At 44.9% G+C, this 71,795-nt stretch overlaps 3 protein-coding genes across 6 annotated transcripts in view; all 3 read left to right on the top strand.

Annotated features, from left to right (window-relative positions):
• Window positions 1-7,626: 7,626 nt before the first annotated feature.
• Window positions 7,627-18,236, top strand: RPL7L1 (ribosomal protein L7 like 1). Its single transcript, XM_068097843.2, has 6 exons — window positions 7,627-7,701; window positions 7,946-8,048; window positions 9,230-9,396; window positions 9,491-9,628; window positions 14,482-14,591; window positions 17,634-18,236. Exons 1-6 carry the CDS (start codon window positions 7,676-7,678, stop codon window positions 17,840-17,842), a joined length of 753 nt encoding a protein of 250 aa, XP_067953944.2. The 5' UTR covers window positions 7,627-7,675; the 3' UTR covers window positions 17,843-18,236.
• A 5,829-nt stretch (window positions 18,237-24,065) lies between these two features.
• Window positions 24,066-51,387, top strand: SBSPON (somatomedin B and thrombospondin type 1 domain containing). 2 transcript variants are annotated; one of them, XM_068117523.2, is made up of 5 exons: window positions 24,066-24,707; window positions 34,673-34,867; window positions 38,138-38,210; window positions 38,363-38,557; window positions 50,807-51,387. In XM_068117523.2, the coding sequence occupies exons 1-5, from the start codon at window positions 24,461-24,463 to the stop codon at window positions 50,919-50,921; spliced, it is 825 nt and encodes a 274-aa protein (XP_067973624.1). In that variant the 5' UTR covers window positions 24,066-24,460; the 3' UTR covers window positions 50,922-51,387. The 2 variants fall into 2 exon arrangements, with proteins under 2 accessions (XP_067973624.1, XP_067973623.1); XM_068117522.2 differs by having other exon boundaries at window positions 24,328-24,707; window positions 38,363-38,532; window positions 50,807-51,243.
• Window positions 51,388-56,053: 4,666 nt separating this feature from the next.
• Window positions 56,054-71,795, top strand: part of RMC1 (regulator of MON1-CCZ1) — a 41,931-nt gene continuing 26,189 nt past the window's right edge. The window contains exons 1-6 of one of the 3 annotated variants that reach the window (XM_078777754.1): window positions 56,054-56,230; window positions 57,405-57,532; window positions 60,229-60,305; window positions 63,055-63,139; window positions 66,922-66,972; window positions 67,486-67,572. In XM_078777754.1, the coding sequence (XP_078633880.1) occupies window positions 57,413-57,532; window positions 60,229-60,305; window positions 63,055-63,139; window positions 66,922-66,972; window positions 67,486-67,572 (420 nt within the window). In that variant the 5' untranslated portion in view covers window positions 56,054-56,230; window positions 57,405-57,412. Of the gene's footprint in view, window positions 56,299-57,403; window positions 57,533-60,228; window positions 60,306-63,054; window positions 63,140-66,921; window positions 66,973-67,485; window positions 67,573-71,795 lie in introns of all 3 variants that reach the window. The other 2 variants (XM_078777753.1, XM_068097847.2) reach the window with 2 other exon arrangements.

Below are 71,795 nucleotides of genomic sequence, written 5' to 3' on the forward strand. Positions count from 1 at the left end.
GGTGAGCGTCGGTGAACATCAATTTTCAAGTCTTTCCACAGATTCATAATGGAATTCAAGTCGGGCTTTGGCTGGGCCACTCAACGACTTTCACATTCTTGTTCTGAAGCCATTCCAGTGTTGCTTTTGCTGTATGCTTGGGGTCATTGTCTTGTTTGAACATAAATCTTCACCCCAGGCTGAGGTCTTTTTCACTCGGAAGCAGGTTTTCTTCTAGGATTTGCCTGTATTTGGCTCCATTCATTGTTCCCTCTATGCTTACAAGTCTCCCAGTCCCTGCTGCTGAAAAGCATCACCATAGCATTATGCTGCCACCACAAAGCTTCACTGTAGGGATGATGTTAGATGGGTGATCAGCTGTGCACAGTTTCCATCAGGCGTAGTGCTTTGCATTCAGGCTAAAGAGTTCAATTTTCATTTCATCAAACCACAGAATCGTTTGCCTCATGCTCTCAGAGCCTTTCACGTGCCTTTTTGCAAACTCCAGGCATGCTGTCATGTGCTATTTTCTCAGGAGTGGCTTCCGTCTGGCCACTCTCCCCATAAAGCCTCGATTTGTGATGTGCTGCGGACACTGTTGTTATGCCGCAGGTTCTCCCATCTCAACCAAGGAACTCTGTAGTTCAGTCAGATTGGTCATTGGGTTCTTGGTCACTTTCCTGACCAGTGTCCTTCTTGCCCAGTTGCTCAGTTTGTTCAGATGGCCAGCTCTAGGGAAAGTCTGGGTAGTTCCATATTCTTTCCATTTCCTAATGATGGAGCTCACTGTGCTCTTGGGAACTTTCAACACTCTAGAAATTGTTTTGTACCCTTCACCAGATCTATGCCTCATCACAATTATATCTCAGAGTTCTACGGACAGTTCCTTGGACTTCATGGTAGAGTTTCTGCTCTGACATGCACTGTCAACTGTGGGACCTTGTATAGAAAGGTATGTTTCTTTCTAATTCATATCCAATCAACTGAATTGGCCACAGGTGGACTCCATTCAAGTTGTAGAGACATCTCAAGGATGATCAAAGAAATTTGGATACACCTGCGCTCAATTTGGAGTGTAATAGCAAAGGGGTTTAATACTTATTGACTCAAGACATTTAAACTTTTGACTTTTAATTATTTTGTAAAAAAATTCTAAAAGAAAAATTCCACTTGGTTATTATGGGGTAAATCTCAATTTAATCCATTTTAAATTCAGACTGTAACATAACACACAATGTAAAAACGTTAAGGTTGTGTGAATACTTTCTGAAGGCGTTGTACACTAAGTTATTTGGACTGAATTAATTCCAGTTTTTTGCGGTTGCTTTTGGACGTTTCCCAAAAGGCCTGGCCGCCACAGTTTAATTGAAAGTGAAAAAGAGATTTATATAGGAGTAGGAGGCTTTCCTGATGAGCTCCCAAAGTTGTACCAGATAGGCTTTGAGATTAAGGCCTTTTGCACATTTGGTTGCGAGGGTTTTTTCATATGGCTGCTCCAAGATATGCCCTTATCAAAGGTAATAGCTAAAAATACACATCAGAGCAAGCTTTGAGGGAAGCACCATAGGTTTCTGATCTGGATCTACATAGCAATGTCATCCGCAAACGGAGATATCTTACTGCGAGACCCTGAGTGGGAAGCTACATCATATTATTAAATAGTGTGGCACTTGAGGGATGCCTTCATGCATGTGGAATATGGGGGTTGTTGTTTCCTATGCAACCTCGGCTGCTGGTTGCATAATATTCTGGGGGTGCGGCTGGGCCGCTGATGCAGTGCCCCCTATTACCAGTCAGCTGGTACTCATTTTGCGGACCTCGGAAGGATGACAGGTTAAGTTCAACCCAACTTGTGTTATGTCAACAGCACAACAAGGGCTTGAACTCAAGACCCTAAGATCTTAAGCCAGCCACATTAACCGTTAAGCCAACACCAAGCTTGAATATGGGGATGGGCCTCTTCCTTTGTTGAGGTTACCTGTGAGGGAACTCTTATTAATTAATTATTATTAACAATCCCTAAACCAAATCCAATCACCGATCTCTCCCTCCATCCCCACATGCCTCAAAATGTATTGGCATAGTTATCTGCTTCATGTAAATTGGATCAGTGTTAATGTAACCGATGGCGCAGATATACATAGATAAAGGGTGAATGTATATTAAATTATTATATTGTATTATTTCTATAATTTCACCAAAATCGAGGAGAAACACAACCAAGACGATGAAGCAGGTGCAAGAAGACTTTGAGGTGCATTTTAGAAAGACAGCAACAACAACAACAACAACAACATGCATTTTAAGGCCATTTACCCTGCTAAAGCGGGGGTTAGCACTGTCAAAATCAAATCTTCAACTTTGGGGGGAAAAGGCATTTCAGACTGGACGTGTACTTGACAGAAAGTGCAATAGACGACCAAAAATTCGTCATTTGGGAATTCAAAACATTAAACATCCATTCTCAGATCTCCGAAAAATCATTACGGTGTGGCGGACACGAAAGCACTGACGTGGTGACATCACCCCGCACACCAAGTGGGGGTGGGCCACGCCGGGGAGAGAGGCGTGGCCTCAGGATATACACGGGGCGCGCAGCCCCGAGCAGCTCAGTGCTGCAGTTTGAGTGCTTTGAATAAAGACTCTTTTGTATGAACCACGTTGTCCGCTTGCTCCTTTCGTAAGCCTTAGCGCGCGCAGCACCGCGCTTCATTTGGTGACCCCGACGTGATCTGGAGACCGGGGTGAAGCACTTCACCCTGGACATCCGCGGTACTCCTGACCGCGTTTCTGTGGACCGCCTCAAGCCGGCCCACCTCGACGTGGACCATCCACCGCCAGTGGCCCGACCCCCGCGTCGGGGCCGCCCCCCTGCTGGCGGACCTCCGGCACCGCCCAGCCCCGCCGCCATGCCGTCCCCCGGTCCTGCACCCATCCCAGGGGCAGCCGGAGGCATCCCAGATGGCATCCCTGCATCCCGGACGCCGCCAGTCGCCAGGGGGCGCTTCGGCCGGGTCATCCGTTTGCCCCGCAAACTGACCCTTCAGGTGCGCGGGGATTCTGGGGGGGCGCGTGTGGCGGACACGAAAGCACTGACGTGGTGACATCACCCCGCACACCAAGTGGGGGTGGGCCACGCCGGGGAGAGAGGCGTGGCCTCAGGATATACACGGGGCGCGCAGCCCCGAGCAGCTCAGTGCTGCAGTTTGAGTGCTTTGAATAAAGACTCTTTTGTATGAACCACGTTGTCCGCTTGCTCCTTTCGTAAGCCTTAGCGCGCAGCACCGTGCTTCAACGGAAACGTTCTGCAGAGTTGGGTGTTTCGTATTAATCGTTAAGTCTCACATTGAAAGAAGACCTTCACATGAAACCATAAAACTAATTGTCATTTGGGAATTGTCCGATGCACATCATGAAAACATGTTTTTTTTGTTGTTGTTTTTTGTATGCATACTAAGTCAAGGCTCATTCAGAGCTAACACATAGAACATGTAACAAAGGAAGCAGGAGACAAAAGGGGGAGAGAGCGGGAAGCACAACAACAGAAGAGAACAGGAACATTAAGAGATCTGTGGAAGAGAGAGGGCTGGGGTGGAGTACACAAGATAAACAAGATGGACAATACAAGGACTTTCAGGAAAGAAAACGGAATTTGAAAAAGGTGGATTTAAGGTGAATTAACGGGGCTAGAAAAGATGATGGTATTGGATGGGGGAAGATAAGAGATGGTGGTGAACAGCTGTTTTAAAGACCTGGAGGGAGGAGTGGGATTTAAGAGAGTGAGGACGTTTGTTCCAGAGGTGGGGAAAAAGAGGAACGAAAGAGTGAAGGTGAGCAGAGAGTCTTGATTTTGGTAGTTTCACCAGAAGAAAGTTGCTGGCAAAACTTGTGCGTCCTGCAGGAATATTTGGGGGACATAGGACAGACAGAGCAGGGTAGCAAGGCTGGAGAGGAGTCGGTCATAGACAGAAAGACCACCAAACTGCATGTGGTGAGAGAGTGAAAGGCCCTCAGAATCAGCTTCATCGCGGGAGATTCCAATGATTCTGAAAGCTTTGGTTTCAACAGCGTGAAGCCGAGCTAGGTGTGAGGCAGGTGCACCAGCCCAGAGGGGAGAGCAGTATTCCATCAAGCTGCAGATGACAGCTTTGTATGTGGTGAGGAGCTCAGAGGTGCCAAGGAAGGACTTCGCATGATGAAGGATGCCCAGTCGGTGACTGGCTTTGGAGGCCAATGTTGAAATGTGGTTTTCCCAGGAAATATCCTGGCAGATAGTGAGACACAAAAGCTTGAGTGACAGAACATCTTTGAGAGGATTGTTGAGGTGGGAGGGTTTTCCAGACGATCTTTCCGGAGAGACATAGTAAGAGTGTGAGATTTGTCAGAATTTAAAGACATGTTCGACTTGTTTGACCAGTTTGTGATTTTGTCCCGGTCTGCAGAGAGTGAAGAGGCTGCTGCCTACCGATCTGAGGGTTGAGATATAGAGCGGCAGAGAGTGGAGTCATCAGCAAAGAGATAGAGAGGATTTTCCAGAGAGTTGGAGAGATCATTCATGAAGACCAGAAAAAGCACAGGGCCCAGAACACTGCCTTGGGGAACTCCAGCCTGAACAGGAAGGGGAGATGAGAGAATTCCATTCAGGGCCACCCGTTGACTGCGACCAGAAAGGAAGTCCGCAAGCCATGTGTGGAGATTTTTATGGATACCATAGGAGGAGAGTTTGGTGAGCAGGGTGGGGTGCCAGAGCGTATCGAAGGCACGAGATGTCAAGGGAGACAGCTCTAATTTCCTGTTTGGCATTGAGGACCTACATCCATTGTTGAGACAGCAGAAGCAGCATGTCCAGAGTCGAATGACCTGGTCTGAACCCAAATTGATGATCAGAGATCAAGCCATTGGAGAAGATGAAGGATTTCATGTCAGAAGCGATGAAGGATTCCATGACCTCGCTGATTAATTGGAAGCAGGCTAATTGGTCTATAGTTGCAAGGATCTGTTTTTGCACCTTTTTGTGTAAATGTTGACAGCTTGTGACAATGGCGGATGTCATACGAACGCACTCGATGTCTCAGGAGGTATTGTAATTGTTGTATTACTCTAATGTTATTATTACTCCTGTTATTATGTATTACTGTTTTTACTGTAATATGTTAATACTCCTGGGTCTTATGGCTCACCCTGGTAGATGGTATAAACACATCTTGTATAAGCAGCTAAAACCGTGTCCTGGGACTTGTGACTCGCCCTGTAAAAGAAACAATAGGTAACTTAACACACCCCAACTGCTCACCTTTTGGTCATCAACCAACACGACCCTCGTGGTGCGATCTTGGTTTTTCACTACTGGTACTATCGACCCCCAAATATGGTTTTATCATACAGCTAACTTCATTTATTTCCCAACATTAATTAATACTAGGGCATGCCCGTACTATATATATATCTAAAATTATATCCCCCCCCCCCCTCTATTTACATGAAATGGTTTGGACCATTCGCAAAGCCAAAGCGAACGGCTTGCGAGTACGGTGACAATCCCCCCCCTCTATTTACATGAAATGGTTCGGTCCAAAGCGAACGGCTTGCGAGTACGGTGACAATCCCCCCCCCCCCCTCTATTTACATGAAATGGTTTGGTCCAAAGCGAACGGCTTGCGAGTACGGTGACAATCCCCCCCCCCCCTCTATTTACATGAAATGGTTTGGTCCAAAGCGAACGGCTTGCGGAGTTTGGTAAAGAAATCGCCATAGCTCGGTAACTACTTCTCCGATTAATATGAAACCTTGAAAAGGCACATCCTCGGGTCCCCAGCAATATACCTGGCAAGTTTCAAGTATATCGGACCCGTGGTTGTCGAGAAACAGCGGTCACAGACAAACACACAGACAAACACACAGACAAACACACACACAGATATTACTGGAATTATAGATAGACTAGGGCATGCCCGTACTATATCTATATCTAAAATTATATCCCCCCCCCCCCCCTCTATTTACATGAAATGGTTTGGTCCAAAGCGAACGGCTTGCGAGTACGGTGACAATCCCCCCCCTCTATTTACATGAAATGGTTTGGTCCAAAGCGAACGGCTTGCGGAGTTTGGTAAAGAAATCGCCATAGCGTGCACAAACGCGCAGGAAAGCGAAAGAATCGCAAATTAGTTTTAATTAGTTTTAAAACATAGTTTAACGCCAACATAGCGGCAACATAGTTTGCCAACGTGAAATAAATGAATACGCTCTCAAATGTGCCGTCCGAGGCAGAGTCTGTTCGCCACGTTCGGCACACGTGATAACTCGCTGCTCTCTGATTGGTTGAATCGTTTTTTGGACATAGCTCGGTAACTACTTGTCCGATTAATATGAAACCTTGAAAAGGCACATCCTCGGGTCCCCAGCAATATACCTGGCAAGTTTCAAGTATATCGGACCCGTGGTTGTCGAGAAACAGCGGTCACAGACATACACACATACACACACACACACACACACACACACACACACACACACACACACACACACACACACACACATTACTGGAATTATAGATAGATACTGTGGCGGACACAAAAGCCCACTGGCGTGGTGACATCATTCCACGCACCAAGTGGGCGGTGGCCACGCCCGAGGGGTAGGCGTGGCCTCATGATATACACCGGGCGACCAGCCCGGAGGAGTTCAGTCTCAGTGTTACAGTGTAGTCTTACAATAAAGACGTTTATATGTTACCGCTTGTCCGCTTCCTCCTTGCTCACAAGCAGCGCGCGTAACGCCGCGCTTTAATACCAATATTCCCACAACGTTTTCAACAATACTTGGCCAAATCCCCCAGTGGATCACTCTTGAAGTCAGTCGGAGAGAGAGTGTTTCGTAACGGATATGGCACAGGCAGGATGGTCCAAATGACCATTAGTTGTGCCTTCATTATCTTGTCATATGTTATGATACCTTCTGAAAGACCTGCAATGCGGTAATCTTCATCCTGATTCAGCAGCATTTACGCGGAAGGAAGGAAACGAAACCGAACTTGCTATTGGAATTTATATAAATATTTGTTCTTTAATATATCTTCAATCATCACGTCGTCCGTAGCCATAATTACAATTGCCTATCAGAAAATATCCACCAAAAACTCAAAACAACCCAACATTCATTACTTATTGTACTCTTTTTTATCCTATCAAAATGTTTGGTAATTATGGAGGCGACGAAACACCTGCCGCATCCTCAAAGTGGTGGAGTATATACTAGCTCGACGTGTATTTTATCCCTTTCGGTTTTTTTTATCCCTTTCGTTTTTTTTTTATCCCATCAATGTATTATGCATAAGAAAGCAGAATAAAAGCATAAATCAGACAGCTGATTGAACAATATGTATAAGTCCGTATTTTGTGTGGATAATCTCAGCAAGAAAAAACATCGTTCTGATAAAGAACACAGATAGGAATTGGAGGCTGTTGACAGAATAAGTCAACAAACAATAATGACAAAGAATGCAATTTATTTCTGATTTTTCTTGTATCGACATCACGATGTTGTTGGTCAGTAAAGCACAACAACCAACAATTGGACAAAATGCACACAGCCGTCATGATATGACGTCATATCCGCCGGAAGCTAGTTTATTTATTACTTTTTTTTTCTTTTTTTTTTTTCTTTTTTTTTTTTCCCCACCTCTCACATTTCCATCATGGCGGACGTGCATCTGGACATGCCGTAAGTAGAGGGTGAAGTGAAATGGATCTTGCAGCATCCTTCATCATCAGCGGTTTGTTTCGCGCTGGAAGCGATATTACTTAACAATGGATGTTGGGATAGTTTTATCGGCAAGATATTGTCCCATAAAATGGAAAGTTTGACGGGATCGATCAGCAACCGGTTCTGATGCCGCCAAATAATCAGTCCACCATGCCGGAATAATAATAAGAATTTTTTTTTTTAACTTTGTGTTCATTCGCAGGGTAAAGCGTCTTCCAAAGGTTCCTGAAAATTTGTTGAAGAAGAGGAAGAAGTACCAGGGATTGAAGGAAAGCTACAAGCGATCGGACCAACACCTGAAGCGGGTAACTGGCAATGGGATAAATCTTTTCCTGAGTTGCGTTCACGACGTCTTCATAAAACTCAGGACTGTAACGTCACGTGATCTCGGCGGATAAGTTGTCGTTGAGGCCATAACCGGCTCCGTAGCGTTTTCAGAGTTTTCCCATAATTCCGTGCGCGCCACCATTCCTGCCAACGTCAGCATCAGTGGTTCTACAGTACAATCTAGCACGTTTATCTTGTTCTCACTTACTGCAATAGTAGGTTACGCTAATTTTTTTGGCCTTGTTAGGTCTTGTTTAGCTTGCCAACCAATATGGCGCTCGCGAAATGCATCATGGGTACTGAACCCCCTCTATACGATGTGTCAACATTGCATTTCGTTATAAAACACCGAATTAATTTCTATAAGATCGAGTTGATTCGATCAGGGCAGTGTTTTCTCTGATTTGCAGCACTTTAGTGCCCCACTGCCTTAAGGGTGTAGTACTGGTGAAAAATTGAGAAGACTACATAGGTACCTTTGAGAGGCCTTTACACAAAAACAAAGTCAAGTTAATATCTAATTTTCAGTTTTTCTTGAAAGATATAATCTTGGCTTTAACTGAGACCAGTTTCAACGCTTCTTTGTCATATTACATGCATATAATTTGCATAAATTAGACCGTCAATAAAAAATAAGGAAAAACAAAGAACACATTTCTACTTCTATCTTCTATGTCACCTATCATTCTTTTCACACAAAACTTGGTACATGTATTATACATGTGTTACTCTACTACCTGATGAGAGGATTTTGTGAAATTATGTCAAATGTTCACTAATTAGCTAATTATGCCAATTACCAGATAAAACTTGGTTGTCCTTCAATAAATCCACAATGGCTACTCCTATAAACAAAAGCCTTCATGATTTTAAAGGAAGTGATATTCTGAATATCCTGTCCAAATTTCAGCCCAAAAGAATGATGCAAATTAAAGTTATAACAAATTTCATGCAAAATATTATATTGAATTGAATTGAAATTTGAATTTTTCAATATTTAGGGGTACTTCTATGACCTCTAATAGCATGATTCTTGTTTATAAGACTATAAGGAAACTGTTCAGCTAAAAAAACAAAAATCACCTGTTCACCCTTAAGGTGATGGTTTTCCTTTTGACTTGTCTTGCTCCATCTTTCCCGTCCCACTCCTCCCTCTCAGAGACGCAATGCACAAAAGTTGCATTTCAAGCGCCCAGAGAGTTTTGTGAGAGACAGCAGACAGCGCCACAGAGACTCGGTGCGGCTGGCGCGACTCGCCCGTAAGCCCGCTTCGCTCCTTCCCATGCCGACATGTCCTCGGCTCGTTTTCGCTCTTCGGATCCGAAGGTGTGGTGGCCTCGTCGATCCGAAGCTCTTGTTGTGCTGACGTCATTCTGCCTTTGTGTTTGTCCATTCATTTCTCGCTCGTTCCGACCTTCAGTGCGAACAGTTGCTGTCTCGCCGTAAGACAAGCCCTCCAGTTCCTGCGGCTCACCCGAATCTTCTCTGGTGTCTTCCTCAAGCTATCTCGTGGGTCCCTCACTCTGTTGCGACGTGTTGAACCTTACATCGCTTGGGGGTACGTTTTGATGCCAACAATTCTGAGTGTTCGTTTTCATTTTGTTCTTGCTAAAGTTACCTGGCAGTTGGCACTGTCTTGTCCTCAAAGCATCTTTCTCACATTGTCTGCCGGTTGAAATCCTCATAAACATCTATTGCGCCTCCACAGCCGAATGTCAGCGGCGTGATGTTTTCAGGTTATCTGTCTGTCTGAGCGCCATCGGTTCTAATTTATTTTAACCACAATAACTTGACCCAAGTATGGGCTGTAATAAAAAGATGAACTGGTTAAATTTTGGGCTCAAAAGGTCAAAGGTCACGTCTTTTGAGAAGAATTTGCGGATCATAGCTTGATTTAGATACATCTGATGTTGTCTTCTGCTTATTATCCCCATGCTTTAAAGAAAAGAAAAGAAAAAACGAAGTAGGTGAGGAGGTTATAATCAGCTCCACCCGTCCGTCATGCTATCTCCTAAACAGTTGTGCAGAAATTCACCAAACTTATTCGAGACCAGTATCATTTTTGGCTCCACCCCCTGGACCCAGAGGTGGAGTCAAAAGGTCAAATGTCAAAAATTGCAATTACGGGCACATATTTTTTTAGTGAACCTTTGATGCAATCGACATTGGGGGACATGAAATATGTAACAAATATACATTATTATTTTTTATTACTAGCCTGGCTGTGTACTCCGCGCGCCTCACCACATGTAGTTTAAGAGGGATAGACATCCTTGACCATGTCTGCTTTCTCAGGGAGTGAGAGATGGTAGTTAGTGGGGGTGGATTGGGGATTGGTGGAGGGGGGATGGGGTTGAGGGTCTTTGGGGTGTTTTGCGTCTTTGGGGTGTTTTGCGTCTTTGGGGTGTTTTGCGTCTTTGGGGTGTTTTGCGTCTTTGGGGTGTTTTGCGTCTTTGGGGTGTTTTGGGTCTTTGGGGTGTTTTGGGTCTTTGGGGTGTTTTGGGTCTTTGGGGTGTTTTGGGTCTTTGGGGTGTTATGGGTCTTTGGGGTGTTTTGGGTCTTTGGGTGTTTTGGGTCTTTGTGGTGTTTTGGGTCTTTGGGATGTTTTGGGTCTTTGGGGTGTTTTGGGGTATTTTGGGTCTTCTGAGGTGTTTTGGGTCTTCTGGGGTGTTTTGGGTCTTCTGGGGTGTTTTGGGTCTTCTGGGGTGTTTTGGGTCTTCTGGGATGTTTTGGGTCCTCTGGGGTGTTTTGGGTCCTCTTTTTTTTTTTTTTTTTTTTTTGTATACAAGATCGAGGCTCGTGAAAGAGCGAACATTAATCACACAGAAAGACAAACAGACACATAAAACAAATAACATCGGGAGCGGTAGACAAGATGGGGAGAGAGGGGGAAGGACACAAACACAACATTTGAGAGCAGGGACCAGCTGGTTGAGCTGGGGTACTCAGCAGACAGGATGCATCTGTTTCCAAAGGTGGTGGGCTGTGCACCAACTGATGAGGTTAGCGTACACCGCCATCGATGACACCGCCACAAATGGCGGAACAGATTGGGGTGTTTTGGGTCCTCTGGGGTGTTTTGGGTCCTCTGGGGTGTTTTGGGTCCTCTGGGGTGTTTTGGGTCCTCTGGGGTGTTTTGGGTCTTCATGGTCTTTTGGATCCTCCGGGCCTTTAAGGGTTTTTTTGGGGGTTTTTTTTTTGTGTGTACAAGATCGAGGCTCTGTAAAAGCTAACATCAATCACAAAAAAAAACAAAAAACGACACGCAAAACATACAATAAGGGAGACAAGATGGGGAGAGAGAGAGGTAAGCACACAGGTACAACAGCAGAGAACAGGGACAACGGAAGATCTGTGTGGGGGAGATGGCTTGGGAGGGAGGGTGAGGGGGCTTGGGAGGGAGGGTGAGGGGGCTTGGGAGGGAGGGTGAGGGGGCTTGGGAGGGAGGGTGAGGGGGCTTGGGAGGGAGGGTGATGGGGCTTGGGAGGGAGGGTGATGGGGCTTGGGAGGGAGGGTGAGGGGGCTTGGGAGGGGGGGGGGGGGGAGGTGGCATGGTAAGGCGAGTGGGGGGGAGCGGTGGGGGATGGGAGAGGTATAAAACACATGGACACTGCTGGAACTTCCAGGAAAGAAAGAATTCGGTAGTTCAAAAAAAGTGGATCTGGGGTGAATTAACGGGGGTAGAAAAGATCAAGGTTTTGGATGGGGGAAGATGAGAGATGGTGGTGAACAGCTGTTTTAAAGACCTGGAGGGAGGAGTGGGAATGATGAGGGTGAGGGAGTTTGTTCCAGAGGCGGGAGTAAAGAGGAAGGGGCTTTTGGGTTTTAAGGGTCTTCTTTTGGGTCTTGAGGGTATTTTGGTTCCTCTGAGTCTTGAAGGATCTTTGGGGTATTTTGGATCTCCGGGGTCTTTTTGGTCTTTGGGGTATTTTGGGTCTTCGTGGTATTTTTGATCTTTGCAGTCTTTAAGGGTATTTTCGGTCTTCGGTGATCTTGGGGGACTTAAAGGGTCGTCAGAGGACTGAGGCGTTTCAGCAGTGAAAGGATCAAAAGGTATATTCCAACTGTATGTAATTTAGAGTTCACAGGCTGTGTTTTGGGTCTTAATTTTATTTGAAGAAGACGTTTTGGTCACAAATAAACATACAAACAACCATCACCATATACGTTTGCTCTATTATAATAAGATTATTATTTAACCCTGGTTCATGGCCCCAGTGGATTTATGGTCACATGGGTCAAAAGAGAAGATATTTTCAACTCACAATTTGGTATTGGGTCATTCCTGGTGGAACTTTTGGCCATCTTTCGACCTCTGAGAAGAGAACTGAGAAGTGTTGGGATTTGCGATGGTGCTACATTGATTTCACCCTTATCTCTCTTTACTCTTGTGCTCTCTCGTATTACCTTTAATTTTTCATGTGTCTTTTACGAAAGATCAAACGTAGCAGTGGTTTCACCTGCCAGGCAAGTGGAAGCATATCCATTCACACATTTGTGTCTAATTATTAGGTCATCTCATTGCGATCCTTGAAGAGATGAACTTGTAAAATGGTACTTGATGTCTGGATGTCTGGCGTGTCGTCCGTTAACTTTTTTGTTATTTTTGCTACTCCCCCCTTATCACTCAGCTGATTGTTCTGAAATTTCGGATCATGGGGGTTCCCCAACCCCCCAAAAACCTGGTACAGCGCTTCTACTCTGTTCCACAGGATCGCTTGGGGGAAAAAAACAAAAAAAAACATAAGCGACTCTGGCTCTGTTTATCTATCCGTCTGTCCTCCATCACACCATCTCCTTTCTAAACTGTTGTGTAGAAATTCACCAAACGTGGTAGCTACAATTACCACATGACAAGGTGCGAGTGGCATCATTGTTAGCCCCGACCATGGAGTCCCTGGGGTGGGGTCAAAAGGTCAAAAAGAAAAACTGTGCACATTTTTAATGCAACTTTGTTCAGGGACTCGTTGATTTACGCTTGAGATGCGTTTCTAAAAAACTGAATGTAAAACGCAACTATTTTCCCAGAGGTATAATGCCATGAATTGAAGATACGTTCCTCGGCAGAAATTTCCGTTCCTGGGCAGAAAAAGTAAATGTGTAAATACAGTACCTGTAAATAAATACTAAAGATGTAATAAGTAAATAAATCGCAGAAGAATGTAAATAAATGTTTAAATGAATTAAATTATGGAAAGTTCAAGTACTGTAAAGGTATACAGTGCACAGCGAATGTTCCGGCCTGGGAGGTGAGAGCAGGGGTGGAGCAGTTGCTGAGACGATAAGGCACTCGACTTTATTTTGGTGGCGTTACCACGTCCATATTGATGTGCAAACTAATATATTTTGAGACTTCTTGGTGGGAGTCTCAGTTAGAGAACTTGAGGGTCGTTTACCACTAATGATGAAGAGGTTTTGGAGAATTTGGCATAAAAATACTATCCATGAAGGTCAGGTGATGCTTCCCAGAGTACAGTACAGACTGCGTGACTAAGGGCGAGAGAAGTAGTGCACTGTATGGAATAGCCCCAGTTCTGTTGCCACTTTTTTGTGTCATACTAACTAGCGAATATGCCTGTGAAGGGATGATAGGATTGGAGGCTCCATAAAAACCACCGTTTAGAGGCCATTTTTCCCCGCAAGGCGGGGGTTGGCCTTTTCGGGGACCGTGGTTGTTGTTGTTTTTTGGTCCCCTTTTTGAAGCAATGTTTTACGGCTGGATGCCCTTCCTGCCGCCAACCCTGTTTGTCTCCTTTTTACGATAAACAGGGAATTACCAGTGTACTGGTACTCAATTTGCCGACCTCGGAAGGATGACAGGCTGAGTCAACCCCCCTGGCGTTAATTCAGCGATCGACCGGGATTCGAACCCAGGATCCTTGGATCCTAAGCTGGCACCCTAGCCGCTAGCCCAACACCAGGGTTGGAGGCTCCATAGAGCAACAGCAACAATCCTGCAACTGAACGACACCTGAATTACCACCCATCGGAATGCCATGCCGTCACCCAACATAAACGCCTTAAGGCTGAAGAGAAGTTTATTTTCAATTGTGCCGACCGGAGTAAATGGATTGTAGATCTGGATGCTGTAAGCAGAATTGCATGACATTGTTAATTATACCTACTAAGTTTGGCAACTGTAAATTGGAGAGAGGGGAGGTGACAAACGAAGGTGGGGTCGGAGTGATCCATCGAATGGAACTTGGTGAACCCAAATTTGTGACCACGTCCATTGCACCTTTGCCATCTTGTAATGATAATGGCCTCATCATCTTCCTCCTCTTATTGTGATCCTAATCCTCTTGTTGTCCCTACAGCAAGCAATCTTAATCAGACGTTATTCTATTTGAAGGAAAATTGTAGCTGCACCTTGAGGTACTCTATTAATTTACTCTGTGCTGTGTTCTGCAGTTATCCTAACCTGAAGTCTGTGAGGGAACTGATCTTGAAGCGTGGGCGCACAATGGTACATGGTCGGAGTACACCTCTTACTGACAACTGTCTGGTGGAAGCGAAGCTCGGTAAGTATTTTCACTACCCCCTGAACCCTGTGCCTTTCGCTTGAACAATTGCAGTCATTCCCCTTGAACTAACGGCGTAATCATCTCAATAGATTTTGGGTATATAGTTATCCCATTTTTTTTTGCCTCCGCCGACGTAGTCGCCACAGGCATTATGTTTTCGGGTTGGCCGTGCGTCTGTGATAGGTTTTCGTTGCTGTGATAACTTGAGAATGGCTGAAGTGATCCAAGTTAAACTCAGTACAGGTATGTATAATGATGTAAAGATGTACGGATTCGATTTTGGGGTCACTAGGTCAAACGCCACACAGGTCATGGTCGGTAAAAGTCCTGTTGCCGCGATAACTTGTGAACCAGTGATGGGATTTTGACCAAACTTGGTACAAGCATGTATAATGATGTAATAATGTGGGTGAAGGCATACCGGTTGATGTGATGTCGAAGAATGCCATTCTAGTTGTTATCTGTACTATCTTTTAATTACCAGACTTTGTGGCTTAATGCTTAGGAGCATCCACTGAGTCTGGGAGGTCAGTGATTTGAACTGACCCCGTCCGAGTCGTGCGGAAGACTTTATAAATGGTACGTGCTGCTTTCTTGCTTGACATTCAGCATTTGGAGGATAGAGCATGGACAAGAGGGTGAGGGGGTGATGGATATTTTTCCTTCATCCTCTCACTGTGTAACCTGGTGTTGGGCTAGCGGCTAGGGTGTCAGCTTAGGATCCTAGGATCCTGGGTTCGAATCCCGGTCAATCGCTGAATTAACGCCAGGGGGGTTGACTCAGCTTGTCATCCTTCCGAGGTCGGCTAATTGAGGACCAGTTCACTGGTAATTCCCTGTTTGTCGTTAAAGGCGGCAAAAAGGGTTGGCGTCAGGAAGGGCATCCGGCCGTAAAACATTGCTTCAAAAAGGGGACCGAAAAACAACAACAACCACGGTTCCCGAAAAAGGCCAACCCCCGCTTGCGGGGAAAAATGGCCTCTAAAGGTGGTTTTTTTTTTATCCTCTCACTGTGTAGAGAACAGCGACGTCTAATGTTGGCATCGCCTGGTCCCCTGAGTGCACTGGAATGTTGTGACTCGCCCCCCCCCCCCCCAAGTGACCCAAGGTCACCGGTTGTTTTGCATTTACAAATTAACTGAATAAAAGTAAAGTCCATTTAATGTGTCGTGCCTATCTGCACGTGTGCGTGATTTATGTGACAGCTCGCCCATGATCTTTAGACCAAGGTGTTTGGGTAGTTAGTTGGACCGATTTACAGCACGATATCTTGAAGTTGTGGACCGATTTCGGACAAAACTTGGCGGACAGGTTGGGTGTGTGACGACAAATCGATTCAATTTTGGTGAAGATCCGAATACGGATGTAGATACGAGAATTTTTTAAATGTCTTTAGTGATTCTTCACCATTGAGTGACAAGGCCAAAAATGACATGCAGCAACAACAACAGCATGCATTTTAAGGCCATTTTCCCTACCAGAGCGGGGGTTAGCCTTGCGGTCCCCATGACAATCTTCTCCATTCCCTATTTTCTGCATCTCTCCTTGTTTAACCCCCTTGCCCGCATTTCTTATTCGACCATCTTTAGCCAAGTCTTTCTCGGTCTTCCCCGTCCTCTACTTCCTTCTACATTCATTTCAATAATCTTCTCAACCAGTCATTTTCATCCTTCCTCAACACATGACCAAACCATCTCAACCTGTTCCTCTTCACAGCATCAATCACAGGCTCTATTCCCATCATCTTTCGCAATTCATCGTTAGTCTTCCTCTCTCTCAACGATACTCCGCACATCCACCGAACCATTCGCATTTCCACCCTTTCCAGCCTTCGTTGCTGCTCTACGTTCATTACCCATGTCTCGCTCCCATAAATCGTAACACTTCTCACACATGCAGCATACACCTTTCCCTTCAGCTTCAACGACACTCCCCTCCTCATCAGCACGCCACTTAAAAACGATATAAAAAAAAAAAAACCTTTAGAGGCCATTTTTCCCCGCAAAGCGGGGGTTGGCCTTTTTCGGGCACCGTGGTTGTTGTTGTTTTTGTTGGTCCCCTTTTTGAAGCAATGTTTTACGGCCGGATGCCCTTCCTGCCGCCAACCCTTTTTGTGGCCTTTTACGACAAGCAGGGAATTACCAGTGAACTGGTCCTCAATTTGCCGACCTCGGAAGGATGACAGGCTGAGTCAACCTCCCTGGCGTTAATTCAGCGATCGACCGGGATTCGAACCCAGGATCCTGGGATCCTAAGCTGGCACCCTAGCCGCTAGCCCAACACAACACTTAGACGATATGCAGCATGATATTTTAAAAAGTTGTGGATGACCTATGACAAAACTTTGTGGATATGAGTTGGGCAAGTGACAAGAACAAGATTTTGGTTTACTTCGGAAAATATCTGACCTATCGGTGGGATATGAAACGTAAACTGTTCAGCCTGGCGGAGGTATGCTCTCTCCTGAGTGTTGTTCGAGTTGCACTTGAAATCTGTACTCGTTGAAGTCCAACGACAGATTTCCCCCAGATTAAAAGCCCTTTTGCTCTGATGAAGGGTTGACCCTTGACAACGTCGGATTCTTTGCTTCCCACTACGGTTAATATACCTCGATGAACACTTTGTTGATTGTGTCCATTGTAATGGAAACCTCCACTGTTGAGTTCTACTGTGCCAGTAGTACTATCATCAACGCAGTCAGGTGGTCGTCATCTATCATTATGTAGGTCAGCCTATCATCAACGCAGTCAGGTGGTCGTCATGTATCATCATGTAGGTCAGCCTATCATCAACGCAGTCAGGTGGCGTTGTCGTCATCTTGCACGTGTTGTGTGAAAGCCAGCATGCGTTTGGATGAAGTCAGAGATTATTTTTCTGCAGTTATTAAAATATATATATTTCCGGTGAGGTTTATCTCAAATGCTCCATTTTATGAGACACTGCAGCCCATCAATTCAGTGCTGTTTATGCTTTTCACTTCAAACTTAAAATTTGAAAAATGGTCTCTCCACTAACTTGTTCCTCCATATTTGTCCGAAGGTAAACATGACGTCATCTGCCTGGAGGATGTCATCCATGAGGTATTCTCTTTGGGTCCACATTTCAAGGTCTCTTCGCTCTTCCTGCACCCTTTCATGCTCCCCGTGGCGAGGCATTCCCGCCGTAATCGTACCCGCCAAGCTCTGGAGACGGGACCTTGTGGTGACCGAGGCTCCGCCATCAATGAGCTCATCAGGAAGCTGAATTGAGGAGAGTTTTGAATGTAACACCCGTGTTAGCAGCAACCGTTACCATTGCAACGAACTCTCCGGCATCCTCCCGTCATCTCCGTTCGTTTTCAGATCTTTGAATCGTCTCATGCCTTTTTCACCAATAACTTCGCGTTTCCAGCTGCAAAGTCTCATATTAGCTCGAACCGAACCAGTTCACCCTCGTACCCTCGTACGAAATTGAGATGATGGTGAAGCTTTTGATTGAGGCTGATGTTTAGGTGGACACAGCACATTATTTTATGAAAGATTTGTCATCAGATTGTCCTGCTATTTGAAGTCTAATGTAATAAGTTTGCTGCTCCACCATCTTCCCTTGGGTGGTAATTTCTATGCTCTTTGTACATCAGACATAAAGGTGACATGAAACTGAGTACCTGGACTTTGTTTTTATTTCATCTTTTTACATTAATTATTGTGCTCGGCTTGTACAGAATAGCCTCGCTATAATGAACACATTACACAGACACGTCATTGTATGGACAATCTGATGTACCAAGCCAATGACCCACCCACCCCTCCACCCCAACCAACACCACCTTCATTGCTAACATGCATTGATTATGTTAATTGCTAACATGGATTGATTATGTTAATTGCTAACATGGATTGATTATGGTAATAGCTAACATGGATTGGTTATGTTAATTGCTAACATGCATTGATTATGTTAATTGCTAACATGGATTGATTATGTTAATTGCTAACATGCATTGATTATGTTAATTGCTAACATGCATTGATTATGTTAATAGCTAACATGGATTGATTATGTTAATTGCTAACATGGATTGATTATCTTAATTGCTAACATGCATTGATTATGTTAATTGCTAACATGCATTGATTATGTTAATTGCTGACATGGATTGATTATGTTAATTGCTAACATGCATTGATTATGTCAATTGCTAACATGCATTGATTATGTTAATTGCTAACATGGATTGATTATGTCAATTGCTAACATGCATTGATTATGTTAGTTGCTAACATGCATTGATTATGTTAATTGCTAACATGTATTGATTATGTGTTAATTGCTAACATGGATTGATTATGTTAATTGCTAACATGGATTTATTATGTTAATTGCTAACATGGATTGATTATGTTAATTGCTTACATGGATTGATTATGTTAATTGCTAACATGGATTGATTATGTGAATTGCTAACATGGATTGATTATGTTAATTGCTAACATGGATTGATTATGTTAATTGCTAACATGCATTGATTATGTTAATTGCTAACATGGATTGATTATGTTAATTGCTAACATGGATTGATTATGTTAATTGCTAACATGGATTGATTATGTTAATTGCTAACATGGATTGATTATGTTAATTGCTAACATGGATTGATTATGTTAATTGCTAACATGGATTGATTATGTTAATTGCTAACATGCATTGATTATGTTAATTGCTAACATGCATTGATTATGTTAATTGCTAACATGGATTGATTATGTTAATTGCTAACATGGATTGATTATGGTAATAGCTAACATGGATTGACGGATTCATTTCTCATAATGATAATACGGATTGTGTTCATTTTATTTTACGGATTAATTATGTTCATTGTTCATGGTGATTAATCGTGTTCATTTTCTAATACTGATTAAGTGTACAACAACAAACAACAGGCCTTTTAAGGCCATTTTCCCTGCTAGAGCGGGGGTTAGCCTTGCGGTCCCCATGACAATCTTCTCCATTTTGCCCTATTTTCTGCATCTCCCCTTGTTAACCCCCTTGCCCACATTTATTCTTCCACCACCTTTAGCCAAGTATTTTTCTGTCTTCCCCGTCCTCGACTTCCTTCTACATTCATTTATATCACTTCTCAACCAGTCACGTTCATCCTTCCTCAACCTGTTTCTCTTCACAGCATCCATCACAGGCTCCATTCCCATCATATTTTGCAATTCATCATTTGTCTTCCTCTCTCTTAACGATAATCCACACATCCACCGAACCATTCGCATTTCCACCCTTTCCAGCCTTCGTTGCTGCTCTACATTCATTACCCATGTCTCGCTCCAATAAATCATAACCCTTCTCTCTCATGCAGCATACACCTTTCCCTTCAGCTTCAACGACACTCCCCTCCTCATCAGCACGCCACTCAGTTCCCGAAACTTCTTCCATGCACATCTCGCTCTACCAACCGTCGCTGAGTCTGATCCACCTTCTGCATTGAACATGTCTCCTCGGTAGCAAAATGTTTTCACGCTGTCTCCAAGATCCAACTCAACATTTCCTCCATCTGCAGGTCCCTCTGTGCACACCTTACTGGTTAATGATCCTCTCAGACCACTACATTTTTGATGAACCCACTCAGCACACATTGTACATTGAATGGAATTCATTCCAACACCCTTCCTGCACACAGCACACGGCCACTTCCCAGTTCTTTCCACCTCACCACATGCTTTATAGTCCGTGGGCTGAGTAGGGTTTACATGCACCCCCCCCCCCCCCCACAACTTAACTTCCCGGGTATGTCCATGTACCCCCCACCCTAGGGGTTAGGAAAAACCATGTTAACAGAAAAAAACTCATTCCCAAGGTACCTCCCACGCATATTTTGATGTTACCCCCCCCCCCCCCCCCCCCCCCGTGTCAGTGATTTCCGAAAATTAGGGGTAGGCGAAATTGAAATGGCCATAACTTTTTACCTCGTCATCCTATGGTTGCATATGACCCCTCAAAATGTTTGTCCTGGGACACTTTACAATGATATGTGTTATATGCAAATGAGGTCACCAGAGGTCAAACTATGAGGGAATGAGTTTTTTTTCTGTTAACATGGTTTTTCCTAACCCCTAGGGTGGGGGGTACATGGACATACCCGGGAAGTTAAGTTGTGGGGGGGGGGTGGGGGAGGTGCATGTAAACCCTACTCAGCCCACGGACTATTACCACTTGCCATCACCTTCGTTTTTCCGATATTCACCTTCAGACCTTTTGTCTCCATACATTCCTTCCACTTGTTCATCTTCTCCTTCAGTCCATCCATACTCACCCCAATCAACACGAGATCATCTGCATACAACAACTCCCACGATAAACCGTCCTTTACGTTCCGAGCCAGTACCTCCATCACAGCTACAAATAGTAGTGGGCTTAGTACCGACCCCTGATGCACTCCCACCACCTCAAACTCACCACTGTTCCCGTCCTTCGTCCTTACAGCTGTGCGTGCTCTATCGTACATTGCCATCACTACTCTGATCAACCATTCCACCACTCCTAACTTCCTCAGTGCCCATGTCACTACTTCGCGTGGAACCCTATCGAATGCTTTCTCCAGATCAACAAACCCAAGAAACAACTTCTTCCTCTTCTCCATGTTCTCCTGCAACTGCCTCACAATAAAAAGCGTGTCTGTCGTTCCTCTTTCTGGCATAAATCCAAACTGCATTTTGTCGATCTTCACTTTCTTCCTTATCCTCCTCTCCAACACCCCTTCCAATACCTTCATTCCATGCTCCAATGACTTTATCGCTCGATACGAGCCACACTCCAGAGGGTCACCTTTCCTCTTGTATCGAGGGGTGAGGGTACTCAGTTCCCAATCCACTGGAATGCGGCCTTCTTTCACCACCAGATTACAGATCTCTGTCATTCTCTTCACACCCCAACTTCCTGCTGCCTTCAACACATCTCCCACAACTCCCGTCAGCCCTCCCGCTTTTCTACTCTTCATTGCTTTTATCGCTTCCTCAACTTCTTTCTCAGTTATCTTCTCTGCCGGTCCTAAAACTGGGTTACTCTCTATGTTGCCATCCCATTCATTCTCTGCATTCAACAGCATTTCTATATATCTCTTCCATCTTCCTTTAATTCCATATTGGTCCACAACGATTTGTCCCACTTCATCCTTCAAGCAACTCACCCCCATCACATCACACCTCTCTTTCGCTGTCTGTTTTGCAATCCTGAATACCGCTCTCTGACCCTCTTCCAAATCCAAGCGTTCTCCGAACATTTTCCTACATGTCTCCTGCGCCTTTGCTACCTCTTTCTTTGCAGCCTTCTTGGCTGCCTTATAACTTTCATGCTCTGCTGTTTCTGCTCCCGTACCCTTCGCCTTCTGCCACTCCTTGAACTTCTTCCTCTTCTCGTCAAGCCTCTTTCCAACTTCATCATCCCACGACTTTGTTTCCGAGTGCCTCGGTGGTCCTTTTGTCCATCTACATACCTCACCAACGGCTCCCAACAGACTATCTTTCATTGACATCCAACCACTTTCAAGCTCGACCACATCATCCTCTGCCATACTCAGCCTCTCTTTTAATGCCTCCCTCACTGTCACCTCTTTCAACCTCCACACCTTCATTCTCGGTTGGTACTTCACCTGCCGAGCTCTCCTCGCATCTTTCACCTTTATGTCGCAGACTACCAAGTGGTGCTGTGAAACAGCCTTCTCCCTCGGGATCACCTTTGTGTCCCGGAGGTGCCCCCTATCTCCGCTACGCACCATCAGGTAGTCAACGGTTGTCGTCGACCCACCTGACGTGTATGCAACAAGCTTATTATCGGCTTTCTGGAACTGAGTATTACAAATCAACAAACCAGCTCCATCAGCAAAGTCCAAAATCCTTTCACCTTCTCCATTCTCACACCACTTCCCTTCCATCTCGTCTCCTGCCCACAACATATGTCCACTCTTCTTCTGACCAATACTTCCACCACTTCTCCTGATCTCCCTATCATTGTCCCTACATTCCATGTCCCAAACCTCAGAAACCGATCTCCTCGTGGGGCATCAGACGTTTCTTCGTCATAAATGGAGTGATTTCCACCCTTGCTTCGATCGGGTTCCCCACCTTGAGTTTTGACGAGAGGGAGTGAGGTCCCCCACGGGGTACTTCGGGCTGTACCCTGCCCATATGTAGTTGTCATGGTTCCCTTTGTGAGGCAGTGCTTTATGGCCGGATGCCCTTCCTTATGCCAACCCTTTTAGTCGCCTCTTACGACAGGGATACAGTGTACCTATTCTAAACCGGGGTACACACCAGTTATACTGATTAAGTTCATTGTTAAAACAGATTAATTGTGTTCATTATTAATGCAGATTAATTGTTTTCATTGTTAATGCGGATTAATTGTGTTCATTATTAATGCGGATTAATTGTGTGCATTGTTCATTGCGGATTAATTGTGTTCATTGTTAATGCGGGTTAATTGTGTTCATTGTTAATACAGATTGTACATGTTGCTGGCATGGATTCTACAAGTTGTTTTCTGTTGGGGATTAATGAATGTTTTAATGTTAAGATGATCGAATTGCTTGTATGTGCATGTTCTTATTTGTCCCCACTATTGGTGTAAACCCTCATTTGGGACACCTTTCTGGCACAGACACAATAACTTCACTTGCAGGTTTGGCCTCTCAACCACAGAACTTCGTGATACAAAGCTTTGCCAAGATGGAATTTGCTTGCCGAGGCATCTGGGATGGCGTGGAGCCCACTGTGAACGGTTTTGTGGTTTTACTTGAAATGTCAATTTCAGTGCAAGCCCCAAAATGCTTTGAATGACCACCTGTGTACAGAAGCAGCATTTTAAACCGATATTGAGAATTTTGCTTTCCAAACGTTCCCTTTTGTCAATACATTTGGCAATAAGAAGCAGGTTTTGGATGATGTGTCCATTTTGGTTTTTGTGATGTTACATCAACACCAGCGGTGACTTCCAATCATGGTTGGGAGCGGGATGGGATATAACATTTTGGATTGGAATATCTGCTTCCCTCCACCTGGCCTCGATCATGGGCTCCATATTTAAAACGTTCATTTCAAAGGAGTCATTTTTTTTTATTTTTTGGAAAATGGTCCCTTCGACCTTTTCCTCGCTCTTCTTTCCATTTTCTTTTCCCCCTTCCCTCCCCCTCTCACTCCTCCTCATTTCAAAGTCACCCTTGTGCTCTCGCTCTTCTTTTTTTGCCAAAGCATCAAACAACAGTGGAAGACACAAAGACATCTCTGTGTGAATCTGGCTGCCTAATGTGCATCAACATTTAACAATACAGTATATCTATTCACAGATCTGTCTGTCTCTTGCATTTTTATTATATATTTAATTTTATTTTGTCTGTCAATCGCCCAATTGGGTGGCAGTATACGCTCCTCTAAGCTGTCTGTCCTGGGTTTGAATCCCGACCCAGCTAAAAAATGCCATCTTGGTGATTCGTCAGTGTGTCATCCCTCGGATGGACATTAAACTGGGAATCCCATCTACCAGTATTAGTTGATGGGCGTTGAAGATCTTACGGTGTCCATCAGAGTAGGAGAGCTATCCTGCCAATGATGCTACCCTGCAGACTAAATGAAGACTCATCATGCCATCATAATCCTGCCCTCTCCGTCGATCTCAGTTCTTCCATTCTGAACTGATCCATCTCCCCCCTACCCCCCAACCTTCCTATTTTCTCCTCCCTTGTGTGCGCTTTCCCAAGAGGCACAACTTCCAAGACTGCCATGCGCCTTTCCACAACACAAGCCTTCATTCCCCTGGTACCAAGGGAAACCTCAGTGGTGATTTGAACCCAAACGCCAAACCCGACCACAGACGTGACCTTCATGTCCGCCTCGATATGTTTGGCCGTCGTCCTCGTGTTCCTCTGGGCGCTTCCTGCCGGCACCCAACGTGCTCACCCGGAGCGGAGCGCACGTGGTTGCTCGGATGCGGGGCTGTGTTGCCCGAGGCGCGACATGCGCTGTGCCTCCCAAGGACGGAGGACCGATGGATCCCTCGGCCCGTGCTTCTGTGACGCAGCGTGCTCCCGTGTTGGGGACTGCTGTGCGGACTATGACGACACGTGTCCCGGTGAGGGTGTTTATTCGGTCGGACATCTCTGATTGTCGTCTGCTTGCTTTGGTGGATCGCTGCAGACCGATTCGCACCTCCGCCAGACTGTACGGTTCACGTTTTGTAGCCACTGATAGGTCGGATCTGGATTCAAACGAAATCGAATCGGCTTGTCCTCATCACCGAACCAACTCATTCCACCAAGTTTTGTCATAATCCGTCCACAACCTTTTGAAATATCATACAATGTTTTTTGCTATTCCTCAATGGTGAAGCATCACTTTTAAAAAAATCTCATATCTGGATTCGGATCTTCACCAAAATCGAATCGATTCGTCCTCGTCACACACCCAACCGTTCCACCAAGTTTGGTCCAAATCCGTCCACAACTTTTTGAGATATCCTGCTATGTATAGTTTTTGGCCCAATCTCTCAATGGTGAAGAATCACTTTAAAAAATTAAATAATTCTCATATCCGAATCCATATTCAGATCTTCACCAAAATCTAATCGAATCGTCCTTGTCAGACACCGAACCGGTCCACCAAGTTTCGTCCAAATCCGTCCACCACTTTTTGAGATATCCTGCTATATCTCATTTTTGGCCCTATTTCCCAATGTTGAAGCATCACTTAAAAATAAATAAAAATCTCATATCTGGATTCGGATTTTCACCAAAATCGAATCGATTCGTCCTCGTCACACACCCAACCTCTCCACCAAGTTTCATGAGAATGCATTCACAACTTTTTGTGATATCGTGCTATATATATATATATTTTTAGCCCTGTCTCTCAATGGTAAAGAATCACTTTAAAAAATTCATATCCATATCTTGTTCTTCACCATCACCTAATGATCACGTCCTTGTCACATACCCAACCTGCCCACCAAATTTCAGCCGAATCTGTCCACAGCTTTTTTAGATATCCATCTCTTATCTTCCCCATCCAAAACCTGATCTTTTCTACCCCCATTAATTCACCCCAGATCCCTTTTTTTTGAACTACCGACTTCTTTCTTTCCTGGAAGTTCTTAGCAGTGTCCATGTGTTTTATACCTCTCCAACCCTCTCTCCCCCCCAACCCCCCCCCCGATCTTCCATGCCTCCTCCCCCAAGCCTCTCCCTCCACAGATCTCCCGACATCCTTTTCTCTGCTGTTGTACTTGTGTGCTTCCCCTCTCCCCCCATCTTGTCTCCCGCTCCCTTAGTTGTATGTTTTGTGTGTCCATTTTTTTTTTGGTCATTGATGTGCGCACACGAGCCTCGATCTTGTATTTAAAAAAAGAAGCTCGGTTCAATCAGATTAAAATTGATGATATTAGAAGTTTGACCTTGAGACCAAAATAGTTTGTTTCCCAATTTAGTGACTCGATATGCAAATGCTGTTCAATTTTCAAGTGATTCAGATGAAAAATGCCAATTTATAAATTCTACCTCAAGATGACCTTTGACCTCAAAATCAATAGGCTTCTTCCTTTATGACCACTCTACGATCTGGTGAAGTTTGGTGAAGATCGGTTTAAAATTGTGACTTGTCGGTGATTGAAATACAAACAGACAGAATAACGCACAAGACCAACCAATGTACTTGAAAAATCTTCGATTTTCGCAAATAACAAACAGACAGAAAGGGGTGAAAACATAACCTCCATCCACCTTCGGTGGTGGAGAAAATAAGGGCTATTTATAGTTACTATGACTTTGCCCTTTCACATTTTGACAACATTTTAAATATTTTCTCCATGTTGTCATAATAAAGGTTAATTCAAAATTTGATAACAAAAGCTCAAATGGTTAAAAAAAATTATGGCCTGACCAGACGAATGAACGACACACACACATTGCAATGCAATTGTTGCATTTATTGCATACTAGCAGAAGTACCCGGCATTGCCGGGCGGGGGGAGGGGAGGGGAACGGTGGGGGAGAGGGGAGGGGAACGGTGAGGCGGGGGGAGGGGAGGGGAACGGGGGGGAGGGAAGGGGCGAGGAGAGGGGGGAGGGTGGAGGCGAGGGAGGGAAGGGAAGGGGGAGGGGGAAAGGGAGGGGGGAGTGGGAAGGAAGGGGGAGGGGGGAAAGGAGGGGGGAAAGGGGGGAGGGTGGAAAGGGGGGAGGGGGAAAGGGAGGGGGTAGGGGGGAAAGGGGGGAGGGGAGGGGGGAAAGGGGGAGGGGAGGGGGGAAAGGGAGGGATAGGGGGGAGGAGGGAAGGGTGAGGGGAACGGGGGGGGAGGGAGAAGAGGGGGGAGGGGAAAGGAAGGGGTAGGGGGAAAGGGAGGGGGAGGGGGGAAAGGGAGGGGAGGGGGGAGGGGGAGGAGGGAAGGGAGAGGGAGGGGAGGGGAACGGGGGGAGGGGGAAGGGGTAGGGGGGAAAGGGAGGGGTAGGAGGGAGGGGTAGGGGGGAAAGGGAGGGGTAGGAGGGAGGGGTAGGGGGGAGGGTGGAGGAGGGAAGGGGAGGGTAGGGATATAGATGGTTACTGGCAATTGATCACATCCACAAATGATGTAATCCACACAATTTATGTACTTTACATAACGTTAATAGGAATACATGGCCGTGTAGATGGGAAATACAGTTTGTTTGAAATACAGTTTGTCTCATCTTCTGTCTCTCGCTGTCTGGCCCTCGCCAGACGTTGTTGATTGGCGTTTAGACGTGCCGTTCTCTCATCTTCTGTCTCTTGCTGTCTGAATCTAGAGACACGTTCTTGATTGGCTTGTCGATGGTGAAAAGTATCTTCATCGGTTTCATGGAGTCTCCGATCAGCGATTTTCCTTGCTCGGGAGGTTGAACGCGACAAATTTCTTTTCTTCGGTGCCATTGCCTTTATCACAGTCAGTCTTCGTCAAGATTGCAACTCTGCGTCGTGTCGTGGGCGTGGCCAACGTGGCCTCATGCTCCCAGGTGATTGGCTAACTCGAGCTCGAGAGAGCCATAATGCGCGACGTTATGGCAAAAAATATGGATCTAAAGATGAAAGAAAAAAAACCTATGTGGTGTGAATGGCAATGTTCCTCGCTGAAATGTGAAAAAACGCAATCGCTTTTCGCTCTGAATTACGTGCGAAGGCGTAACTGTGAGATTATGGCGGCAAGGTTGGAACATCACGTGATCGCTCTGAGCGAATCGGCGCGCTGCTCTGCCACCGGCTCAGATTCTGTGTATAATATTCTTCGCTGAAATGCGCTGAGGTAAAAATATGGTAAAAAAATATTACTAGTACCTGACTGCAAAGCCGCAATGAGCCAGCGAAGCCAGCGAAGCCAAAGCCTCTTGCCACTATTTTACCCATCACCATGGCAACAGTAGGTTCGGTAGTTGGTCGTAGGTAGGTGTAGTAGGTACCGTACCGAGTTCAAAATGACACCATTTGCATTCTGGATGAGATTAAAATTGATAAAATTTACCTCTTGATTAATTCGGTGAATTCCGTCTCAACTTCGGATATTTCCGGCCGTGAAAAACTATCCCCTTCGGCCGCGAGATTTCTAAAAAATAATTCTTCGTCAATTTTTTTTTTTTTTTTTTTTTTTTTGTATACAAGATCGAGGCTCGTGAAAGAGCGAACATTAATCACACAGAAAGACAAACAGACACACAAAACAAATAACATCGGGAGCGGTAGACAAGATGGGGAGAGAGGGGGAAGGACACAAACACAACATTTGAGAGCAGGGACCGAGAGACATGGAGACATCGAGAGAACTGTGGGAGGGAGAGGGCTTTGGGGGGAAGGCATGGGAAGGGGGGGGGGGGGTGGGAGAGGTATAAAACGTATGGACACTGCCAAGACTTCCAGGAAAGAAGTTGGAATTTCAAACAAGGTGGATCTGGGGTGAATTAGTGGGGGTAGAAAAGATCAAGGTTTTGGATGGGGGAAGATAAGAGATGGTGGTGAACAGCTGTTTTGAAGACCTGGAGGGAGGAGTGTGATTGAAGTGAGTATGGGAGTTTGTTCCAGAGGCGGGAGAAAAGAGGAATGAAAGAGTGAAGGTGAGCAGAGAGCCGAGATTTCGGCAGTTTAACCATCAGAGGGTGGCTGGCAGATCTTGTGCGACCTGTAGGAATATTTGGGGGACAGAGCACAGAGAGAGCTGGGGGAGCAAGGCCGGAGAGGAGTCGGTAGAAGACAGAAAGACCACCTACCTGCCTGCGGTGAGTGAGTGAAAGGCCCTCAGAGATAGCTTCATCGCGGGAGATTCCAATGATTCTGAAAGCTTTGGATTCAACAGCGTGAAGCCGAGCCAGGTGTGAGGCAGGAGCACCAGCCCATAGGGGAGAACAGTATTCCATTGAGCTGCGGATGAAAGCCTTGTATGTGGTGAGGAGCTCAGGTGTGCCTAGGAAGGACTTCGCACGATGGAGGATGCCCAGTCGGCGACTGGCTTTGGAGGCCAGCTTGGAAATGTGGTTTTCCCAAGAAAGATCATGGCAGATGGTGAGACCCAAAAGCTTGAGCGACAGAACTTCTTGGAGAGGATTGTTGAGAAAGTAGGTGGGAGGGTTGTCCAGTCGATCTTTTCGGAGAGACATAGTAAGAGTGTGAGATTTGTCAGGATTGAAAGACATGTTCCACATGTTTGACCAGTCTGTGATTTTGTCCAGGTCTTCAGAGAGTGAGGAGGCTGCAGACTGCCGATCTGAGGGAAGAGGTATGGAGCGGCAGAGAGTGGAGTCATCAGCAAAGAGATACAGAGGATTTTCCAGAGAGTCGGAGAGATCATTGATAAAGACCAGAAAAAGCACAGGGCCCAGCACACTGCCTTGGGGAACTCCAGCCTGAACGGGAAGGGGAGATGAGAGAAATCCATTCAGGGCCACACGTTGACTACGACCAGAGAGGAAGTCCGCAAGCCATGCATGGAGATTTCCATGGATACCATAGGAGGAGAGTTTGGTGAGCAGAGCTGGGTGCCAGACCGTATCGAAGGCACGTGATATGTCAAGGGAGACAGCTCTGATTTCCTGTTTGGCATTGAGGACCTCCATCCATTGTTGAGACAGCAGAAGCAGCATGTCCAGAGTAGAGTGACCTGGTCTGAAACCAAATTGATGATCAGAGATCAAGCCATTGGAGAAGAGGAAAGATTTCATATCCGAAACAATGATGGATTCCATGACTTTGCTGATAATTGGGAGCAGGCTGATTGGTCTGTAGTTGCAAGGATCTGTTTTTGCACCTTTTTTGTGTAAAGCGGTAATGTTTGCTGATTTCCAGGATGCTGGCAGATGACCTTGAGCAAAAGATAGGGTGAAAAGAACAGAGAGAGGGTGAGATAGAGCGGCAGAGCAGGATTTTAGGACCCATGGGCTGATGCCATCTGGTCCAGTTGCAGAATCAGAGTCGAGGTTTGACAAAAACTCCTCCACCTTGTCAGGAGAGAAGGTCACAGAATATTTGACTATTTGACAGAATTTTTTAGAATATTTGACGCCGTTTTCACCCTCCGCAACGCGTAATAAGCTTTTTTGAAATAATTTTCAAATGCTCGAATCTCATTGGTTCCGGTGTTTGATGACGATTTTCGTTGAAGATAACGAGGTTGGTCTTAACGTATTTTAATTACAAATTAGAGGTGCATTAGATTGTGAATCAAACAAAGACGGGTGAAACAAACTCCTATTGAACTTTTTCGCAATTGTTTTATGCAGACTTCTGCATCCGGTCGATGGCGGCCTCCATTGAGTGATTTGGTTTTAGAAATATTTTTTCAAATGCTCGAATCTCATTGGTTCCGGTGTTTGGTGACGCTTTTCGTTGAAGATAACCAGGCCCGTGTGGGCCGAGGTTGGTCTTAAAGTATTTTAATTATCAATTAGAGGTGCATAAGATTGTGAATCAAATAAAGACGGGTGAAAGAAACTCCTATTGAACGTTTTTCAATTTGTTATGCATACTTCCGCATCCGCAAGATGGCGGCCTCCATTGCGCTTCGGAATTTTCAAGCCAAGGGATACAGCATGATCTGTTTTTCGACATAATACGTACGCGTTTATTGACAACACCGGCTTCGCCGGCTATGAAATAATTTTTTTTAGGTCGGCCATGTTCTTCCCAGGCTCAATGGCCATGTCTATGCCAAATATCAAGCACGTGAGCCTCTCCGTTTAGGAGTCTATCGGTAACATTATACACACACACACACACACACACACACACACACACACACACACACACACACAAACTGTGTTTTATATATATAGATTAAAACTAGAACAATGTGACTGTGTCACCAATATGCCTCCGCATTGTCCCACAACGGGTAGATGCCATCACTGCATATGTATGGGTCATGGATCACATTTGTAAAGTTTCGTGTATATCGGATAAGGTTCGTTTTTCTATCCAAGATGGCTGCCAAACCACGTGACCTATGACATCATTTTCAAACTATATGCAACAGTGCTGTTCGATGATATTTGTAAAATTTTGCATCGATAGGGTGAGCGGTTTCAGAGACAATTATTTAATATTTTCTTTCAATCCAATATGGCTGCCAAACCATGTGACCTATGATGTCATAAATTTAATATTTCAACACAAATGGTTCATATATCATGTGCATGCAATTTCAGATTTTTAGGATAAGGAATTTGATTAAAACAATTTTGGCTGGTATACCACTTCACCTCTGATGTCATCATTATCATGCTTTGTTCCCCATTGGGAGTACTTGATAATGTGCCAAGTTTCAAATTTTTCCATTCAGCGGTTTCAGATAAATAATTTTTTAATTATTTGCTTTTAATCCAAGATGGCTGCCATACCACTTGACCTATGACGTCACAATTATCATAAAAATATTCTGCGTGGGTGTCACTCCTACCCTGAAAGTTTCGTCTCAATCGGACATATGGTTGCTGAGAAAAACGAGGTTTAGCCCGGACGGACGGATGGATGGACGGACGGACAACCCGAAAACATAATGCCTCCGGCGGCTTTGTCGGCGGAGGCATAAAAAATCTAGCCCCCCATTTTAATCCAGTAAAGTTGCAACGCAATTAAAAGTTTACAACGATCGATCATGTACAAAAGGAAAAGGGCTTGTATTGGGATTAAAAAAAAAAAGTTTCTTTCATGTCCTTGAAATACTCGATTTTTAATTTTCTTTTGGAAACCAACAGCTTCTCATTTAATCTTGAGTTTTATTGAATTTTTTTTTTTTAACTCACCGACTCATTATTGAAAAGGGTAATTTTCCATATTTCATGGTTTTCACCAAAATTCATATCTGAAGTTTTTGCTGAGCACCCTCTACCTCCAACAACGAGGTCGGCCACCACCAGTTTGAAGACAGATCGTAGAATGACTAACGAGTGAAGACTCATGTCGATCTGCGTCGGCAGACAGCCCGAACAATGGATGGAATCAAGAAAACCTTGAAGGAGGAATGCCAACTGTCAGGAGAGGCAAGAAGCTGATGTTTCAGGCATTAACCTCCTTTTGCGTTATCTTAACTCCAATTCGATATCTGGTTTCATTTTTCACACTTGTCAAGATGGTGTAAGACTCGGTTGCAGAAAAATGGGGGGAAAAATCGGTCGAATCTCGATGTCTTAAAATGCATTTTAACAGCTGGTTCGGGTCGGGATTCAAACTCGGAATGGGATTGGGAATGCAACAGTCTCCGCATGCGAATGCAACGGCTATTGCCAAACAAGTTCGGTTTCTTTGAAAAACAAAAACAACAAGCGTTACGCCTCGGTCCCCCGTCGGGGAAGTGATGTGAGTTGACAAAGTGGAAGACGCAGAAAACATGCTATGATATGATATTTCGCTCTCAAGGTTCAGACATACATGGAGGCGGCCATCTTGGATTTTGACGTGGCGACCCAATTTTCAATAGCGTTCTTCCTTATGCCTAGATACACCCACACACCAGATTAGAAGTTGGTACTTCGCTTATTTTTCAAGATATTCCGCTCACAAGGTTCAGACATACATGGCGGCGGCCATCTTGGATTTTGACATGGGTTGCACCCACATACCAAATTCGAATGCGGTCCTTCGCTTACGCACGCACGGCCGCACGCACACACACGCACGGACGGACGGACACACGGACGGAGGGGAAAACCATAGTCCCCCTTTCGCTCCGCGGTGCGACCGGGGACAACAAGCGTTACGCCTTGGTCGCCCGTCAGTGAAGTGATGCGAGTTGACAAAGTGGAAGACGCAAGGCGGCCATCTTGGATTTTGACGTGGTGACCCAATTTTCAATAGCGTTCTTCCTTATGCCGACATGCACCCACACATCAAATTAGAAGTTGGTACTTCGCTTATTTTTCAAGATATTTCGCTCACAAGGTTCAGACATATATATGGTGGGGGCCATCTTGGATTTTGACGTGGCGACCCAATTTTCAATACCGTTCTTCCTTATGCCGAGATACACCAACACACCAAATTAGAAGTTGGTACTTCGCTTATTTTTCAAGATATTCATCTCACAAGGTTCAGACATACATGGCGGCGGCCATCTTGGATTTTGACGTGGCGACCCAATTTTCAATAGCGTTCTTCCTTATGCCGAGATACACCCACACACCAGATTAGAAGTTGGTACTTCGCTTATTTTTCAAGATATTCAGCTCACAAGGTTCAGACATACATGGCATCAGACATACATGGTGGCGGCCATCTTGGATTTTGACGTGGGTTGCACCCACACACCAAATTCGAATGTGGTCCTTCGCTTACGCACGCACGCCCGCACGCACACACACGCACGGACGGAAGGACGGACAGACACACGGACGGAGGGGAAAACTATAGTCCCCCTTTCGCTCCGCGGTGCGACGGGGGACAACAAGCGTTACGCCTCGGCCTCCCGTCGGTGAAGTGATGCGAGTTGACAAAGTGGAAGACGCAAGGCGGCCATCTTGGATTTTGACGTGGCGACCCAATTTTCAATAACGTTCTTCCTTATGCCGACATACACCCACACACCAAATTAGAAGTTGGTACTTCGCTTATTTTTCAGGATATTCATCTCACAAGGTTCAGACATATATATGGTGGCGGCCATCTTGGATTTTGACGTGGCGACCCAATTTTCAATAGCGTTCTTCCTTTTGCCAAGATACACCCACACACCAAATTAGAAGTTGGTACTTCGCTTATTTTTCAAGATACTTCGCTCACAAGGTTCAGACACATATATGGTGGCGGCCATCTTGGATTTTGACGTGGCGACCCAATTTTCAATAGCGTTCTTCCTTTTGCCAAGATACACCCACACACCAAATTAGAAGTTGGTACTTCGCTTATTTTTCAAGATATTCAGCTCACAAGGTTCAGACATACATGGCATCAGACATACATGGCGGCGGCCATCTTGGATTTTGACCGGGGTTGCACCCACACACCAAATTCGAATGCGGTCCTTCGCTTACACATGCACGCCCACATGCACGCCCGCACAGACGGACGGACACAAGGACGGAGGGGAAAGCCTTGTCCCCCTTTCGCTCCGCGGTGCGACGGGGGACAAAAAAAACAACTGGTACGAGTGCAATTCCCCAGACACCATGTCGCTTCCTCACGTTGGAATCGCTGTAATCGCTCCAGCCATTATTGTGCTAGCCTGGCTGAAGAAAGAAGAAGAAGAAGAAGAAGTACAATTTAAAGATCTCCCGATTTGTTACTTTAGTTGTATTCTGGTGACTTTATCAGTCTTGGTATTTATGAAAACGCTCGAGAATAAACGGTATTGTTTTTAAAGGCTTGCGGCTTTACTCCAATGCACACTTTTCAGAGTATGGTTTTGTTCCCATTTGATGTGGGCGCTATTTTTTTCCCCCATGCCACCCCTCCATGATGGAGTACTGTACCTCCACACGTGATGGCGAAAATTATATCGCCAATACTTTCCTGCAATTTACCAATTTCTATACATTCTTTGGTGCATTTTTGTGTGGAGGGCATCTTATTTTTTGTTCTTTACTCCCCATTGCTGTCATTTTTTCTTCCCTTCCTGCAGCTTCTTTGTGCAAAGTCTCACAGTGGAGCCATTGGAGTGGTTGCGCATTGCCATGCAGTCCGAGCTACCGCGAACGAGTTCGCTCGGTGCTCCAACACCCTCGTGGCTCCGCTCCTGAGTGCCCGGCTCTCCGTCAACGAGCTGTCTGCATGACAGATCACTCTCTCAGTGGACTTCCCTGTTCCTTCTCGCTTCGTAATTATGAATCCCAATATTCGTGGCTCCAATAACGAAGTGTTTTTCAATTTTCCTAAAATAAAATAAAATTTCAGCATGAATTCTTAATTGTTTAAAAGTTTTCTAAAGCCACCATTTGTGTGTAGAGCAACTTTCGCATCATCGTGTGGACAGATTGCAAGTTGTGCATATTGCTTACCGAATATATATGAAGATTATAAACAAAACAAATCAGACTCGAACGGCACTCTGTAGAGCGCATACCTCCACCAGGCTCAACAGTTTGTGTTTTGTATCCCACTGATACGTCAGATCTGGATTCGGACCTGAACCAAAATCTAATCGGCTTGTTCTTGTCACTTAACCAACTCGTCCACCAAGTTTAGTCATAACTCATCCATACCTTTTTAAAATATCATGTCACATATCGCTTTTTGCCCTAACTCTCAATGGTGAAGAATCACTTGATAATTAAATAATTATCGTATCCGAATCTATATTCAGATATTCACCAAAATCGAATCAATTATTGTTACACACCCAACCTCTCCCCCAAGTTTCTTCCGAATCCATCCACAACTTTTTGAGATATCCTGCTATATATCGTTTTTGGCCCTATCTCCCAATGGTGAAGAATCACTTTAAAATTCTAGTAGCCGGATCCAAATCCGGATCTTCACCAAAATCTAATCATTTCGTCCTTGTCACATACACTACATCTCTGCCAGATTTCGACCGAATCCATCCACAACTTTTTGAGATATCTTGTTCACAAACAGGCAGACAGACAAACAGGGGTGAAAACATAACCTCCATACACCTGGAGGTAAACATTTTTATTTTCAATCTGAATTATTAAGCCACCACCTAGAGGATAGGGGAAGGGGGGGGGGGGGGGCACTAATTATAGAAACAAGCCCTACAAAACGTAGGTGGACATCATCTAGCCCATTAGCCTGGTGTTGGCTTAACGGGTAAGGTGCCTTGCTTGAGATCTCAGGGTCTTGAGTTTGAGTCCCTATCATGCCGTTGAAATAGCACCAGGTGGATTGACTCAGCCTATCATCCTTCCCAAAATGAGTACCAGCTTCCTGGTAACAGGGGGCATTGAATCAGCAGCACAGCCGCACTTCCAGAATATTGTCGTGTGACTACCCTTGGTGAACACCTCAGGGTAACACGGAAGGCCAAATGAGCTTTAACTCCGAAGCGTTCAGTCCAATGGCGGAGTTACTACATGTGGGGGGAGAAACTGAAGCTTACCTTTTCGGATCTGACTGGCAGTCCTCTAACATGTAATAAATAAACTCACACAAAACGGAATGTAAATGTACAAAAATAAACAGGTTTATTTAATAAAATGCCGGTACAAAGAAAATGTGTGATAAAACTAAATTCCAAAATGGGACGTCCCCACAAACAGACCCAAAGACAGACGAAAGGGAAAAATAACTGAAATTAAACATGTGTCTGTGTGTACTTAACTCAACTTGGCAAGTGGGGTCTTGTCAGTCCGCGAACGGGTCCCGGAGGTCAGTGCACAGGAACACATGCCTTGGCGCCAAGTCCGTGCATGGAACCAGGCCTCAAGGCACACTCGTTCACTCGACTCGCGTCCCCAGCTGCGCCTGTCCTCACTATCTCTGCACGGAAACCACAGCTCCCCGTTCGCAGCTCTTCCGCCGCACAAGCACCACAAGGTCTCGGAACACTGCCATTCGTAACGAGGTCCAGAGCGGGAAGAAAGGAGAGAAGCGTCGGCGCACAACCGTTGGCGCCACCATTCTGAATATGGCATTCAGAATGAGCTGGCACAAGAGAGAATCATGACCATTCACGATGGTCTCCAGCATGAGAAAAGAAGCAAGAGAGAGAAATGTCAGTCAGAGTGTTCTGAACTCCCCACGCGTAAGAGGACCAAATGTCGGGAACACAGTCTTTTGTTCCTCAGGCTCTGACATCATCTCAACACGTCTCCGTCCCTACCCTATTGGCGAGTTCCATCTTACCAGTCCTCTGTCAATCAAACCCCGCCCAATCACGGCTCCTTGGGGCGTGGCCTCACGGATCTTTCGTCCTGTTCAATTCACCACGTCGGGATCATCAGCATGAGTGCTTCATGCATGGTTTCCGGTGGTTTTATTAATTAGGGGTGTTCAATGGGCGATTTGGGCTAGTGTGTCTGGTGTGGTACCAAAAGGGACATAGGAATAAAGTACAGAGGTAACAAAATACAGGGGATAAATTACCCATAATACCTAAACTAATTAACACTTACCCCACCCCTTGTGATGGGAACGAAGATACACCTTACACGACAGTCCGATCTAATACAAAGACCTTACTTATTACATGGGGTGGTTCTTCTTCTTCACGACATTCAGAGCACACTAATCTATACATTCTACCTGGTTCTCAGGTATCCATACCCCCACAAACATAACAATATGGTGAACCAGCATCCACAAGCTGCATACAAAACCACCACCATCTAGCCCATGTTCCAAGCTTGCTCCTCATCTCTGTGTTTCAGTGTTATTAGGATTACTTTTTCCAAACTCTTTGGATGTATTCCTCTCTAAATGTGAGCTTAGATAATACCAGGCTTGCAAGATGGTCTGTAGGAACTCACACTTCCCTCTAGTCTGGGTTTGGCTCTCACTGCAGCTATAAACTGTCATCCTGGTGTTTCGCAGGAAGGGTGATTCAGCCATGTGTGTGCCATCCCTTTGGAAGAACATCAAACTCGAGTCCCATCCGCTAGTATTAGTTGGTGGATGTTAACGTTTCTACGGTGTCCTTCAGGAAGAGTAGGCGAGATAGCACTGTCGCAATGTACAACTACGTTGGATGGCGACCGATCCAAGATTGCAACCCCGAACAAAGAAACTGCTTTGGCACAGACACACTTGGGTAATGACTCATGAATGAATGAGGATTATCCTTGAAGGAGCGTTTGCTGCAAAACTACATCTTGAAGCTCTCTCGGGACATTCTTTCAATAGAAGAGGTACAAACGCCATATGAACTCTCTTCCACCTGAGCCTAGATATTGTCCTTAAAAACAAAGTTTTGAAAAAGAATTCACACTGCCTCTACTTCCTGAAGCTGTTTCACAAGAAACAAGTCCAGGAGAAAGGAAGTCCAGGAGCTGTTACTGTTTTGTGCTCGTGTTGTTGTTTCTTCTCGGTTAGGAAGTCCAGGCTGTTGATTTCACAAGGGCTCGGGCACTAAGATGACAAAATAAATCCATTCCATACCCCTAACATCATACATTTCATTTCCCAGTTCCTGCTGCAGTGACATCGGCTGAATTTACGAGAGAGGACATTTCAAAGCCGTATGAACTTCGTCCTCAATGGTTTGTGCATGCCTTATTGTATAGATATCGAGACTATCATCGTGAACATAGAGATGGAAGTTCGGAAAATGATATTGTGCAGATTTCTTTCGCTTTTTGCATCTCCCTTCACATCCCTTTACCTGACTCTACCCATGTCTACCCTTCTGCAGGCAGGAGTACTGTGTGGAGTTCGAGGTGCTCTCCATGTCGCCTGTTTGTGGCTGGGCAATTGCGGCAAGGCAGCATACACGCTGGATACTCTACCTGCGTCCAGGTGTCAATGTGTGTGTGCACTGCGAGCCGCAGGCAAGGCGTGGGCAAGGCGGAGGCCAATGCCATGGTGACGGACATGCAGCACCTAGCCAGTAGGCCTTAACTTGAATCTTCTCAATTCATATTGTCTCCACTCCATCCTTGTCATGTTAAATTGACTTTCCGAGGCATTTATATTGTTGGGGATATGGGAATTGTGTGGGTAATCTGATGTAAATTTTCCCCTTTTTTGTATGCTGTAAATCTTGTAAATATCACCCTCCAATAGTATAAAGATCAAAAGTCGCCCGTAGTTAATCCATCGCATACACGTAGCCAATCTTAAATTCCCCTCGTAGTTATGTCCTTAATACATGTTAGTATAAGGCTCTGTGGCCCACTAGTTCATTACGTTGCATCAATTAAATAAGACAGGTCCCTCCGACGCCTCATGGCATCTTGCAAGTGCCAGGTTTAGCCATTTTGCTGCATTTCATCTCCCGTCCACTTTGCTGCATTTTGACTCCTTTAGCCACTTTGCTGCATTTCATCTGCCATCCACTTTGCTGCATTTGACTCCATTATGCACGAGGTAACCTCGGAGAAGAAAGGCATGTCCCCACCTCGTCATAGAGGGGAGGAGTGAGTCAGCCCCACTCAACCAACCAAGAACAAGGGGTTGGACTTGGAGAGGGTGTGGAGAGAAACATCGAGTAGGTTCGCGAAGGTTCAAGGGCGTGGCATATATAACCCGCACGACGACGCCCCAAGGAGAGACGCGCAAGGAGAGAGAAATACGTGCGACGATCGCGCAGGCAGGAGATCGGAGAGAAAGACGCGTCAGACGATTTGGAAAGAAGGGGAGGACCAAAAGAGCCAGAGGCGTGCAACGAGATACGTGTGCCGACGTCGCCCTGCTCGCTCCCAGCCTGACAAGGACCGGCTTGCTGTGCGCCCTGCCAAGCCTTCCAGCTTGTGGTTCGACCTTCTCCCTCCAGCAAAAAAACCAACCTGCAATTTCCCCATTCGTATACGTGAGTTTGTTCTGTGTGTCTTGTCCCTGGGTTAATTAAGACTGTTAATAGGTAAGCTAACGATTTCACTGTGTCACCTGCTTTTTCCATTTCCCTGTATATAACCTTGACTGCTCCTTTTGCTTTAGTGTGTGTAAATAATAAATCCTGTTATTCCTCTGTACGTCTTCTTCTTCCTCTTCACATTCGGTCGCTTTAGAGGTTTCCATATTGAATATCTGTGGCGCGATTTTGGCCAACGTTCAGGAATCGGGTTAGTCGGGGTAACTGTTCGGGTGCGGCGGCCATCCGCTCGGCCAATTAACATCCTAGCAGCGTCCGTAACAACATGTTTATTTTCTATTTCTGGCACAGCAAAGGATCTATATGTTGTGACGAGGTTTATGGTGGCCTTCAGGAGGTTTCCCTCCATGCTGCCTGAAAAATCACTTCCCTGACCCTCCGCCGCTTGGTCGCTTCACTCCATGTCACCAAGCTAGGATCCTTCCAATCCCACCACTTTTTCTTCTCTCAATGCTGGCAACTTTGTAGAGCTATTCGCGGAATCCGCATATTCGCGGTTGATAAAATGCGACCTGTTTCTCTTTTCGCGGAAAAGTGTCCCGTGAATTTGCCAGGTTTTTTTCTATTCGCGGCCGTGTTCCGTGAAATCGCTGTTTTTCAGGGGTGCAAAAAAAATTCACGAGCCGCGAGCATGACACATTTATAAAACCCATCTTTCACCAGCCATGCATAAGGCAGCTGGACGTACATACGCAAAAAAAGCATCCTGTACAAGTCGCGAGCATGATCTGCTTAAACAGTATACAGTGCAGTACCGTACATTCACTGCTGTGTTATTTGCGTTTTCATGGCTTTCGTGGCCGCGAATTTTAGCCGCACTATAAGCAAGCTTCGCGGGATATCCTATCAGACGTGTAAACAAGTCAACTCCGCGAATTATAGAATGAAACTGCTTCATTAAATCTATTATTGAAATTAGCAGATAGGCTCAATATGGCATCGTCCAATACGTTTGTCGATTCTCCTCGGGCAATGATGGCATTGCCTTTCTATGGCTGGTACACACGGGTAAGTGTATGGTATAGACGGTGGGTCGCCACTTCTCTCCGTCTCTCTGCTGGCCGTTGGGGAATTCACCCTCTTCCGCCCGTGCTGTTGGAGTCAGCTGAACTCTCATCCACCAGATGTGCAGAGCCATCTGCCATTGAAACTGCATGGCTGCAGACCGTTACCCTGGTAATGGGGCTGACAGGTACTACACCTTGCCCACAGGGGATATGGGTTATGCAAGGCAGGGGCATCCACCTACCTGCGGTATCAGAAGACACCCGTATACCCATATCCAATTATCATCAAATAACATCCCCCACAAACCTGGTGTTGTCGTTTTTTTTTGAAATTTGTAAGCATTTTTAATGAAACTGTAATCGTGTGCATTTGCGGTAGAAAACATTTTAAACTTTAAAAAAATTTCCTCTGAATCAGGAACCGCCGGGAACCTATAACGTATCCCCGTTTCTCCATTGAAACAATGCCGTGGCATACATTCACGGTGTTTTCTTCGACTTTTGCGGATTTTCGACATTCGCGGGTTTTGTCTCGGCATTTCCGGGACTTTCATCAAACTTCGCGGATTATAGTCCACATTCTCGGGATTTGCGTCACCATTCGTGTATTTTGCCTTGCCATTCGCGATTTGTTCCACTCTATTCGTGGATTTTCACGACTGGAACCTATTCCCCTTTTTTCCATTGAAACAATGCCCCACTATTCGTGGGTTTCGCTTTTCGCAGATTTTGCAGGAACGTATCCCCCGCGAATAACGGAGTCCGACAATATTTATATTGCGTATGCAGAATGGAAATTATTATGCAAAGGGTCCACAGTTGCTATGGGTCTCCGCCGAGTGCAAGTTGGTGCCGCACGATCCTGTACAACCTGAAACTAGGAAATGAGGCCATTTGTCACAGCATTGTCGTGGCGCACTCCCGAAATTATGCAGGAGTAGCGAGCTGTTCAACACCATTGATGATGTTATCCTTACGTTATCCTGCAGTCATGGCCAAAAATATTGGCACCTTTGCACTTTTTCAAATAACTCACAATTTTCTCTAAAAATAAGTTTAAATTGACAAAGGTATTTGGTCTCCACAATTCTTTATTTTACTGTTAATATTGTTACGGACCGCGGATAAGATGTTGATGTGCCGAGCGGATGGCCATTTGCGGATGGCCACTAGGAAACTAGGAAATGAGGCCATTTGTCACAGCATTGTCGTGGCGCACTCCCGAAATTATGCAGGAGTAGCGAGCTGTTCAACACCATTGATGATGTTATCCTTACGTTATCCTGCAGTCATGGCCAAAAATATTGGCACCTTTGCACTTTTTCAAATAACTCACAATTTTCTCTAAAAATAAGTTTAAATTGACAAAGGTATTTGGTCTCCACAATTCTTTATTTTACTGTTAATATTGTTACGGACCGCGGATAAGATGTTGATTTGCCGAGCGGATGGCGCCTAACAGTTACCTAACAGTTACCCCGACAGTTACCCTAACAGAGCAGCCCTAACAGTTACCCCGACTAGCCCGATTCCTGAACGTTGGCCGAATCGCGCCACAGATATTCAATGGGGAAAAGACTAAAGCGAAGGATGTGAAGAAGAAGAAAGACAAAGGGTATGGAATACAAATATAATTTATTTACTATTTACAAGACCAAAAAAACCAAGGAGAAGGAAAGATAATAAAATAATATACAGAAGAACTCAGAGACACAGTGCAATGCTAGCTTACCTACAGTCTTAATTAATACCCTGGGACAGAACAAACAAAAGACAGACTCACGTGGGGAATGATGACAGGAATGGCAGGAGGTGGATGGCTGGAGGGGGAGGAAGGTCCAGCTGGAACCGCTGCACGGTCGGGTCGGGGATGAGCAGCCGCCGCCCTCTCTCGATCGGCGCGTTTAGCAGCCGCCGTTCCTCTTTCGATCGGCGCGTTTAGCAGCCGCCGTTCCTCTCTCGATCGGCACGTTTAGCAGCCACCGTTCCTTCGCGGCCCTGCTCAAAAACTGCCATCAAGGCCCCGAAGCTGCTGGGGCTGAAGCTGCTGTGGCTGTAGCTGCGGTGGCTGAAACTGCTGTGGCTGAAGCTGCGGTGGCTGAAGCTGCTCTTTCAGGGATCCCTTACTCAACTCTCCTCTCAACTCAACTCTTTTCAACTCAACTCTTCTCTCGTGGGGGCGTCGGGGCCGCGGGTTATATAGGCCACACCCTCGAACCTTCGCGAACCTCCCCGAGCGTTCTCTCTCCGCCCTCTCAAGCCAAACCCCCTTGTACTTGGTTGGTTGTTCGGGGCTGGCTCACTCCTCCCCTCTATGACGAGGTGGAGACACGCCTTTCTTCTCCGAGATTACCTCGGGTGATGGCGGCAATTGTAGTTGGCAATGCGAATGGCAATGACGCAGTTGGAAATGGAGGTTTTGGGAATGGGAATGAAAGGGAATCTATCTTATTTCACTTGGTGCAATGGAGTATTTCAATTAATGGAAGACACAGCCTTACACTAATACACATAATAAGGATATAACTGTCAAAAAAGATATATCGTGTCCTGCATGTATGTTTTATGGACTAACTACGGGAACGCCCTTTGACCTTTATACAACCACAAACGGAGGGAGGAGGGGTTATATTTTACAACAACATTTTACCACAACAATAAAAAAAAAAACATTCTCATATCCACAACAATATTAAAGAACCTTTGTTTTTGATTCAGAACTTAATATATCCTTTTAAATCAGAAAAATAAAAATTAATGGCATTGACAAAATTATTGACACCCAAGACTTAATATTTGGTAGCACAGACTTGGGACAAAATAACTGCAATCAAGCGCTTCCTCTAGCCATGAATGAGCTTCCTACACCTCTCTACTGGCAGTTTGTCCCACTCTTCTTGTGCAAACTGCTCCAGTTCTCCCAGATTTGAAGGGTGCCTTCTCCCAACTGCTGTTTTCAGATCTCCCCACAGGTGTTAAATGCGATTTATATCTGGACTCATTGCTGGCCACTTCAGAACAGTCCAGCGTTTTGTCTTGAACCATTCCTGGGTGCTTTTTGATGTGTGTTTGGGGTCATTGTCCTGCTGCAAGACCCATGACCTTCAATGGAGACCCAACTTTCTGCCACTGGGTTGAACACTGCGCTCCAAAATGCCTTGGTAAACTCCTGATTTAATGATGCAATGCACACATTCAAGGCACCCAGTGTCAGAGGCAGCACAGCAACCCCAAAACATCATTGAACCTCCTCTATGTTTGACTGTAGGAAAGGTGTTCTTTTCTTTGAAGGCTTCATTTTGTTTTCTGTAAACAGAGATGATGTGCTTTACCAAAAAGCTCTAATTTGGTCTCATCTGTCCACAGGACATTCTCCCAGAAGGATTTTGGATTGTTCAGGTGTGTTTTGGCAAACTCCAGTTGGGCTGTCTTTTGTCTCTCTCTCAGCAGTGGGGTCCTCCTCGAGCTGCTACCATAGAGCCCCCGTTCATTAAGTTGGCAACGGATGGTGCGAGTTGAAACTGTCATACCTTGTGTCTGAAGGTCAGCTTGAATCTGTTTGGCAGTTGATCGAGGTGCTTTACCCACCATTCGAACAATCCTTTGCTGCAATCTTCAATCGAGTCTTCTCTTGCAGCCACGTCCAGGGAAGTTGGCTACAGTGCATTGGACCTTAAACTTCCTGAAAACGTTGCATACGGTGGATACAGGAACATCAAGGTCTCTGGAGATGGACTTGTAGCCTTGAGATTGTCCATGCTTGGCTACAATTTTGTGTCTGACCTCTTCAGACAATTCTCTGGTTTTCATTCTTTTCTCCATGCTCATTGTGGAACACACAATGACACAAAACAGCAGAATGACTCCTTTTCTCGATTCAAACTGGTTGAATGAGTGATTTTTTATATTGCAGACACCTGCAATTCACCATAGGTGAGTTCAATTCCAAAGTAAAGGATAATCACCTGCTTGAAATCTAATTACTCCGAACAACTTCTAAAAGGTGCTAATAATATTGTCCGGGCCATTTTAGGATTTCTGTGTGGAATAAGCTAAGATTTGGTAGTTTTTTCAGCTTTTTTTGTTTTGTTCCACTGCAAACCAAAGAAATACAAATGTAGATACCAAAGATTTTTTAATTTCATACATTTTCTGGAAGAAATGGTGCATTATTTGAAAATGTGCAAGAGTGCCAATATTTTTAGCCACGACTGTAAATACTTGACTGGGCACTCATTTGTTAACCGAGCATTCTAGATCAGGGGTTCTTAACCTTTCTAGTGTCGCCCTTTAGCAATTGTTGCTCGTCTCCACGCCCCCCTCCACCTACATCTGATGAAGCCGCTCGTTGGGGAGAGCGCGAGAGGGGTTACCCCTCTCGTCTGGGGGGTATCCCCCAGGAAATTTTTGAATTCTAGGTGCTCTGTGGTGCATTCTGAGGGGTTTGTTCGTTGATATTGAAGCCAGCCAGGGCTGGGCCCTGGGCCCTGGCTATTGACGTAGATTCTGTTAACAGCCAGGGCCCTAAGCATGGCAGCCAGGGCCGGGCCCTGGCGGGCCCTGGCTTATTTCAAACACTGGATCTGGTACCCCTGAACAGATAATGTTCTTTCAAAATAACAAAGGAGAGATTACAAACCTCGTTTTATTGCATCAAAACGCAAACAAGCTCAAGGCACGGATCGATGAAAGGAAAGGGTAACTACACAAAACACGTTTGTTGAAATGTCACGTCAAATGACGCAAAATCAATGAAACAACAATTTAGTCACTAAAGAAGCAATGCCAAAAATCTCACTAAATTTTAGTGAGATAGTTGGCACTGCTTCTTAGCTATCAGATCCGGAATTCGTGGTCGCGTGCCAGAGAGAGCACAGCGCAGATCTCCTTCAACGTTCAGCTTGCTTCTGTATTTGGTCTTGACAGCGACCAGCGTGGAGAATGCAGCCTCGCAGAGATACGTGGATCCGAACATCGTCAGAATCCGAACAGCTTGAAGCGAGATCAGACGATAAACAGGAAGATACTTGACCCAGAATGTCTCCAGGTCCAGAATTTCAAAGTCATCCTCAGCCGAGGAGTTGAACTTCAGCTCCAGAAACTCCTCCTGGACCTCGTCTGAAACATCAGCTACGTCGCATTGGAATGGGTTTCTGATGAATTTCCAGGTCTTTCGCTTTTCGTCCAAGTCAGGAAAGTAGCGGATGAATTCCGCTTTGAGTTCAGTCAGATGATCGATGATTTGGTTCTTTAACTTTGAATCGAGAAGGCCGTCCGGAACGGCAGAGTCCAAGTTTGGGAAACAAGCTATGTTTCCGGCCTCCATTCGGCATTTCCAGAGGTCGAGTTTAGCCATGAAGGCTCGAATGGCGTCGTATTGCGTGATAATGTTTATGTGCTTCCCTTGCAGTTTTTGGTTGATACCGTTGAGTGCTTCGAAGATGTCTACGAGGTAAGCTAGAGACAGTTGACATTCTCGGGACTGGAACATTTTGTCGAGATCCACCTTCCGCTGCACGTCTAGGAATGTTGCGACTTCTTCCCTCAGCTCATAGACTCGCCCCAACATGTTTCCCTTCGAAAGCCAACGCACGTTTGTGTGGAAAAGCAAGGCTTGATGATCGCAGTCCAAGTCCTTGCACAGCTGTTTGAACAGGCGACTGTTTAAGGCTCCACCTTTGATAAAGTTGACTACCTTGATAGCCAGGTTCAGGAAATCCCTCATTTCAGCGGGCAGGGTCTTAGATGCTAAGGACTCACGATGGATAACGCAGTGTGTACCAATAGCAGAGGGACTCTTTTGTTTCACCTTCGTAACGAAACCCGAACATGAGACAAGCATGGCCGGAGCTCCGTCTGTGCAAACACCTACCAACGCGTCCCATGAAAGTCGATTTTCATCGAAGAACTTCGATACCACTTCAAAGACATCCGCTGCTGTCGTGTAAGTTTCCAGGGGATGACAAAATAGCATTTCCTCCTTCACGCTGTCGCCTAATATGAAACGAGCATACATGAGCAGCTGAGAACACTGAGCCACGTCTGTCGTTTCGTCGCATTGGATGGCAAAGACAGGCGAGGCCCTTATCTGGTCAGTCACTTGTTCTTTGATGTCCTGAGACATTTCATCGATCCGTCCCTTGATGGTATCGTTCGACAGGGAGATAGCCGAGAGTTTGTTCGCACTATCCTTCCCCAGGATGAGCTCTGCCGCTCACAGTAGACTCGGTTTAATGAGAGTCTCTCCGATTGTATGGCTCTTCTTGTTCTTTGCTACTAGCAGGGCAATCTCGTAGGACGCCTCAACGATCTTTGACGTCTGTTGCCGAAATGTCCCACTGCTGTCCAACTTAGCTCGCTTCAAGGCTTCCCTTTTCGCCACAAAGAATGCCTGTGATTTGTCTGCTAGTTCAGGATGGGTTGTCCTCAAGTGGCGTTCCAAACGTGTTGGCCGCATGGCATCATTGCTCAGAGTCTTGTAACATATAACGCACTGAGGAACCTCTGCGTCACCCTTTTGAAGTGCCACAAATCCGAACTTGATGTACTCGTCTTGGTATTTCCTCTTTTTCGCACTCATTGCCATTGACTTCGATTCCAGTTAATAATCTGTCGGAAGAAAAAAAGAAGTGTTAGTTGAGACTGAAACAAACTAGGAATTATATAAGGCGCTATCTTTTCGGTTAATTAATTTTTTTCAGTAGGGGGATTATAATTTCCGTTTGGGGTTATTATCTTGCCAAAACGAAGTTTTTGCAAGATGTATTAGTCAGCTTGTATGTTTGTTTGTTTTTATCTTGCCAAAACGAAGTTTTTGCAAGATGTATCAGTCAGCTTGTATGTTTGTTTGTTTGTTTTTTTGTTTTTTTGTTTGTGGTTAATCATTTTTTTTTCACGTTTAGATCACTCTGTAGACCACAGTTATTATTGGAAACTCCTGTAACTTCGCATATCAGAGTCCTATAGAGATACCCTTCAGCACACAAAATTTTGAAGGTCAAGGTCAAAGGTCAAGGTCACTTTGCGGTCAATCATGGAGGTCAACGAAACCCTTATTTTTTGAGTAACTTTGATCGGATCGTCTCCAAACTTCATGGGAATCTAGTATATGGTCCGGCGCTCAGCTGATTAGTTTTTGGTGGCGATCGGCCTTGACCTTCATGGTTAGCTCTGGAGGTCGAAAATTATTGACCCCAAGGTCAAATTACGAAACCCTTATTTTTTGAGTAACTTTGATCTTATGATCTCCAAACTTGGTGGGTATATAGGGTGTGGTATGGCGCTCAGTTGATTAGTTTTTGGTGTCGATCGGCCTTGACCTTCAAGGTCATTTTGAAGGTCATTCAATTTTGACCAAAAGGTAAAATTTTCAAGTTTCAGTTACCATATCGAGTAGTACCTCAAATTGAAGCCCTTGTTGAGTGCTTTCCAAACATATAACTAGTTTGACAATGTGACGTCATTTGACGGCGTTATGACGAAAAAACTGCACTTTTCATGTATATTGTATTGCTTTAGTTCGCATTGTTTAGGTCACTCTGTAGAGCACAGTTCCCTTTGGAAACTCTTGTAAGTTCGCATATCAGAGTCTTTTAGAGATACCCTTTAGCACACAAAATTATGAAGGTCAAGGTCAAAGGTCAAGGTCACTTTGCGGCCAATCATGGAGGTCGACGAAACACTAATTTTTTGAGTAACTTTGATCGGATCGTCTCCAAACTTCATGGGAATCTAGTATATGGTCCGGCGCTCAGCTGATTAGTTTTTGGTGGCGATCGGCCTTGACCTTCATGGTTAGCGCTGGAGGTCGAAAATTATTGACCCCAAGGTCAAATTTTGAAATCGTAGGTACCATATCGAGTAATACCTCATATGAATGCCCTTGATGAGTGCTTCCCAGATCTGTAAACAGTTTGACGCTATGACGTCATTTGATGACGTCATGACGAAAAAACGGAATTTTCATGAAAAAATTATTTCCTCAGTTCTCATCAAAATCTTTCAATATTTCATGTGCGTTGGTCATGAAGACATACTATTCACCATACGAAATTATTAAGGTCAAGGTCAAAGGTCAAGGTCACTTTGCGGTCAATCATGGAGGTCAACGAAACCCTTATTTTTTGAGTAACTTTGATCTTATGATCTCCAAACTTGGTGGGTATATAGGGTGTGGTATGGCGCTCAGCTGATTAGTTTTTGGTGTCGATCGGCCTTGACCTTCAAGGTCATTTTGAAGGTCATTCAATTTTGACCAAAAGGTAAAATAGACAGATGCAGGGGCAAGATACGGTTCACCCTGTGGGTGACATATGTTTATATGTTTTATTTTGTTTTTTTGTTTGTGGTTAATCATTTTTTTTCACGTTTAGATCACTCTGTAGACCACAGTTATTATTGGAAACTCCTGTAACTTCGCATATCAGAGTCCTATAGAGATACCCTTCAGCACACAAAATTTTGAAGGTCAAGGTCAAAGGTCAAGGTCACTTTGTGGTCAATCATGGAGGTCGACGAAACACTAATTTTTTGAGTAACTTTGATCGGATCGTCTCCAAACTTCATGGGAATCTAGTATATGGTCCGGCGCTCAGCTGATTAGTTTTTGGTGGCGATCGGCCTTGACCTTCATGGTTAGCGCTGGAGGTCGAAAATTATTGACCCCAAGGTCAAATTTTGAAATCGTAGGTACCATATCGAGTAATACCTCATATGAATGCCCTTGATGAGTGCTTCCCAGATCTGTAAACAGTTTGACGCTATGACGTCATTTGATGACGTCATGACGAAAAAACGGAATTTTCACATTTTGGCAAGATACGGTTCACCCTGTGGGTGACATAATTTATTATCTTGCCAAAACGAAGTTTTTGCAAGATGTATCAGTCAGCTTGTATGTTTGTTTGTTTGTTTTTTTGTTTGTTTTTTTTTTGTTTGTGGTTAATCATTTTTTTTTCACGTTTAGATCACTCTGTAGACCACAGTTATTATTGGAAACTCCTGTAACTTCGCATATCAGAGTCCTATAGAGATACCCTTCAGCACACAAAATTTTGAAGGTCAAGGTCAAAGGTCAAGGTCACTTTGCGGTCAATCATGGAGGTCAACGAAACCCTTATTTTTTGAGTAACTTTGATCGGATCGTCTCCAAACTTCATGGGAATCTAGTATATGGTCCGGCGCTCAGCTGATTAGTTTTTGGTGGCGATCGGCCTTGACCTTCATGGTTAGCGCTGGAGGTCGAAAATTATTGACCCCAAGGTCAAATTACGAAACCCTTATTTTTTGAGTAACTTTGATCTTATGATCTCCAAACTTGGTGGGTATATAGGGTGTGGTATGGCGCTCAGTTGATTAGTTTTTGGTGTCGATCGGCCTTGACCTTCAAGGTCATTTTGAAGGTCATTCAATTTTGACCAAAAGGTAAAATTTTCAAGTTTCAGTTACCATATCGAGTAGTACCTCAAATTGAAGCCCTTGTTGAGTGCTTTCCAAACATATAACTAGTTTGACAATGTGACGTCATTTGACGGCGTTATGACGAAAAAACTGCACTTTTCATGTATATTGTATTGCTTTAGTTCGCATTGTTTAGGTCACTCTGTAGAGCACAGTTCCCTTTGGAAACTCTTGTAAGTTCGCATATCAGAGTCTTTTAGAGATACCCTTTAGCACACAAAATTATGAAGGTCAAGGTCAAAGGTCAAGGTCACTTTGCGGCCAATCATGGAGGTCGACGAAACACTAATTTTTTGAGTAACTTTGATCAGATCGTCTCCAAACTTCATGGGAATCTAGTATATGGTCCGGCGCTCAGCTGATTAGTTTTTGGTGGCGATCGGCCTTGACCTTCATGGTTAGCACTGGAGGTCGAAAATTATTGACCCCAAGGTCAAATTTTGAAATCGTAGGTACCATATCGAGTAATACCTCATATGAATGCCCTTGATGAGTGCTTCCCAGATCTGTAAACAGTTTGACGCTATGACGTCATTTGATGACGTCATGACGAAAAAACGGAATTTTCACATTTTGGCAAGATACGGTTCACCCTGTGGGTGACATATGTTTATTTATTTAGACGTTTATACTGCCGTCCCGCGCCCCCTCTGAAAATTGCTCACGCCCCCCTTGGGGGGCGCGCCCCACAGGTTAAGAACCGCTGTTCTAGATTCTCCATTGAAGAGCAGAAGTCATTGCCTATGATTATGATATTGCTTGCCTGTGCTGACCCTTTATTTTCTTTTCTTTTCTCAAGGATGCCGCTGTGGTGGCATACACCTGGTACAGCAGGTTGCCAAGGACTATGGAGACGACCTCATGACTCCAACGGATGCAACTGTCCCCCACAACATACACTGCTCTTTGTATGAGTTAGTAACATTGAAGCCTTTTCCAAAAGGACAACTTTGTGATCTTATTCAGAGGGTTTCTGCCCAAACAAATAAAGTGGAACTTAATATTGCCCACGGCCTGGGAGAAATAGAGCAATCATTCTATAAAGAAATATTTGTCTTTTTTATAGCGCAGCTCGTGCCCAGGTGACAAGCAAGTCTGGTGTTTGATTTCCAAATGTATGGCTGATATAGAAGGCCGATGGCTCAACACCCTGAGGCCAGTGTTGCAATAAAAATTACAGTTGAGGCTCAAGTAAAATCTGCTGACCATTTAAAGGAAGTTACGCTATTTGAAACTGACCGTTTGAGCACACAAAATGAGGTCCTCTTCTGTCCTTCCGGAGCTTTCCATATTGCTGGTAAGTAAACCTCGCTGTTTTGCTTTTGTGATTCAAGAAATCGCTATTTTGTGATGTAATCCAATTAAAAGTTTAATACTGGAGTTTTTTGTCTCTGTGGTGTTTTTTTTTTGACTCACCTCGGTTTGCAGTACCTTAAGTAAATCTTATTACCTAAGAAAGGACAAATATGTGGGGTGTGGAGGGGCATTGGGTATGAAAAATTCTCCCATATCTCCACATACAATGGTAGAGGTTCAAGCAGTGTCCATAAATAATGGTAGATGTCCACAGCAGAAATGCAGACGAGACAGCCCGTTGGACTTCCGAGGCAAATGACAGCTCTCCTCTTCCGGAGTTTTGATACCGTCAGGGAATCGAAGCCAAACAGGACTAACTGAAGTCGTCACCTCTAGCGTTGGTCCATTCCTTGTATATATTTCTTCACAAACCCCATGAGAGCATTGCGAGTGGATAAATGTTACCGGCTCGAAAGATCAACAATTGGAATCATGGAAGTGGAGGCTGCGTATACTTGGACTTGATTGGAATGGATGGGAGAGCGTTCGGTAATTTCAGTTGCAGGATTCTTGTGGGTGTGGAGAGCTTGGTCGAGCTATCCCATTAGGTGTCGCCAAACAGGCCCTACCCATCCCTTTTCTGGTCGAATCTGAGGTAAAAGCGAGATGTTGGGTCATAGAGTCATAGACTGTTCATCGTCACCCAAACGGCAATCCGTGCCAGGTGCTTGATTCTGGCAACAAATTCAGCTACCTTCTCGTCGGAAAGCCGAACCAGGTTGTCGAACTCATCCATCCCGCGATAACTGTGACGACTTGCCTGGTTTAATACGGCCGGGCAACACCTTGACTATGGATTCGTAGGTGATAGCATCATGTGATGCCTTCTCAGGCGAATTCAAGTCAGACAGCAAACGGAACACGTCCTTTCGGGAGTCAGGCCCATCCACCCCCTAATTACATTGCAGAGACGGCTCAATTCTCTCAATTTTGAGGTGTTTCTCACTCGTGATTGTGAGGACCTGGAACATGTTGACAGACTCAAGGTCCTTGCCAGCTTCCGTGCCGGTATCCGGTAGAGGTGCACGGGACAATGTGTCTGGAAGCACTAGCTCAGAACCACGGCAATACTTAACCTCCAAATCATACTGCTGAAGCTTGAGCAACATGCGTTGTGAACGCATTTGATAGTAGAGGTTTCTTGAAGATTTTCTCGAGAGGCTTATGGTCATTGTATACTGCTGCCAATTTCCCAAATGTGTAGTAGTGAAAGGCCTCCGTTGCATGGGCGATCATTTTCCTTCTCAACCGTGGTGTAGCGACACTTGATATCTGTTAGGTTGCGTGATGTGAATGCTTTGGGGTTGCCGTTCTGGAGCAAACAGGAACCCACGGCATTCTGCCTGGCATCAGCTTGTATTTCGACTGGCTGACTTGCATCGTAGTACTGGAGGACCGGAGCAGAAATACACGCATGCTTCAGTTTTTCAAATGATAGCTCCTGACCTAACTGCCAGGTGAACTCATCGGTTTTGCAGAGATCATGGCAAGGTTTGCTCATGTCGCTGAGGTTGGGGATAAACCTCCCTAAATACTGTACAAACCCAAGGAAATGCTTGACACTTTGTCTGTTGGACGTGGCATTTTCTCAACTGCTTCTGTCTTGAGCGGACATGGCCGCACTCCTGCTGTGAGCAGGTGGCCTACATAAGGGACCGAAGAATTCCGGATTTGGCACTTCCTTAAAGTTTAGCTGCAGGTTATAACTTGCAGCCTGTGGCATAGCTCACTTCAAGACATAGTCATGGTGTCTGATGTCACAACAGGCAACAAGGATGAAATCCATCACTGCTGTTGCCCATTCAATCCCTTCCAGCATCTGGTCCATACTTCGCTAGAAGAGCTCAAGGAAGCATTTCAAACCATAGGGAAGATGCAAGCAAGTGGTATCTCCCCACAAGTGTATTGAATGTGGTCAGGAATGAGGATGACTCAAGACAGATTTGCATAAATCCGCTGTGGGCATCAAGCACCAAAAAAACCTTAGCTCCTGGGATTTGAGCCAAGACTTCCTGAATAGTTCTCATTGGGTAGTGCTCACACTTTATGCACTTGTTCAAGTCCTTTGGGTCGATACTGTCGCGTTGCCGGATGACGGATAGCCGAAACGAGCTTTAACTCGTTTCAAAGGCGTACTTCAAATCTTGGCGGGATTATCTTTTCGCGCGTGGGAAGGTTTGAAGTCCTACCTGATCAGGCCGCCAGGGGGTTTAATGATTCAAACCCACAAACACAAATACGGGACAAGCAAAATCCACAATACAAGAATAAAATGCAAAAAAATAAAGCATTTAATGAAAATAATCATGAGGCAATTAAAATGAATGTGAGGTAAAAACGATTTCCTAATTTGAGACGTCTCCACTCAGACTCGTATACAAACAAGGGGAAAATGAAAGTAAATATAAATGATGTTTCATTTCAAGCCGGCCGGCACTCCCCAAATGGCTGGTAGGGTTTGCTGGTTGTCGAACCAGAGTCACCGCGCGGGAAGCGCACAAGATAATAATAATAATAATAATAATAATAATAATAATAATACATTTATTTTATATAGCGCTTTTCAAGAAGCCCAAAGGCGCTTTGACAGAGTACAAAAAACAAGTGCAAAAAGACAAAAATCAATAGGTAAATAATCAAAGCAAAAGGAAGGAGAAGGAGAAGAGATAGTCAGGGGTTAAATGCTATGGGTTAAATGTTGAATGCAGTGTTGAACAGGTGGGTCTTGAGTGATGTTTTGAATGTGGTGAGTGAGGAAGAGTCTCTGATGGTGTGAGGTAGTGAGTTCCAGAGGGTGGGAGCAGCGATGGAGAAGGCACCTGTCCCCCCAGGATCTGAATTTGGTCCGGATGGGGGGGGGGGGGGGGGTCAGGAGGTTGGTACCAGCAGAGCGGAGGTTGCGGGTGGGAGTGTGTCTAGAGAGGAGGTCAGTCAGGTAGGATGGGACCAGGTTATGGAGGGCTTTGTAGGTCAAGAGGAGGATTTTGTACTGGATTCTCTGGGGGATGGGGAGCCAGTGAAGCTTATAAAGGACGGGGGTGATGTGGTCACGGGTCCGGGAATGGGTGAGTAGACGGGGTCACAATGGTCACAATGAAGATGGCGCGGAATCGCGCCCGTAGCCAGCAGCCGGCGTGAGGCAAGCAGGCAGGATCCTTCTTTGTTTCGCTCGCGACCTCCTCTGTCTCCAAAGAGCACCACCGTCAACCAACACCCCTTCCGCCAACGTTGCAAAAAGTTCCAAAGCCCCGACACTTCTCCTCACCAGCGCACCTGAGACAACAGCGCCCACTCGAGCTGAGAGCCAGAACGAGAGAGAGTGAGGGAGGGGGGTGCACTGACGTCACTCCCCGACCAATCCTGACGTTCCATTGCATCAGTCCATGGTCACAACGAATCGTCGTCTTTGGGGCGGGGCCACACGGCCTTGCTTGACGCCCAATGATGAAGGTCGAGGTGTGGCCTCCCCGTCACGAGTCGTCGGGGAACGGAGTCTAATCTCTGTTCGGGAATGTTCAGATGACGTCGGGGTTTATTTGCCGATTGGCAAATGTGCTGGGTTTCTGTCGGGCTTTCAGTGTGGTTGTGGCAATGTGCCGATTGCATGGCTGACCGAGTGAATTTTATAAGAACAAAGGGAAAATAACAGGAGGCGTTACACACTGGGGATTATTAACCATAAGCCCTATTTAACTAGCACAAAACCACCTTCCTTATGGCGACATGCAAACGCTCTTACCCGCACAGTCGGCCGACTTAATAGAGATTCTTCTTCTTCTTCACCGCATACGATCCATGCTAAACTTTACTTTCCTGACTTCACTAAGGTATTTCATCTTCTACCCCCACAAACGTAACAATACAGATGCGGACTTTGCTGTTGCCAAGAGCTACTACTATGGAACTCACCCACTCGGTCGGGCATTCTATCTTTGTGTTGTGACCTTTGGTGACCATCTCTTTTAGCTTGTCAACTATCCTTCTCTTCAATGCTGCAGGTTGTCTGCGAGGAGCGTGAACTACTCCCTGTGACCATTCTACAAGCTTGATCTGATGAGTTCCAGGAAGCATTCGAGTTGTCTTGCCAACTTATGGAAACTCAGAGACCACTACTTGCTGAGGCCCATCAACTGGAGACTGAACTATAGAGAACTTGTCGAGCTTGGAGATGAGGCCTCGGGCTTCAGACATAGCACCTGACCTTACATTCTCCTGATCAAGGTCATTGACCTCAAAACTGGCCTTAGTAGTCTTGCACTTGTGAGAGAGAGGGGACGTGCCACCGTACCTACAGGATGAATAACGTGATTCGAGTCTGTGACATTTCGTGCAACTGACAGCTGTCTCAATCTCTCCCGAACAAAAACACTGATATGGCCTAAATTTGCTAATTTCTGCCATTTGTGTTTCCTTTCTGCCCTTTGTGTTGCCATTAACTGATTGCCAGGTCGGCAGGTTGAAGCTGGAACGTGACATTGTTTAAGGGTGTGTCGAAGGCTTTATGCACAGTAAGGATGGTGTTCCCTTTTTGCCTTGTCCATTTTGCACGGACACGTTATGCTTAACATCGTAGTTAAGCTGCTTGTATTCGATATTGCAAGTGCATTTGAGAGCGACTTGTGTTTTTCGTGATAGTGAGGTAATAAATTCAAAAGTTTTCCGAATCATATAGTTTATACACCACACTTTTATTGATTGGGGAGGAAAAATAAAATTCAAACTCAAAAGTGGGTTTAACAGGAGATTGAAATGTTTAACAAAATAAAGTGTTCAACTTTACTTGCTTGAGAATAAAGCATAAAGGTTTGTCACAAGAACAAATTATATTCAGCCTTTCAGCACCTGCAAACAGGGAAGTGAGGGCGAGGTATAACGCCGGCGAGTCTGTTAGGTGGCTGGCTGTGCAGTTCGTGGGAAATGAAGATCCTTTGACTGGCGAGTTGAGTTCCTTTGACTGACTGAGTGCCTGAGACCGAGATAGTGACTGTGGAGTGTCTGTGCCCGATACGGTAACTGTGGAGTGTCTGTGCCCGAGACGGTAACTGTGGAGTGTCTGTGCCCGAGACGGTGACTGTGGAGAGTCTGTGACCGAGACGGTGACTGTGGAGAGTCTGTGCCCGAGACGGTGACTGGAGTGTCTGTACCTGAGACTGTGACTGTGCAGTGTCTGTGCCCGAGACGGTGACTGTGGAGTGTCTGTGCCCGAGACGGCGACTGTGGAGTGTCTGTGCCCGAGACGGCGACTGTGGAGTGTCTGTGCCCGAGACGGCGACTGTGGAGTGTCTGTGCCCGAGACGGTGACTGTGGAGAGTCTGTGCCCGAGACGGTGACTGTGGAGAGTCTGTGCCCGAGACGGTGACTGTGGAGAGTCTGTGCCCGAGACGGTGACTGTGGAGTGTCTGTGCCCGAGACGGTGACTGAGGTTGTGACTTGTCGGGTTTGGTCTGATGTACAATTATTAAATTAATCAGACTGTTGGTCCTCGATTTGTTTTTCAAAAGAAGCTGAACATTACTTTCTTGTACTTTTGGGGATCTATGAACTGAGGCAGAGGATTTAACCTGCGTTATTGAGTGTGTCGCAGTTAATACAATACACCTGATGGGCAGTCAGGTACACTACTCATGGTATTTGTGAAGTACCAGTGAGCTCGCATTGTAAAAGTGTTTTTCTGAAGTCCATTCTTCCTTGGGTATCAATGATGTGTGTTGTATCAGCATCGGTACGTCCCTGAGAACAAGCAGAGGTGGGAAGATTGCTCAGGTTGTTGTAAAAAGCAATGCTATTTCCTCTGGGGGTCGAACTTTTATAAACGACCGTTCTGCTAAATGTTGATGTACACGGTATTTCGCATGTGGACATAAAGACGTCTATGATGTACAACAATACCTTTGAGAGGTGTAACTGTATATCTAGCACTACCTGCAGTAAGTGAGTGCTGGGCTTTGATACTGCACAGGGATGATGGACATCACCGAGTCACCGAGGACTTGGGTCGCAGTGTGTCCATCTGTTTCATGTGAATGCCTCCGTCTCCACAGACTCGTCCATGGCTGGAAGTGAGGTATGCGAACAGGACGGCAGTTACCTGGAGTTGTGTCGGACTCCTGTGCGGTTTGAAGAGATTTCATCCGTCAACAATGTCTTCTTTGATGAAGCGAATAAGCAGGTGATGTTTATTTCTCAGTGGTTTATTCAAATATTGCAAGTCTCAAAAGGTCAGTGTCCATTGAGGAATTTTAAGTTGGAAGTTTTTAATGGACGACGACAGTGGCGCCAGGTGCACAAAACATACCGACACGGCTATAACCTGACATGACTCTTCTCTGAAAATCTCAGGAGAATATTTTCGGGTGATTAACATCATCTTGTAAAGTCCACGGTAAAAGCGAAGAAATGCGAGACCACATCCGACATTTTCTAGGAAAATTATAGATTGCAGCATTCGGGTGAATTCCGTGCGTCTGACATTGACTCCGCTCTCCCTTCACATACTACATACCTCTTCCCACTTTCGTGCATGTTGTGCACAAATAAACAACAAAACGTGTCGGATGGATTTTTCAATTTGTCCGTGCATTCCTGAGATTGTTTCTTGTTGCACCATCCACAGAACTTTCTGGTGCCATCTTGGACATTCACGACCCCAGCATAGGCTAGCGGGGCCTTCGGATATCATTCCATTGATTCAGGGATAATTTCACCCAGAGGTCAACTCAAAATTGCATTTGTTATGAAGCCTTTTGCTAAGGCTTTGTTGTTGTTGTTGTTTGGCTCCAGACAGTTCTCTCGAACAAGCATGGAGACAGCCAATCGATCTCCCAGCAGTAACCCAGAGATCCCCCACATCCAGGATGGTGCAGCTCCGCCTTCACAAAGTTAGAGCTATGACAGAGTGGGAGACAGAGTTGGAATGGGCGGGTCCATGGGGACCAATCGGCACACTGACCGTGACCGCGCTGCCCAGACGAATCCAGGCAGCAGGGAAGAATCGGGAAGATTTGGTCCCTGACTTGTGTTACGGATTCGTCACTTCTGTTGTTGTGGTTTTCATCCACTGTAAACATTTTTGATTCCATGTACTATTATTGTTTTCAAAAGGTTTATTGTGTATGAACTGTTTTCAAAAGGTGAAAAAGTTCGTGTTAAAAGAAACCGGAAACCGGATCGGGAACCGGACGACGACGAAGAAGAGGAAGAGGGAAAAGAAGGCGGAGTGAGTGGAGTCGGACAAGAAGCATAGTTGCTTTGCGGTCTGGAGCGAACATTGGCGAGCAAGAGTCACGAGTGATCTTTGGGTTTCCCAGGAAAGGGATTCCTGCGACAGAGTTGTTATCGCTGTGACAGATTCACCTGCGTGTTAGGTTTTGCGATTGATTCCGAAGAGAATCCTTGTTGTGCCGTTACGTCTCGAGTACGGGCCGTCGGCCATTTTGACTCGCGCGCTTTGTGCGTCGAGCAAGGTTTCTTTGCTTCGCTTCAGCCGTTCTCACCGCATTCAGACGATTATCTGGTGTGTGTGTGTGTGTGTGTGTGTGTGTGTGTGTGTGTGTGTGTGTGTGTGTGTGTGTGTGTGTGTGTGTGTGTGTGTGTGTGTGTGTGTGTGTGTGTGTGTGTGTGTGTGTGTGTGTGTGTGTGTGTGTGTGTGTGTGTGTGTGTGTGTGTGTGTGTGTGTGTGTGTGTGTGTGTGTGTGTGTGTGCGCGCGCGTGTGTGCGTGTGCGCGCAACGCGGAGTTTGAAGGTAAATCTGAGGCTCGCCAACTGTGAACCGTGAAACGTTCATACCCGAGGGTGTGATTTCCCAGTCGCCTTGAGGGCGCCTTGATGCAGCTTTGGCCGTGTGGCTGTGACCATCATCCGAACGGGATTCTGGTCTCGATTAGACATCGTTCTGACGATCGCTGGAGCAGATCGACTTTGGCTTGAAGCCGGGATCGACTTCGGCTTGAAACCGGAATCGACTTTGGTTTGAAGCAGGGAAAGAGACATTGGGAATGTTCTTGGTTCACTCACTTGGAGCACAGTGAGTTATATGTTACGAAACTGATGGTACCATCATAGGATATATATTGATTGTACTTTTGATTCCTATTATTGTTGTACTGTTATTCTTGTGTGATCTTAATACAATATTTGGTTGTTGGTAACAATTGGTGTGGATTCACCAGTGATCTTTGACATACAGAATAACACATTTTTCTGCCGTGACTCATCTCGGGGCTCGGAGGTACACCGTGACCAGGGGGTTGGGGAGGAGCACCTAACACTTGCAATGGGTGGTACACCTACCGCAAAGAGGCATCCCAGATAGTTGCGCTAAGGCCTTGCTATAGTGGAGTGAAATTGATTGCAATTCTTTTCTGCAAATTAAAGTTTACCCCAAGTTTCCATTTTGCGCTTATTTTCCTGAGATGTATGGTTCCAACTTCACGGTCATATGGATCTTCTACAGACCTTTCCACTTAAGAGGTCAGTAGGATGAGAACTTGTCGATGTGAACATGTAACTCTCGTACGTCTCGTAAGAGAAGTGCAAAATGGCAAGGATGACACTCAACCGATATGATGAATGAAAAAAGCATGAACCTGAAAGTGATGATTGCGGAACTATCCAACAAGAACGATGCAAATGGGAATTCGGCCATCAGCTCTCGAGGGCTTAGTAGGACTCCTTCTTCTTCTTCCTTCTCCCTTACTTCTTTAAAGGGCGAGGCCGAATGGTGCCAAGCTTCTACCCTGTCTCCAATTATTTTGAACGTAAATGTAACACTGTTGTTGTTTTTTGTGTTTTTTTTTGTTGTTTTTTTAGTGTGAGTATTATCACGTTATCTTTAACCCACAAGTCGTGGCTTCTTGTGGTGAGCAGGTATTTGCAGTGCGAGCAGGTGGAGCAATCGGTGTGGTGGTGAGAGGATTAGATGAGAAGCAACCAATCAGCTTCCGGTATGCTGTTTCTCAACTTTTTCTGTTGCTTTTCTTGAAGCCTCGGAGACTTTACGTTGGTATCGGTTTCTTAGATTTGCAAAAGTGATATTTCAAAAATTAATATTTATTTGATCTGATGATTATTAAATTTCAATATTGTATGGAAAATGCCCCACGAAGCAGTGAATGTAATTTCGGTGAACTTGCTAGTGATTTACGTGAAGTTGACCATGTATTGTCAGTGATTGGCTGTGAAACTCCTTACGTATCACATGTGTTTGTCGCTCCTCAATTAGAGTAGTGGTACTACTCAACCTGAGTAGTACCACTCAGCACTTGGAAATAAAATCTGAAGATTAAGGGGATATCATGAGCTATTTTCCCTCTGCACCTTGGTATGAGACAGTTTTTTTTACAATCCGCAACTTCTTTAATAGCTCAGATTATTGTCACCTTCTTGTGGGATTGGCTGGTGAAAGTTATTTGACTCGCGTCGATCACGAACCGGCTGGCCAGGCCTGACATTCGACTGAAGATGATTTTATTCAGGTTGCTGGCGATAATCTTGCCCTTTTGATTTTGGTGAAGATTCCGATACGACAATTAACTCCAACAACGAACGTGGCCGAAGGTTTCGTCCCTGTCTGTCTGTGGGCAGGATATCTCAAGTTGTGGAAGGGTTCTGATGGAATTTGTTGCACCGGTTGTGTGTGTGAAGAAGAAGAAGAAGAAGAACCACCTTTAGAGGCCATTTTTTTCCCCGCAGAGCAGGGTTGGCCTTTTTCGGGCACCTTGGTCCCCTTTTTGAAGCAATGATTTACAGCCGGATGCCCTTCCTGCCGCCAACCCTGTTAGTCGCCTCCTGCGACACACAGGGAATTACCAGTGAACTGGTACTCAATTTGCCGACCTCAGAAGGATGACAGGCTGAGTCAACCCCCCTGGCGTTAATTCAGCGATCGGCCGGGATTCGAACCCAGGATCCTAGGATCCCAAGCCACTACCCTAACCGCTAAGCCAACACCAGGCTTTGTGTGTGTACCCACCTTTAGAGGCCATTTTTCCCCGCAAAGTGGGGGTTGGCCTTTTTCGGGAACCGTGGTTGTTGTTGTTTTTCGGTCCCCTTTTTGAAGCAATGATTTACAGCCGGATGCCCTTCCTGCCACCAACCCTGTTAGTCGCCTCCTGCGACACACAGGGAATTACCAGTGAACTGGTGCTCAATTAGCCGACCTCGGAAGGATGACAGGCTGAGTCAACCCCCCTGGTGTTAATTCAGCGATTGACTGGGATTCGAACCCAGGATCCTAGGATCCTAAGCCGGCACCCTAGCCGCTAGCCCAACACCAGGGTAATAAGGACAAAGACGTGTGTGTGTGTGTGTGTGTGTGTGTGTGTGTGTGTGTGTGTGTGTGTGTGTGTGTGTGTGTGTGTGTGTGTGTGTGTGTGTGTGTGTGTGTGTGTGTGTGTGTGTGTGTGTGTGTGTGTGTGTGTGTCACGCAAGGACAAGACAAGGACAAAGACAAGTGTGTGTGTGTGTGACAAGGACAAATTGATTAGATTTTGGGGAAGTTCCGGACCGATAATCTTTAAAGTGATTCTTAGCCATTGAGCAATCGGGCAAAAACACATAGCATGATGTCTCAAAGTTTTGGACAGATTATGCCAAAGTTTGGTGGCTGAGTTGGGTAGGTGACAAGAACAAACATTAAATTTTGTCAAAGATCCGGATCCAGATTCGGCCTATCAGTCGGATACAAAATGTAATCTGTTCAGCCTGGCGAGGTATGCATTTTACCGAGTGCCATTCAAGTTTCGTATTTGTAAGGGCCATCCGTCCGTTCTGGTTGCTCGGTTTGAATCTGGTATTTTGAGTCAAAGCAACCACAACGCTCAAATATTTGGATACCTCGCTGCTAGATGTTTATGTGAAGACCGCGTTACCGTGTAGATTAAAAGCCCCAAAGCAGGCCGGTGTTGCGCCGATTAGCATCACGTAACTGGATATAATCTTAGGCTGAGCAACCTAAGTCACATGATGCGGTCTTGTGAGCGTTGTGGACTGCAACCAATTGATCTCTTAACTTAACGCATCTGGAAAACCAACAAATACAGCAGCGAGCACAGCCACAATTCACCACCAAGACCAAATGTGTTCGATAAAAGAACAATAATACCATGAGGGAAGGAATTTTCAAGAAGCAATGTACAATAATCAATAATAAGACAAACCCTGTAACCCACTACCGCACATGCGTGCCCATGGTGTCAACGGACGAATGGCATCCTTAATTAACAATTCCTTCTTTAGCCTTTAGACATACCACATGACATAGACAGATTTGGGGACAGACAGGAGAGAAGTGTTCCTCAAATCGGACAAGTCTGGTGAACAGGTGGTCTTTTGGGAGCCCCCAATGGTGTCTGGGCTGCTGGTGAGGAGAGCAGTGGAGGTGAGACTTTGGCTGGGCAGGGTGTGGCTTACTCACTGGGAGTCTTCGGCTGCGCATTACCCAGATTTTCCGCCATGATCTTTCTCGGGCCCACCTTTTATAATGTCTCCCACGCATGTTACTGATGCTTCACATCACTCACCTCTCACACACCATTGGCCAATGCTCGGCCTGGTGGGCAGAGCGACCTTTCAGTCACCTTTTGTTTTGTTTTTTTCGAGGATGAGGGTTGTGGGATGTTTTGTGTACTTTTTTTACAAGCACTTTGTCTTTCAATGAGCTCATATTTTATAATCTGTCTTTCTGTCTTATAGGCTTGAAGATAAGGGAGAGATCAAATCTATCAAGTTATCTCCAGGCAACCGCATTGTGGCTGTTCAACGCTCTGGGAAATCTGTGGTATGAACATTTTACCCTTCCCTTCTGAATAAATAGGGATTTGTCAAAAAGATGAGCAAACACGAATGCTTCAGCAACATTGATATTCTTGCCTCGGACTGATGGATAATGAGGTGTGCGGAAACAGAAAGTTCACTTGATACTCTATATATGCCGAGATACAAAACAATTGTACAAGAATGAAAGTTTGACAGAGGTGAGAGAAATGGGATTGAGAAGACTGGAGGAAGTGAACAAAGACAATGTCAAAAAGCTTCAAAAGAGGTTTAGAGTGGAAGAAGAAGAACACCAGACTCCCTGCTGTAATGGTTCGTCACACTATCTCGTCACACTATCTCTCTCAGAAGAAGAACACCAGACTCCCTGGTGTAATGGTTCGTCACACTATCTCCTCATAACCAATTGTGCAGAAATTCACCAAACTTGGCAGTTGCGATAAACACATGGGAAGAAGGTGCAACTTGAGCAGTATCACCTTTGGCCCCGCCCACTGGGGTGGGGTCAAAAGGTGAAATACCAAAAAATGTAATTATGGGCACATTTTAAACCTTTTTAAATGAAACTTTGTATATGCAATCGACATTGGTGGAGGGGAGGGGCGCATGAAATGTGATAATTTTTGGGATTTGACACCTGGTTCATGTCCCAGGGGATGGAGACTTGGTGTCACAGGGGTCAAAACGGGAAAACATTTAAAACTCACAATTTCATATTGGTTTATTCCAGGTGGAACTGTTTGCCATCTTTCAATCTTGCTTTCTTGGGAAGTGGGGGAATTTGCAATGGTGGCCATCAACTGAACTATTTATTATGTTATTATGATTATTATTATTGCTATTATTATGAGCATTTTCAAGAGGATGGGGCAGAGTTGTATGAAATGATGCTTGATGAAAATGAAACTAGAAAGCATCTGAAAATTCAAAGCCCATCCACATCCTCTTTGTATTCAGACTTCTTCTTCTTCCTCTTTCGCATGCTACGCATGATGAAAACAGCTAAAAGAAGTCCAAAAAATTGACGATTTTAGGTGACTTTTACCTTTTAACCTCCAAAGTAATATGCTTCATTGACCCAATATGCAACCCCTGCTCTAGTCAATCTGATGAAAATTCATGATTTTATGCAATCTTGACCTTCGACCTTTTGATCTAACATAAAACAATCAGCTTCTAGCTTTTGATTGGTGAACCAATTCAGTGACCTAATATGCAAAGTCTGTAAATGTCAGGTCAATTGGATGAAAATTTATGATTTCATACAAACTTGACCTTTGACCGTCTTATTATAATGGAGTAAATGTATTTGGTTATCTATGTATATTTGTGACCAAAACTTCTTCTTCTTCTTCAAATATAGATAAAACCGAAAAACACAGTCCGTGAGGTAGTGAAGCTGTGAATCCGTGTGACCATATATCTATTAGTTACGTACTGTTTTACCATCGGTTTCATCGTGTCTATTAATTACGTACAGTCGTGGCCAAAAATATTGCCACCCTTGCACATTTTCATTTTTTCCAGAAAGTTGTTGAAATTTTAAAATATTTTCGTTTCCACATATGTATTTCTTTGGTTTGCAGTGGTACAAAACAAAAAAAAGCTGAAAAAAAATTACTAAATCTTAGCTTATCCCACACAGAAATCCTAAAATGGCCTGGACAATATTATTGGCACCTTTTAAAAGTTGTTAGAAATAATTATATTTCAAGCAGGTAATTCTCCTTTACTTTGGAATTGAACTCACCTGTGGTGAGTTGCAGGTGCCTGCAATATAAAAATCACTTATTCAACCAGTTTGAATGGAGAAAAGGAGTCATTATGTTGCTTTGTGTCACTGTGTGTATTGCAATGAGCATGGAGAAAAGAAAGAAAACCAGAAAATTGTCTGAGGAGGTAAGACACAAGATTTTAGCCAAGCATGGACAATCTTAAGGCTACAAGTCCATCTTCAGAGACCTTGATGTTCCTGTGTCCAACGTACGCAATGTTATCAGGAAGTTTAAGGCCCACGGCACTGTAGCCAACCTCCCTGGACATGGCCGCAAGAGAAAACTTGATCGAAGATTGCAGCGAAGGATTATTTGAATGGGAGAGAAAGTACCTCGATCAACTGCCAAACAGATTCAAGCTGACCTTCAGACACAAGGTACGACAGTTTCAACTCGCACCACCCGTCGCCAACTCAATTAAAGGGGGTTCTATGGTAGGAGACCCAGGAGGACCCCACTTCTGAGAGAGCCCGTCTGGAGTTTGCCATAACACATCTTAACAATCCAAAATTCTTCTGGGAGAATGTCCTGTGGACAGATGAGGCCAAATTAGAGCTTTTTGGTAAAGCACATCATCTCTATGTTTACAGAAAACAAAATGAAGCCTTCAAAAAAAAGAACACTTTCCCTACAGTCAAACATTGAGGAGGTTCAGTGATGTTTTGGGGTTGCTGTGCTGCCTCTGGTACTGGGTGCCTTGAATGTGTGCATGGCATCATGAAATCAGGAGATTACCAAGGCATTTTGGAGCGCAATGTTCAACCTCGTGTCAGAAAGCTGGGTCTCCGTCGAAGATCATGGGTCTTGCAGCAGGACAACGACCCCAAACACACTTCAAAAAACACCCAGGAATGGTTCAAGACAAAACGCTGGACTGTTCTGAAGTGGCCAGCAATGAGTCCAGATCTAAATCCCATTGAACACCTGTGGGGAGATCTGAAAACAGCAATTGGGAGAAGGCACCCTTCAAATCTGGGAGAACTGGAGCAGTTTGCACAAGAACAGTGGACCAAACTGCCAGTAGAGAGGTGTAGGAAGCTCATTTATTGGTATAGGAAGCGCTTGACTGCAGTTATTTTGTCCAAAGGCTGTGCTCCCAAATATTAAGTCTTGGGTGTCAATAATTTTGTCAATGCCATTTCTTTTTATTTTCTGATTTAAACGGATATATTAAGTTCTGAATCAAAAATAAAGGTTCTGTAATATTAACAGTAAAATAAAGAATTGTGGAGACCAAATACTTTTGTCAATTTCAACGCATTTTTAGAGAAAATTGTGAGTTATTTGAAAAAAGTGCAAGGGTGCCATTATTTTTGGCCACGACTGTACGTCTATTAATTACGTACTGTTGGAATATACCTTTTGACCCTTTATACTGCTGAGACCCCTTCGACCTTTGAAGACCCTTTAAGGTCCCCGAGACCCTTAAGATCACAAAGACCCATACAGACCCTTAAATACCCCCAAATAACTGGAAGAACCAAAAGATCTCGAAGACCAAAAAGTCCATGAATACCCTGAAGACCCAAAAGTCTCAAAAGACCCTGATGACCCAAAGACCCTGAGGACCCTAAAGAACCTGAAGACCCAAAAGACCCAACAGACATGAAGACCATTAAAGACCCCTAAGGACCTTTGACCATTAGACCAGCTTGTACCCATGACCATTTGGAGCTTTACACCACTTTGAGCTTTTTTTTATTACAAATGAATTTGTACAAAAGAAATGTTTGCATTGTGATTGGTGTAAATCATGGCAACACAGAAACTCAAGTTCAGTCAGGTCATTATCGTCAGTTAAAACAAGCCTGTGCCTCTGCGGTGATGTGTGGTGAGGCGATCGTAGCGAGCTGATCCACGCTAGTTCTCATAGTAAAACTTTGTTGAAAATTTGATGACGTAAGCTCAAATGGTAAAAAAAAGTTGTGGCTTGGACAGACAGACGCACAGAAGTGATTGCAAAACCCTATCACCCACACAGCTAACAAATGTTGTTGATGCTTTTTTGTAGGATTTTTGCAATCTGATGGGAGAAACCACAGAATACTCACAAGAATGCAAGGTACGTATGAATATCTGTACAGAGTGGTCACATGTCTTGCTGCCCCCATGTATTTTAATATACTGTACAGAAATTTCTTTCATATCTATTTAATAATATCCATTGTTTGTCAATTTTGCATCTCTTCCCAAACCACCGAACGCACAAAGTTGAAAATGGTACCATATGAATCCCCAAGGAACTGGGCAGTGCAAGGTCAAAATTAATTTGATTTGGACCAAAACATTTTCATTATTCATGTCGATAAGTGCCCAGTCAAAGCAAGCACGAATGATGCTTTGTGTGGCTTGGCGATGAGTCGTGAGATGCTATTGATTGATTGAGATGCTACTCCTGGCAAGTGATACCAATGCAATGAAATAATTATTTACCTTTTCCCCATTCTTAGAATAAAAAAATGGAAAACAATTAGAGCTACAGACAATTGTGCACTGTGATTGGCTCTGGGTGCACAACTCTATTTGTGAGCAGGTATTGTTGCATTTCAGCGAATCCTGTCTCCCTTCCCACAAGGGTCGAAACTGCATCGTGTTGGGGTTCTGCTGGACAAGCCCAAATGAGATCGTGTTTATCACCGACCAGGGCTTGGAGCTTTATCAGGCATGGTTATGTCGTCCAGCATGAGGCTGAGTATGATTGTCTGACCAAATGTCCTCGAGGGGAGGGAGGGGGGGGGGGGGGTTAAATGTAATATTAAATGCAGATGCTATTTGTAACTACAATTACAATATTTCTTAGAGTGGATGAAGCTCCTAGACGAGCTTTTACATGAATATCATGCAGGAAAAGAACAGTTCGGATATGTTGGTGAACTGTTGGGTTTATATCTCACTGATCGGCCGATTGGACCTGAACGAAAATCTAATCTGCTTCTTCTTGTCACCTAACCAACTCGTCCACCACGTTTTGTCATAATCCGTCCACAACTTTTTGGAATATCATGCTATTTATCGTTTTTAGCCTTATCACTCAATCACTTGAAAATTAAAAAAAAAAAGATCTGATCTATAATTCGAATCTTCACCAAAATGTAATGAATTCTTCCTTTTCACACACCCAACCTGTCCACCAAGTTTTGTCCGAATCCATCTATCATACAAATACAACTTTTTGAAATATCATGTTCACAGCAAACAAACTAATAAACAAGAAAGACGTTGTGCAGAGTACAATGCTTGTGAAACCCCTACAACAAATTTGACCTTAAAATACCTGATTGTTCAATTCAGACCTGATATGCAAATCCTCCTCAAATTTCAAGTCGATCAAATGAAAATTGACAATTTTAGAAATGTGGCCGATGTCGACCTCAAAAACAATTTGCGGTTGAAATCATCAAAGACTTGATATGCAAATCCTCCTCAAATTTCAAGTCGATCGAATGAAAATTGACAATTTTAGAAATCTGGCCTGTCGACCTCAAAAACAATTGGTGGGTTGAAATCAGCGACTTAATATGCAAATTGTCCTCAAATTTCAAGTCGATCGGATGAAAATTGACAATTTTAGAAATGTGGCTGATGTCGACCTCAAAAACAATTTGTGGTTGAAATCATCAGACTTGATATGCAAATCCTCTTCAAATTTCAAGCCAATGGGATGAAAATTGAGGATTTTAGAAGTTGTTGACCTTTGGCCAATGTTGACCTTTTAACTTCAAAATCAATCGGCTTCTTCCTTATGACAAAGTCTACTGTTTGGAGAAGTTTTGTGAAGATCAGTTTCAAATTGTGACTTGTAAGCAATTAAGAGACAGACGGACATACAGACATACAGACATACAGACATACAGACACAGACCGACAGACATATATTGTTAATTTACTTAAGAAAATATTAATTTTTACAGCTCGTGGCTGTGCCAAACATCGTACCTGCACAGGACATGAATATGAAGCTCTGTTCCTTTCATTCAATCTCTCTTCCATCCCTCTTCCATCTCTCTAGCTGTATCCATTGTGTGGTTATTAAGTGAATTGAGTTGCATAAATGCATCGGCAATTTATTTAAATATCTGCTGATGTGTGGACTCGTGTTGCAAATGACCAGAGACTGGGTGGGGCAGGTGGATTATTCCCTCCCCTGAAGGTAATTAATAAGCCAGCTGTTTCTTTTGTGAAACAAGCCTGGTGTTGGCTTAGCGGTTAGGGTGCCGGCTTGGGATCTTAGGATCCTGAGTTCGAATCCCGATCGATCGCTGAATTAACGCCAGGGGGGTTGACTCCTGGGGGGTTGACAGGGGGCCTGTCATCCTTCCGAGGTCGGCAAATTGATTACGAGCTTGCTGGGATGAATGATCACGGTGTGTACCCCGATTTAGAATAGGTACACCGTATCCCTGCGCATCGTAAGAGCGTGACCAAGGGTTGGCGTCAGGAAGGGCATCCGGCCATAAAAACATTGCCTCAAACAGGGAACCATGATTGTCATGGGGCCCGCAAGGCTAACCCCTGCTCTAGCCGGGAAAAATGGCCTTAAAACGATCATTCATTCATTCATTCTGTTTCTTTTGTGAGGGAGGGGTGGTTCGTTTTGTCTTTTTAATTAACAGTCAGATAGAAACGTGGCATTTGTCTTGAGATTATCTCGGTTTCCAGCAGCTGAGAATGCGAAATCTTTAATTCTGTGGCCTTGGTTAGGTTTGAATTGACAACTCTGGGATGCCAGTCCAGTGTCCTCACCATCAGGACATCAACATCCTACGATATCTATATAATATTCTGCTAAGGTGAGTGTCTGTCTGACTCTGTCTGTCTGTGTGTGAGTCTGTCAGTGGGAGTGGCTTCACCTATTCTGGGAGGGGCTTCAAAAACAAATCTCTGCCATTTTGTTTCCTCGCATAGCTTTGAGCCCTCTTTTGTTAGGCTTGTGGTTTATTACTCTCTCAGTTTTATTTAAACTCTAATTCGATACCTGATTTCATTTTTCACAGTCGCTAACATGGTTTTAGACTCGGTTGCAAAAAATGGGAAGAAAATTAGATGAAAGTTACAATTTATAGAACAAAATGTATTTTATATAAAATGATGGTCTGTAACATAAAGTCCATTGAGACTCACTCGTGGCTTTATCTCGACTCTAATTCACCATCTGGTTTCATTTTTATCGATGGTTTTAGACTCGGTTTCAGCAATAGTTGAGAAAATTCATGCACAGACGGGAAATTGCCGAGATATATAAAACATTTGTGGCACGGTATATCATACACTGCCCAAATAACATACGGGGAATTACCGAGAGATATTTCTTTGTTCTTATTTTATAAGTTATGTGCACGTACACTTTAAAGAAGATTATTTGAAGTCTTTACCTCCCCCTTCCCCCCCCACCCCCAAGGACTTTTCCATTTGATGACAGTCGTCACGATTAAGTGTTTCATTTAGTCACAATAAAACAATAAAAAGTCAACAATGTGGGGAGAAGGGCAGAGCTTCGTTCTCCAAAGGTCGATGCCGAACCTGCAGATGAAGTTGAGATGTTCATGTTTTAATAGATTGAATCTGATCCAATAATCGCTGCGGAAGTGGCCGTTGCTGTACGGCGTGATCATGTGCTGTCACGTGTTGCGCACGTTGTTTTGGCAGGTTCTTGGTGCGAGTTGCTCTCGACTTCAGAATATGCTCCATATGTGTCGCGTGCGTCTGAGCTGTCTTTAGCTCAAGGTTGTGTAATGCGGGGCAAGAGGGTTGTCATTCCTGCTTCTTTACATCAGCGCTGTCTCAATGAGTTGCGTGAGGGTTATTTGTAACTGCCATTTCCAAAATTAATAAAATAATGAGAGAACAGAACAAGACCACCAATGAAGGTCGTGATCATCTCACCCTCCCCCATGTGTCACGCACTCCCCCGAATGTGACATCCACTCCCCTGTGTGTGATCCACTCTCCCTCGCCTCACCAATGTGTGTAATCCTCTCCCCTGTGCGTGGCCCGCTCCCCTGTGCGTGGCCCGCTCCCCTGTGCGTGGCCCGCTCCCCTGTGCGTGGCCCGCTCCCCTGTGCGTGGCCCTCTCCCCTGTGCGTGACCCTCTCCCCTGTGCGTGGCCCTCTCCCCTGTGCGTGGCCCTCTCCCCTTCTCCAGTGTGTGTAATCCTCTCCCCGGTGTGTGATCAACTCCCCCTGTGTGTGATCAACTCCCCCTGTGTGTGATCAACTCCCCCTGTGTGTGATCAACTCCCCCTGTGTGTGATCAACTCCCCCTGTGTGTGATCAACTCCCCCTGTGTGTGATCAACTCCCCCTGTGTGTGATCAACTCCCCCTGTGTGTGATCAACTCCCCCTGTGTGTGATCAACTCCCCCTGTGTGTGATCAACTCCCCCTGTGTGTGATCAACTCCCCCTGTGTGTGATCAACTCCCCCTGTGTGTGATCAACTCCCCCTGTGTGTGATCAACTCCCCCTGTGTGTGATCAACTCCCCTGTGCAGTGTGTATGATGTGGGAGGGATGTGGGTGGGGAGGCAGAGGATTTGAGCTCTTGAAGTCATATTTTACATTCGGTGTAATTACACATTTCAAACTTTATTTCCCATGTGCATGCACATGCATTCACATGTTATTAGAAGTACCGGAAATAAATTGTGTAGATTACATCATTTGTAGATCGGATGAATTGACAGTAACCATTTTGTAAAACTGAATGTGCAGCATCTAAATGAAGATGTCCAAATGTCACCCACGTTCATGCCCGTGGGATTCCCACGGGTGCCCCACGAGTTAAACAAATATATTCTCTGTACGTATGTGTGTATGTATGCACATCTGAAAATCATGGAAAAAAAACCAGGGTTGGGGCCGATCTCCACCAACTTTTATATATACACAAA

This window comes from Myxine glutinosa, chromosome 5 (assembly GCF_964187855.1).
Source record: "Myxine glutinosa chromosome 5, kmMyxGlut1.1, whole genome shotgun sequence".
In the NCBI taxonomy this organism is placed as follows: Eukaryota; Metazoa; Chordata; class Myxini; order Myxiniformes; family Myxinidae; genus Myxine; species Myxine glutinosa.

Excerpts from the sequence above, each read along its gene's own strand:
- RPL7L1 (XM_068097843.2), top strand. The coding sequence starts at position 7,676 with ATGGCGGACGTGCATCTGGACATGCC. Across the intron at positions 7,702-7,945 it reads GACGTGCATCTGGACATGCC|GGTAAAGCGTCTTCCAAAGG; the intron begins GTAAGTAGAGGG and ends GTTCATTCGCAG. Across the intron at positions 9,629-14,481 it reads GAACCTTACATCGCTTGGGG|TTATCCTAACCTGAAGTCTG; the intron begins GTACGTTTTGAT and ends TGTGTTCTGCAG.
- SBSPON (XM_068117522.2), top strand. The coding sequence starts at position 24,461 with ATGTCCGCCTCGATATGTTTGGCCGTCGTCCTCGTGTTCCTCTGGGCG. Across the intron at positions 24,708-34,672 it reads CTATGACGACACGTGTCCCG|CTTCTTTGTGCAAAGTCTCA; the intron begins GTGAGGGTGTTT and ends CCCTTCCTGCAG. Across the intron at positions 34,868-38,137 it reads TCCCTGTTCCTTCTCGCTTC|TTCCTGCTGCAGTGACATCG; the intron begins GTAATTATGAAT and ends TTCATTTCCCAG.